Raw genomic sequence first — 72089 nt, 5'->3', positions numbered from 1 at the left:
CTTGCAGTGCAATTTCAGAGAGATCCATAAACTTGAACACAAGTTATTGTCTGGAAACTAGAAAAATGCTTATTTTTGGCCCCCTTTTGGTCCCTTATTCCTAAACTTTTGGGCAATTACCCCCAAACTCAATTCCAGCTTTCCCTTTGTGATATTGAACCATGTAGTACAATTTCATAAAGATCCATACACTTACACACAAGTTATTGTCATGAAACTAGAAAAATGCTTGTTTTTTTACCCTTTTTTGGCCCCTAATTCCTAAAATTTGGAGGCAATTACCCCAAAAATCAATCCCAGCATTCCCTTTGTGATATGGAACCTTGTGGTACAATGTCAGAGATCCATACCTTAACACACAAGTTATGTCTGGAAGTTACAAAAATGCTGATTTTTGGCCCCTAATTCCTTAACTGTTGGTACCATAACCCCCAAAATCAATCCCAACCTTCCTTTTGTGGTATTGAACCTTATGGTAAAATATCATAGAGATCCATTCACTTAAACTAAAGTTAGAGTGCGAAAACGAATGTGTCTTCGGACGACGACGACGCCAACGTCATACCAATATACGACCGCATAAAAACTTTAACCACAGAGTGAATATTTGTGGACGCCACCAACAGAATGTAGGATCGCTATGTCTCACTTTTGTGACAAAAGTCGCAGGCTCGACAAAAAAAGACAATCTGGTGGACAGCAACATTGCTTATTTATTCAGTCGCTGGACCATGATCTAGTGGGCAGGACCTGAAAATGGTCGACAAACTGAGATGTACTGGCAGTAATGTAATTATAACTTTATTCAAAATATCATTGTAAGTAGTTCCCATCAATCTAACTTAAGGATGTATTCTTCTGATGTTTCAGTCTCGTTGAAATCTCGTTCGGGAATTATTTCCAAAACATGTGATACAAGTGGAAAATATTAATTTAAAAAATATTATAATCAAACTAAACTCTGTGAAAAAATTGTGTACTTACAAAAAGTACTTTTTGAGCAGGGCTTCCAAAAAATATTTGAGCCAGCCAGACATTTTTTTGTGTCTTATCCCGATTTTAATCCCTTAAGACTTAATAACAAAAGGCAACCATAGTAATCAGCTGGGCATCATATAAATTATGATTGACACAAGAACGATATTCAACTTGATTTTTTATATAAATTCGATGTTCTGGCGTTACCTGTTAAATTGACAGTGCATCATTTGAAGTGTGCAACATCAGCGTACTAATATCTGCCTTTGACTGTTTATTCGTGCAAAATTACGCTGTCAATAACTTCACTTTCGGTTTTAAAAAGTAAAGATCCTATCAAAGCAGAAAACTGCTAATTAATTATTCGATCACTGTACCATGTCCAAGGGGTCAGTCTGACAAGAATCCAGATTCTTTTTTTAAATTTTGGTCATTTGAGATGAAGTTGGGCCCCTTTTTCAAACTGTCAAAATTATTCACCCTAGATTCATTGTAGTATCAACAAACTGGTTTTGACTGTTTCGTCGCATTTACTTCATGAATTTTCTGACCTGTTTTTCTAAAAATGTCCTAGAACAGTTAATTGAATGCAACAGTTTAAAACTGAAATGAATTTAATGACTCAAAATGTTAAATTTCTCAGACATTGCTAAAGTTTCTTTTGAAATTTCCCAGAGGCATTAATATGGTTATTGGGAGGGCCCTCAGGATTATCATACTATACCAGAGTGGCAGTTTTATTTCAGGAAAGGGATAACAAAACAAAAACAATTGCAAAATGGTGATAAAGAAATCCTGATCTCAAATGAAATGATTTAATTTCTGTAAAAAATTGATTTGTCCTAAATCCCAATCTTTCTTTTAGGACAAATAGCTTTCAGTTAAGGACATGACTGGCAAATATAACCGTTTCTGGACCCTTAGGTCAGTGCCTCCAAAATAGTCATCAAACTGATATGTACTGAATCTTTATATTAAATATCAATGATCTAACACAAGTAGTTCCTATCAAACTGACTTAAGCAGAAAACTTAACAATTGTTGACGCCGACAATGCCGCAGCTGTCACCGTAAAAGCAATCCGTCATGCTTTCCACGACGAAAAGGTGAGACAAAAATTGTGTCAATAACATGTCATGACCTTAACTACATGTACTTTTATATGATGTCAAGGTTAAGATATACTGCAAAAAACTTGAATATTTGTGTCAGATCTACAAAACAAATTCATATTGATATCTTAAAAACTGTGGCCTTACAGTTATTAAAGTGACACTTTTGACACTTAAACCAGACTACAAATCAAAACCAAATTATATTGTGAGAATTCAAATATCTAATTAAATGTATATTTACCTTATCCATATAAATTCTCATAATTTCATCTTTGCATTTAGCCACACCATCTTTATCACCTGATATAACGATCTCATCTTTCATTACACTCTGTGGGGGTACTTTAATTTTGGCACATGTCTCTTTCATCAGTCTGTGAATGTTTTCATTTTTTGGTCCACATATGTAGGGATGATATTTTTTTGGCACCTGTAGTCTCTCAAGGGAAAGATTCCCCTAAAAAATAAAGTCTAAATTAAAGAAAAGCTGAAGCTAAATTAGTTATTTTAAAAACTATATAAAACTAGAGGCCTAAAATCATTTGTAGATCTCTTCTTGCTGATCATTTCTACTATATTTAGTGTCTTTTTATCTTTTATAGTTTAAGATAATAGACAAACATGATAAATGCAAAAAAATGGATAAAAATGTAATGTCTAAAATACCCTCGTCAACATCAATCTCCAGTTTTACAGATTTAATCGCTTTGTTTCAAACGCTCAAAATATTTGAAACTGGTTTACATCTACTTTTGTATTATTTACGAATTTGGCCGACAATTCGGAACCAGTTAGTAGAAAAAAGATGTACGACAGATCCTGAACACACAAAGTGCATATATGTCATATTTTTGTCAATAAATTAATTGCAGGCACAATACACGCAATAGAAGGCGGATTTAGATGGTTGCAGGCTCTTATTGAAAACACTGATGTATAGTGATTACAAACTTTTAAAATTACAATCACTTTTAATGTTATGTTTGGGTAATTTTCCATCCAAGTCACTCAATTTTCTATACAAATTTCAACCAAAAACATACTTTAACTCGATCTTGAAAGAAATAATATATAAAATGAAAAATGTGTGCACTCTATTTCACCTGACTGTCAGTAAACAAAAGGCATGTACAAGATGCAAAATGCTTTTAAAAAGTACCTCATATCCCCCATGATACATTTATCTCTGGACCAGCCCTTAGCAAAGTTCTCAACATTTAAATCAGACAGCGTTGATGATTTCTGAATACCATTTGTGTTTTCTGTGTCAATGACATTGACAGAGTATCTTTTAAGACATTTTCCAATCTTGAAAACATTCGACTTATCTTATAGCAAAAATAATGAACCATTTTCTCTCCAGCAATTATATATTCTCATAACATTTCTATCTAAGATGACCTCTCTATGAATAGCTTACCTCTGAATGCACCATGGTATTTGCTCCCAGGGTTATTTCTATCTCAGCAATTAATGAAACAACATTGATCCCTTCCGTTTCTTTCAGTATCTGATCATACATACTACGGTTTCTCGGTTCTGTGATATATTTGTGATGGGTTTTTCTTACTTCTTCTGCTACTGTTTGGCACTTTCTTTTCTGTAATGAAGTTAAAGAGAACTAATAATATTTTTAAAGTAAAAAATTTCATTTTTCAGCAAAAAATCAATACCCATGGTATTCCTCACCATTTTTCTACCTGTAAAATCTTTTTTCTTGTGAATTTTCATTATGAGAAGTGTTATGAATTGACCTTTTTTTGTAAGAACCAAATCTATGGTGGGTACCAGATCTATGGCAGATTCCTAATCTATGGAAAATATGACGGCATGCCATCCCAAATCTATGACAGATTTTTTACAATCCTAATCTATGGCAAATTTTTAGTTTCCTAATCTATGGCAGATTTCTAGTTTTCAAGTCAATGGTAGATTTTCTGCAAATGGAGGACCAAACAGTACATATCTGACCAATGATTTCAAAGTTGCCTTTAAACAAGTGGAAATGTCCAAAGGTAACGGAAAAGCTGCTGTTAAGTAAAAGCCAGTACAAGAAAAACGGATTAGAGGTACGACATTGGGAGCATATGTACAACCATTTGTGAAATGAAAATTGAATAATGGTCAACCAAATTGTGATGACAACCATAAAATTTTCTTAGTAAGGAAGTGTATGAAAGGCCGTTCATATCAAAAACCCGATAAAGTAACGCATTAACATTTAACACGATAAAATCACATTTAATGCGATAAATAGTTTTAACATGTTAGAAATCAATATATTTAACGCGTAAAACTTTGCAACGATTAAGTTTGAGATTTAACCCGTAAGTTAAATATATGTTTATCGCGATAAAATACCCGTCGCACTTGCCACATGTGTCATTATGAATCACATTTAATGTGTTAAATTCAACACAATTACTTTACATAACTTTATTTAACGCGTTAAAACATTATTGAACGCATTAAAACATCGTTTAACGCATTAAAACATTGTTTAACGTATTAAAACGTCGTTGGGTGGAAGTATGGAATAATGTTGTTAATGAATACTATGATCTGTTCGCATTTATTTTGGAGTATCGTGGATGGAGAGTCGTCTCGTTTGCACTCATACCACATCTTCTTATATCAATATATGATAAATTTATATACCAAATATCAAATCATAATCCTCAAGCATAACCAAAAAAAGTTGGGAAAACTGATTAACAGATATAAGAAGATGTCGTATGAGTGCCAATGAGACAACTCTCCATCCAAGTCACAATTTGTAAAAGTAAACCATTATAGGTTAAAGTATGGCCTTCAACACGGAGCCTTGGCTCACACGGAATAGCAAGCTATAAAGGGTCCCAAAAAATGACTAGTGTAAAACCATTCAAACAGGAAAACCAACGGTCTAATCTATATAAACAAGAGGCTCTCAAGAGCCTGAATCGCTCACCTGTATTTCAGAGGAGAAGAATTTTAAATGTTAGCAAACTTGATGAACAAATTGTGTAAAATTGTCTTTAAAGGGCAATAACTCCTTAAGGGGTCAATTGACAATTATGGTCATATAAACTTTTTTGTAGATCTTACTTTGCTGAACATTATTGCTGCTTACAGTTTATATATATCTATAATAATATTCAAAATAGTAACAAAAAACTGCAAAATTTTGTTAAAACTACCAATTCGGTGGCAGCAACCCAACAATGGGTTGTTCGATTCATCTGAAAATTTCAGGGCCGATAGATCTTGACCAATTAAACAATTTTACCCCATATCACATTTGCTCTAAAAGATTTAGTTTTTGAGATATAAGCCAAAAACTGCATTTGACCCTTATGTTCTATTTTTAGCCATGGCAGCCATGTTTGTCGATGGATACAAACTTCGGATAAAATTTATAATTAAGATACCCTAAGGAACATTAAGTTAAAGTTTGAAGGTATTTGGCCCAGTAGTTTCAGAGGAGAAGATTTTTAAATGTTAGCAAACTTGATGAACAAATTGTGTAAAATTGTTTTTAAAGGGCAATAACTCCTTAAGGGGTCAATTGACAATTATGGTCATATAAACTTTTTTGTAGATCTTACTTTGCTGAACATTATTGCTGCTTACAGTTTATATATATCTATAATAATATTCAAAATAATAACAAAAAACTGCAAAATTTTGTTAAAACTACCAATTCGGTGGCAGCAACCCAACAATGGGTTGTTCGATTCGTCTGAAAATTTCAGAGCTGATAGATCTTGACCAATTGAACAATTTTACCTGATGTCAGATTTGCTCTAAAAGCTTTAGTTTTTGAGAGATAAGCCAAAAACTGCATTTGACCCCTATGTTCTATTTTTAACCATGGCGGCCATGTTTGTCGATGGATCAAAACTTCGGATACAATTTATAAACTAGATACCCTAAGAAACATTTTGTTAAAGTTTGAAGGTATTTGGCCCAGTAGTTTCAGAGGAGAAGATTTTTGAAATAGTTTACGACGACAGACGACGGACGCCAAGTGATGGCATAAGCTCACATGGGGCCCTTTGGGCCCCGGTGAGCTAAAAATGAGAAACACTTATGAACCACATCCACAAATGACAACCACTGAATATCAGGTTCCTGACTTAGGACAGGTGAAAAACAAATGGGGCGGAATTAAACGTTTTAATAGGCGCCTTTACCCAACCTGAAACAATAGTGTAACATCACAACATAGAAAGACACACTATAAAATATCAATTGAAATGGCTTTACTCAATCAAATGACATATTAACAAAAACTAATAAACATACACTGAACGAATAAATTTGATCTATGACACAATATAAATACAAAATTAATAAAACAAGGGGTTAAGATGTCAAACAATATCAGAAAGATAACCATAACCTTGAACAAAATACAGGACTGATAACAGACGGACGAATGGACAGACAGAGAGACAGACGGACGTAGTGCGAACCTAAAGTCTCTTTCAGCTTTGCGGGTAGGGGACTTAATAATAGGGCCCATTTCAGGGGGGAAAAAATAATTTGTTCTCCATACATGCCATACAACGCAGTATTTAGATGTAAAAAATGTCGAAAATAGATGATTGCGCGGGGAAAAAAAACCGACTTAATAAGAAGTGAAAATAAAGAATAAAATCTTCCTCCCCCCAGGAATATCAAATGGTCGTCCTCTTACACCTATTACTGGTGAAACTTTTGGCATAGATTCATAACCTTATTGGGCATGGCTTACTAGATGCGCAATTCAGGCTCTTGAGAACCTCTTGGTCTATACATGTTTACAATTAACACAAGATTGCTAACTGATATGTCCTCGGTTATCTGACTGACAGCAGTGTTACAGTATCCGATGGCAATATTTAACTGAGGTTTGGTTGATAGATATAGTATAGATATGTCACGTTGTCACCATCTCCAGAAAAAAAAACTTCACTTGCAGAGACTTATGTAAATATATGTCAAACTACCCTAGTTTATGGTGAACCATAAGGTTAGATACATACATCAAAAGAAGCAAAAAGACCAAGTGAAGTATCTGAAAACCTGACATATAAACAAAATTTATTCAATACGGGACGTAAAGACAGGTTGACAAAGATAAATCTAGATGACCCTTTTATTAACGTGATCAGTGCATATATATATCATCCGAATCAAATGAGTACATCTTCTCGTTTGCAGGGATTTTGGTTACCGTAAACCCGAGTTCTGAAATATCATTTAATTTATGGATTAGGGTCCTTGAAAATAGGCCTTTTCTTTTCTTCTATATAACAAAACCGGCAGTGTTCTCCCTACAAATTTCATATAGCATCCTGGTAAAAACAATGAAATACTCATATTTCTAGAATTTATAGCATCACATCCATAACACTTTCTATAAAGAAATCATTTTAACAGCATCACATTCAAGCAATATAGCATCACATTACCCTGATGCTATAAGGCCCTGGGAAGAACACTGACTGTCATTGTTTATAGCAGCGGCGTGGACGTTATAGTTCACTCTTTTTCCCGGAAATTACGTTATATCAAAATCTGCCATAGCTGATTTCGAGAAAACAAAAAATTGCCATAGATTTATGATTTGTTTGGCGTTTGTGACGTAATATTTACCATAGATTAGGAATAGCATTAGTAGTTATTGGCCTAATGTTCAACTATCTTTCAGTACTAAAATGTATGTATCTTTTTTAAATGTTGTTTTTGTGTTTTGTATCACTCTGATGAGTTAAAAGCCATTTTCAGGCATCTTATAGCTTGCTATGCAGTTTGGTGTTTAGCTCGTTGTTGTGAATTAGCATGTTAAAAATCAGGCTCATTGTGTCAATCTAGTACAAAGCAGGTTAATATTCATATTACATAAACAGGTTCTTAAATATTCTGAATATGCATTTAGTTTATAATTAATTGCAGCTGGATGTTAAAATGCCATACATAATCATCATTGTTGAAGACCGTACAGTGACCTTTAGTTGCTAACTTCAATGACATTTAATTGATGGAGAATTGTCTCATTAGCAATCATACCACATTATATTCATCAATAGGAAAAAATTAAACATATATTACTGAAAATCAAAAAATAAAATTACTGACATGACTGTGGTTCAAGCACTTTTTTATTTTTTCCTTGACATTTGATTGCTGTATTACATCGTCATATTCACCCCCCCTTTTTTTTTTTAATCTTTTTAGCAAATTAATACAAATATAAGCAAAACCTTATATTTTCTTTGTTAATTTCTGTTTCTAACAAACAATCAAATTTTATAGATAAACTGTTGACACAGATCTGTCTTGCCAGTCGGCATAAAATTAAAAAAAAAAAACAATCTGGTGGACAGCAACATTTATTCAGTCGCTGGACCATGATCTAGTGGGCAGGACCTGAAAATGGTTGACAAACTGAGATGTACAGACAGTAATGTAACTTTATACAAAATATTGTTGTAAGTTAAGTTCCCATCAATCTAACTTAAGGATGTTTCAGTCTCGTTGAAATCTCGTTTTGGAATTATTTCCAAAACATGTGATACAAGTGGAAAATATTAATTTGAAAAATATTATAATCAAACTAAACTCTGTGAAATAATTGTGTACTTACAAAAAGTAGGTTTTGACTCTTTTTTGAGCAATATAATTTTCAAATTTTACAACCAATCCGGTCAGTCATCAGCCAAAATGTTGGGAAAATAAGAGGGGTACAAAGAAATGATTTTACCAAAAGTATGTACATACCATATAATTTTTTTCTTTTCAAAATTCTTAGATATGTATTTTTTCAATCATTTGTAACAAAGAACTTGAAATAATGCTTTTTGTTCTAAATAAAAGAAAAAAATCCCAAATTGACAAAATTGACAGCATGGTTAATTTGACACGAAATAAAAAAAAAAAATTATAAAACTTTCTAATATTAACACCAACCTATAGGTTTTTTTATAAGTTAAATTCATTCAGGTTGATCAACTTCATCCTAAGCAAGAGTATGAAAAATATTTAGTGATTTTTTTCATGATAATAGCCCCAAAATGGGTAAAAATTGATGAAAAATGGGAAAATAATTAAAATGGGGTACTTTCAAATACCTGTAGCGAAAAAAAAAGTGCACCGCTATATGATTTTTTCTTCACCAATTACTTTCGTAGTCCTATAAACCCAAAAATTAATTCAAAGTCACTTGACCATGACCTAGGTTACATATATATCAACTAATTAATTAGGCTGACTTCATACAGGAACTTCTTAGGAAGAAAGATAAGAAGTTAGCAATATCCTTTAACTTTACGTTCCGCTATATAGATGATGTTCTCTCACTAAATAATACAAAATTTGGTGACTATGTTGACCGAATCTATCCCATCGAACTAGAGATAAAGGATACTACAGATACAGTTAAGTCTGCCTCATATCTTGACTTACATCTAGAAATTGACAATGAGGGTCGATTGAAAACAAAACTTTACGACAAAAGAGATGATTTCAGCTTCCCAATTGTGAACTTTCCATTTCTATGTAGCAACATTCCAGCAGCGCCTGCATACAGAGTATATATCTCCCAATTGATACGATATTCCCGGGCTTGTATTTCCTATCATGATTTCCTTGATAGAGGATTGCTGCTCACAAGGAAGCTATCAAACCAAGAGTTCCAAATGGTGAAGTTGAAATCATCCCTTCGTAAATTTTACGGACACCATCACGAGTTGGTTGATCATTATGGAATAACCATTTCACAGATGATATCGGATATGTTCCTTATGTCGTAACTACAATACCCTTCTCTTTTCACGAATGTGACCTACCAAATTAGACTATTTATCGGATTTGTAAAAACATAAGCAACACGACGGGTGCCACATGTGGAGCAGGATCTGCTTACCCTTCCGGAGCACCTGAGATCACCCCCAGTTTTTGGTGGGGTTTGTGTTGCTTAGTCTTTAGTTCTTCTATGTTCTGTCATCTGTTCTATTATTTGTCTGTTTGTCTTTTTATTTTTGGCCATGGCGTTGTCAGTTTGTTTTCGATCTATGAGTTTGACTGTCCCTCTAGTATCTTTCGTCCCTCTTTTAGACAAAGTGCACCACCATTTGATTTTTTCTTCACCAATTACTTTCTTAATGTCATATAAAACCGAAAATCAGGTTAAGAAAAAAAGTTTAATTCAAGAAATGTTTGGCTTCTCAGGTGAACATCTTTAAGCAGAAAACTTTTAAAAAATGAAAATTGCTAAAATGCTAATTAATTCAGTCACTTGACCATGTCCAAGGGGCCAGGGTCTCAAAATAGTCATCATACTGAAAGTAATAAACTTTTATACAAAATATCATTGATCTATCACAAGTAGATACTATCAAAGCAGAAAACTGCTAATAAGTTATTCAATTACTGGACCATGTCCAAGGGGTCAGTCTGGCAAGGATCCGGAAATTTTTTTACCCAATTTCAGTCATTTTGAGATGAAGTTAGGCCCCTTTTTCAAACTGTCAAAATTATTCACACTAGATTCATTATAGCATCAACAATCTTGTTTTGACTTTCGTTTACTTCATGAATTTTCTGCCCCGTTTTTCTAAAAATGTCCTAGAACAGTTAATTGAATGCAACAGTTTAAAACTGAAATGAATTTAATGACTCAAAATGTTAAATTTCTCAGACATTGCTAAAGTTTCTTTTGATATTTCCCAGAGGCATTAATATGGTTATTGGGAGGGCCCTCAGGATTATCATACTATACCAGAGTGGCAGTTTTATTTCAGGAAAGGGATAACAAAACAAAAACAATTGCAAAATGGTGATAAAGAAACCCCGATCTCAAATGAAATGATTTAATTTCTGTAAAAAAAATTGATTTGTCCTAAATCCCAATCCTGCTTTTAGGACAAATATCTTTCAGTTTAGGACATGACTGGCAAATATAACCGTTTCTGGACCCTTAGGTCAGTGCCTCCAAAATAGTCGTCAAACTGATATGTACTGATAGTAATGCAATTTTATATTAAATATCAATGATCTAAAACAAGTAGTTCCTATCAAACTGACTTGAGCAGAAAACTTAACAATTGTTGACGCCGTCAACGGCCAATAGTAAAAGCAATCCCTATCTCGCTTTCCACGACGAAAAGGTGAGACAAAAATTGTGTCAATAACATGTCAGGACCTTAACTACATGTATTTTGATATGATGTCAAGGTTAAAATGATATACTGCAGAAAAAATAGAATGTTTGTGTCAGATCTAAAAAACAAATTCATATTGATACTTTAAAAACTGTGGCCTTATAGTTACTTATGTGACACTTTTGACACTTAAACCAGACTACAAATCAAAACCATGGCTTCCAAAACTGTCATATATTCCGAACATTTATAAATTTACCGGACATTGTCCGTCTGGGAAAAGCATGAAACGGTCATCTATTTTTAGTTTTCCAGACTTCTTAAGAGACGGTCATTTTAACATAATTAAAAAAAAATTGGAAGTTCGATCTTTTTGACCCGACCTGTTGCCTTAAACAGTCGCACATTTCCGGTCATAAAAGTGATATGATGATTCAGTACTATCAAAACAAACCTCACTTTAATACCTTATCATTTTAATCAAGGTTAATTAGTCGGACAGCTGAAATTTACCTGTTCAGGCGACAGGTAAACTATTTTGTACCGGACATTGATCGGTCTATTCAAAGTTATTTTCTTACATTTTAGCGGTTTGCATCTAATTAATTTAGTCAGAAAGATTAAAATTGTCAGAAATACATTTATAAATATGATTTGATGAAAAATTTGAAAAGGTTTTAAAGGAAAAATCGTCAGAACCGCGTTGTTTGAACTAGTACACGAGTGCGCATGTGGGAAATTTAATTATGCATCCTAATTCTTCAAAAATGATAAAATTATCATTGATACCTTTATCTAACGTTCATTTCGAGTATTTTCTTGAAGAAATAACGTGGAAAGAGCTACTTAAACTCAATCGTGCTTTGTAAACATACATGGATTTTACGTATCCGTCTCTGGTCCATGTTTTACCATTGTCAAGTCAACATCCGGTATTAGGAAATGTGCTTTTTAAAAACAAAAGTAAAGTCTTTGACGTCATTTTGCACAAATAAAGAGTGTAAGGCAGATATTAGTACGCTGATGTTGTACACTTCGAATAATGCACTGTCAATTTAACATTTTACGTCAGATCATCGAGTTTACATCAAAGTAAAGTTTATTATCGTTTTTTAATGTCAATCATTGGTTATATGATGGCCAACTGATTACCATGGTCCATAATTGTCTTTTGTTATTAAGTCTTAAGGGATTAAAATCGGAATAAGACATAAAATGTCTGGCTGGCTCAAATATTTTTTGGAAGCCCTGATCAAAACCAAATTATATTGTGAGAATTCAAATATCTATTATTAAATGTAATATTTACCTTATCCATATAAATTCTCATAATTTCATCTTTGCATTTAGCCACACCATCTTTATCACCTGATATAACGATCTCATCTTTCATTACACTCTGTGGGGGTACTTTAATTTTGGCACATGTCTCTTTCATCAGTCTGTGAATGTTTTCATTTTTTGGTCCACATATGACGGGATGATATTTTTTTGGCACCTGTAGTTTCTGAAAGGCAAGATTCCCCTAAAAAAAATAAAGTCTAAATTAAAGAAAAGCCGAAGTTAAATTAGTTATTTTAAAAACTATATAAAACTAGAGGCCCTAAAATCATTTGTAGATCTCGTCTTGCTGATCATTTCTACTATATTAAGTGTCTTTTTATCTTTTATAGTTTACAGCTCTTCTATAAAAGCATGCAAACCAAACCTTTGATCAACTTGCTTTCTATGTTTGTTTGGATGTTTGTAAACAAAAGGTAGGTAGTCTGTTTCAGTCTGTTTACTGTATACTGGAATTCGATTGGACAATAAACATTAACTTCATTACATGTCAATTTTTATTGTCTAATCAAATTCTAGTATATACAAAACAGACTGAAACTCCGCCTACATATTGTTTGCAAACATCCAAGCAAACACAGCAAGCAAGTTGATCAAAGGTTTGCTTTGCATGCTTTTATAGAAGAGCTGTAAGATAATAGACAAACATGATAAATGCAAAAAAATGGATAAAAAATATGATTCAGGGCACCTGAACTTCTATAAGGAGACTGTTAACAGTTTCGACCATGATGATAGACTTGTGGATCTTATTTTGCTGAACAGTTTTGCTTTATTACTGTTTTTCACTGTTCTGAGTTTGTGCAAACACTGCAAAAATAGAAAAATAAACTTTCAAGGGCAACAACTCCTAAATAAAATACTGATGAACATTGAGAAAGCTCATAAATAAATATCACGAGTAAATGTATTTATACCTTGTTTTCAATTTAGACTTTATATTTTTTGTTTGGGCTTGTATTATATTTGCCTTCTGGTTTATATGATCCGTTCATCCTATTTTGACTCTTTCAAAATTCAAGAGTCTATCCTAAATTGAGGTAAATTATATGGTCTTCCAAATACCGTTTCGATTCCTAACATCACTGAAGAGACATTAATTGTCGAAATCCGGATATGGTGTACAAATTTTTGCACCTCATGTTTGCGGTATACCATCTTTTCCGCAAGTTTATTGTTTTCTGTTTGGTAATAATTTAATAATAAGATCTGTTTGTTACATCTTGTGATCCGTTTATTTGGCAATCGCCAATGTCAGTCAGCAGGGTTTAAGAACATCAGATGTATTCGACCTGCTAGTCAAATGCGTTTTGTTGAAATATACTTTTTCACTCATTTGGTCTTTTGGAAAATGTTGTTTGTGCTGTATTAGACCCCTCTACCAAGAAATTTGTTTTGCATGCACACATATAAAAATTGCGGTTTTTATCCAACGCAATCATAGGTTTGAACATTGTTTTCAATTTAGACTTGTATATATATATATATATATATATATATACAACCAAGTCTAAATTGAAAACAACAATTTAGACTTGTATATATATATATATATACTAATTGTCTTTTAATTTCACTTTTGATCAAGGTTTTAAAAATTGACAATATCAAGGAGATTTAAACCTCATACATCCGACTTGATAAAAAACTATTTACATTAACCAATATATTTTCTAGCAGCCTTCCAACTGCACTCTACATGTAGTAGAAATTCCCCTAATCTTATCTTCTTTAATTTCATTTTTGATAAAGGTTTTACAAATACAATATCAATATCGAGGAGATTTAGAATTGTTATTATTTTGTTTCGGATATTTTACTTATATACATGTAGCTAGGTTCATCAATTAGAATGCATAAACAACTGAATCATACTCTGATTGGCCAATATTTTCAACGGGTCTATAGTTAAAATAAGGAAAATACTAAAATGAAAATTTGGAAAGGTTGCTTGTGACGTAGTATCCATGTATTGTGCGGGAGGCATAAAAAGACTTCCATTCTTGGTAAGAGACCTAAACCAAAATCAACATACAAATATTTACTTACAGATTCATTGTTGATAAGAATATCATATATCATTTGTGATCCTGAGGACAACTCATCAGCATTTTTCAAATACATCTGCAAAAAAAATATATTCTTTTTTCAAACTCAGGATTTTCAGCAATACCACATAAATCAAAACACTTTAAAAACAATAATCAAATTAGGCTTTTAACCTACAATTTTGACTTGTGAAAACATACACCGGACTTGATAAACTTTTTACATTAATCCATACAACATTTTCTAGCAGCATTCCTAACTGGACTATACATGTAGTAGGAATCCAGTGCCTAGAATGAACACGAAATCTGAAATATCTGTTAATTTTTAGACTATACTAAAAATGTATAATGGAAAGTTTTAGATTTTATGGCATGATTTTCATTTTCCTACAAGATTGCTATTCTATTCTATTCTACCATATAGTGACCGCCTTCAACAAATTGAAGATTATGTCACAGGAGGAAACTTACAAGACATAGATTAATATATATACAATTTTTAAAAAATAAGAAAAAATGAAAAAATGTTTTGTATAATTAAGTATGATGTAATAGTTGAGTTAATATTGATGCTTTGAAATTGAAGATTTGAAAGAGTCTACTGAAGTGCAATATACAACGTTATCCGGTAGTTTGTTCCAGTCGGTAATAGTTCTTGGAAAATAGGATTCTTTTCTGTACTGTGTTTTGCAGGATGGAATTTGGAAGCTGTTCGAATTTGAGTGTCTTGTTTGTCTTTTTTGTGGGATTAATTTATTATTTTTAGGTATTGCATCCTTTTCGTGTTCAATTTTATAGAGCATTACCAATAAATGAGTCTTTTCTTCTGTCAGAGAGGCTGCGCCATTCAAGATGTTGTAACATGTTACCAACGCTTGAGATATTTTGCTGTTGTTACATGTTCTAATGAGTGATTGTGTAATGTGTAGTTAAATGTGATTGGTTTTTTATTTCTGGTGACTGAAATTACATTACACTTATCTGGGCGGAATGCCATTTTCCATGTAGTTTCCCACAATGCCAGTTTGTCAAGGTCTTTTTGTAATGTGGATGCATCAGAGTTTGATTTTATTGCCAAATAAACTAGTTAGTTCGAACCCCGCTCGTGCAGGTGCACTCGACTCCAATCTTAATTGACTAGGATTGTCAGTTTTCCTATTGAAGGTCGGTGGTTTTCTCCAGGCACTCCGACTTCCTCCACCTATAAAAACTGACCGCCACGAAATAGACCAAATGTGGCGCTTAAAAGTGGCGTTAAAACACCAACAATCAACCAAATAAACTATTGTGTCGTCTGCAAATAAACGTACTGTAGATGTTAGACCAGTTGGTTTACAAGTTGAAGCTATAGGAATGAACTGAGCGCCTCTCCTTGCCAACCTCTTCGAATTTTCATATAAGTTGGGAGTTCCTTCAGACACTTCAAAAACAAGAAGATCAAAGAAGCCAGATCATTTAATTTCACATTCAGAAATATTGAGATGTACTTTCCATTAACAATCTAAACTTTTCTGATTGGGTCCCAATAATATATCAGCCAGAACTAGAAATTAAATTATCTTCAGACATGGCTTCCGCTGCCTCATTTTTAAACTTGTACCTAGAATTTGACATAAGCAGTCATCTCAGTACCAAAATCTATGACAAATGAGACGAAAAAAAAATTTCCCCCACCTTAATTAGCAGCAATATATAATCATATACCAACTTCATCTGCATATGGGATATACATTTCCCCCAACTCATTCAATATACAAGAGCTTGCAGCTTCTTCTCAGACTTTATAAATTGTCGCCAGTGTCTGAGCAGAAAATTGATGAACCAGGGTTATGTCAAAGAATGTCTTATCCTTTTTCTATAAATAGTTCACTGGAAGACAGCAAGACCTTGTTGATAAATATTCTGCATCAACTTCCCAAATCATCATTTATGATACATGTACATGATTACCAGGAATATTCAAATTAACAGAAATGATTCGACAGGTCTTGCTTTCCAGACAATTATTCTTGATATAAATTTGAATATTCCTGGTAGAACTTTTTTAAAATCCAGCTAAGGGTTCTGCGGAACCCAGTGTCTTGCCTACTTTTGCTGCTAGTCACAGGCTCAACAAAAATGGGGAAAAAATTATTAAAAATTTTCCTATAGATACTATCTTTTGATTGTAAGAAGCTTCTGTCCAAGTTTGGTAAAAATCCAGGATTTTGGAAAGGGGGGGGCGAATTAATTTAAGGTCGCCGAGCGAAGCGATGCGAAAAACTTTTTGGACCTTTTTTTGGCTAAAAAACATAAAATAAGTGTAAAATGCACTTTTAAACGGTTCCTGATGTGGGGCATGTATATTTTATACTAGTAGTTAAAGGTTGGACATTTTTTATGCCGTATTCTCCCCATTAATTGTCTATTATAAAATGATTGGATCCAAACAGCTATGTACTAGTATATTTGATGTGGGACTTGTCAGTAAAAAATGGACATGGAAAATACTCGTTTGTTGTATGTTTAGTTAGCATAACTTCACAGATTTCTTGTTGTAAACAAGATATACGCCGGGCTATTCAATGACATTTACAATACGACCGACACGAGTTAAGAAAGACAAACAAGCAATTTTTATCCAAATGTTTGGTTGAAATGTTTCACCCAACAAGGGAAGTGAGGGGTTCCAAATCAACCAAAGGCTACGAATGAGTCTGAAATGACAACGAATTTATGAATGACGGTCGACAAGTGGTGACATAAAGGCCACACTCAGCAAGCAGGTTGCAGTCGGGCCTTGAAAAAAGTATTCAAAATATCAGTTCGGCGAAACAGACATTCCGGTCAGATATGGGATTTACATGCAAACCCCCGGCCCCAAAAACATTACGCCCGTTTTTTATTCATCATGTTCATTTAATGCTAAATAATTCTGTTGGAAATTTTTGTTTCTAATAGCAAAACAGTGGACAAGATTATTGTTTTCAATCTTGATATGGCCAGAAGTTTTGTTTAAGGCAAAAATCAGGGTCAGAATTTTTTCTCTCAAATATCTCAGACTGTCCCCTCAAATCAAATGGTCCGTACCTTAGACTTTAAATCTATCTAGAGCTTACTGACTGAGGATCATTATTCAGCTATGTTATTAATAAGCTGGGGTGTGTGGGGTTAAACATGTTTTCGAAGGTAAATAATACTGCTGTGGAATTTTTTTTGCATGAGAGTGTAATAGAGTATAACTTTCTGTTTGGTTGAATTGTGAAATAGAAGTCAATACGTTCTTGCTCAATCCTTTGTCGCTTTGAAGGTGTCATGCTTATCATCCTCAGCCTAAGCAATGTGTTACTGAAATTTGAATTTCAAAATGACTGAGTGACGTTTTTTTCGACTCACTGGTCAACTCCACCGTAGTGAATCACATGACTTTGACATAATCAGTAATATATTACAGTAAATACCAGCGAAAAATATCTTTATAAGTAAAGAATTGTCGCATAAAAATGAAAAACACGGGAAATGGCAAAGTTCACGAAGTCTAGTCTGATTAATCATTTTACAAAAAAAAAAAGTGCAAGCAAAGGGGGGGGGGGGGGGGGGGGGCGTACGCCCTCTACGCCCCCCCTCTGGATCTGCCACTGGTTTATGAATCTAATAAATGTTTTACAGACTGTATGTAATGTTAACTGGAAGAAAAACCAAGTCCATTTACAAGTAAAATGCGGATAAATAAGATTTTTTTTTACACAATTTACTTCTGGATATTATCTTATGATCATAAACAAGCTTCTGTCCTAGTTTGGTAGAAATCCAGGATAGTTTAAGAAAGTTATTAAAATTTGAAAAACTTTTAACCACAGAGTGAATATTTGCGTACGCCGACGACGGAATGCCCAACTGGGATCGCTGTGTCTCGCTTATCAACAAAAGTCGCAGGCTCGGCAAAGACGCTCTTAATTTAAAATTTTCAGCTGTTTTTCAAGGCAGATTGACTACAATCAAGCTAACATGCATTTCTTGTAAGAATTAACGAATTCCTTACTGGAATCCGAGTACGTATATTTTTTCAGGGACTTTCTATATTAGAAAGTCCCTGATTTTAGGAGATATTCTTTATTAACATGATAAATGTGCTTAACATATTATCGTTAAGATTGCTATTAAAGTTAAATTCCAGTTCCAAAAAACTAAATTCTAAAGACAACGATAGTAAGGGAGAAATGATAGGCACATCTATTACCTTTGATTTCCCGCTAATAAATGAATATCTCACAATAGAGGGAAGGTTTACTCGAATAATTAGTGCGCCCTCTATCGGTCAATTATTTATTGTAAACAGGACTGACACATGTTCCCGATATAACAAACCCATGTGCTATCGATAGTTAATAAATACATTTATTTTCTTATTCGTGGCCTCAAACGCAAATAAAGTATTTATGAACAAAAACTCAAACACATATCTATGGGAAACAGCTCGCCTAGACGAGTGCAGCAAAGTTTCGAACAAAACAAAGGATGGGCCAAAAATGGACACAATGATCAAGTTATATTAAACACCAAGATTTTTTGTAACTGACAACCTTTCTTCTAAATTTCTTTAACATAGCCATCTTTTGCACGATCACTTTTCCATCTACCGTGTTTTTTTTAAATTCTATCTTCAATGTTTGATGCAGCTGCTGCCGTAGCTCCACCAGATCTCAAACTATGAAGACCAAATTTAGTCTTGTCTAAACCTAACTCAAGTTATGAAGAGCGGACAATAAAATGTCTCTGGCTGAAGAATACGATATTTTTCCTGATTTACGAAGTACATAACTGTTGTTACTTTTACAATAGCTTAAACCTCGGAATATACATGTAAGACTCAAATCGACGTCCGGTCTCTAATCGACGTCCGTTCCTCTAATCGACGTCCAAATCTGACGTCACAATGATAGTCTATAAAATAACATTCCAAATCGACGGCTAATTGTATGCCCCTCTAATTCGGACCAGTGGCGGATCCAGAACTTTTCATAAGGGGGGGTCCACTGACTGACCTAAAGGGGGGGCTCCAGTCATGCTTCAGTGATTCCCTATATAATCAACCAAATTTTCCCCACGAAAGGGGGGGGGGCCGGGACCCCCAGCCCCCCCCACGGATCCGCCTATGCGGACGTCTTTTTTGTTGTTCTCGAATCGACGTCCAATTTTTGGCTTCTCTAATCATGGCGACGACTCCGTTTTGTGGACTTATCGCAGTGAAATCACAACTTTATTAAAGGGTGGGTTGAACCTGAAACTTAAAAAGTTGTTGAAAAATATGAGTCCAAAGCATAATACTTTTCATAAATTGGCTGTACGTTATCATTCTTTCTATTGTTTGATATAAAAAAAGATGTGGCATGATTGCCAATGAGGTAACTCTCCACAAGAGACCAAATGACACAGAATTTAACAACTATAGGTCACCGTACGGCCTTCAACAATGAGCTAAGCCCATACAGCACAGCCAGCTATAAAAGGCCCCGAAATGACGATGTAAAACAATTCAAACGAGAAAACTAACGGCCTAATTTATGTACAAAAAATGAACGAAAAACAAATATGTAACACATAAACAAACGACAGCCACTGAATTCCATGTTCCTGACTTGGGACAGGCACATATAGAATGTGGCTGGTTTAAACATGTTAGCGGGATCCCAACCCTCCCCCTAACCAGGGACAGTGGTGTAACAGTACAACATAAGAACGAACTATAAAAATCAGTTGAAAGAGGCTTAACTCATCAGATGGATAAAAATACAAAAATACAAATACAAGTGAGTCTGTATAGTGCCCTCTAGATGTCTTTTGATTATCTTAGATTTTGGGTTGTTGTCTCATTGTCGTACAATGTATACCCACATGTCAGTTATTTATATGAAAAAGAAAGGAAAGCGACAACGTAGGTCGAGAATGTGAACGTCTTTCACCAAAATATTAATATGCATGTACATGTAATATATAGTAATGGGATGTTGGTGATTGCCTTATTGTCATTTTCTGATGTTTTTCCATTTATTTTGATAACTATATAAGAAAACAGTTATAGTTTCTGTAAGCTATTTCACAAAAAGACAAAACGATACAGATAATATAAACAAACTAAGATCAATTTCAGAATAAATCATTCAATGAAATTAGACATCGCGATGCGAGTCTCCTCATCGATCGGACGTCGTTTTTGTGATTCATTACGTCACATTGGACGACGATTAGAGTGTTCAAATATTGGACACTGATTTGAGAACGTGACGTCAGATTTGGACGTCGATTTGAGGAACGGACGTCGATTAGAGACCGGACGTCGATCTGAGTCTAACATATATTCCGTACTACTGGAAGAAATATTTGCCAAACTTCAATACCTGTGTAACATATTGACTGGACAAGTGATGTTATTAGTCTTAGAAATGAGAACATCGTAACCCTCTCTGCACACATCTGTTTTACTCTTTTCGAGAAAAAGTTTCACATATGAGTCATAAAAAGTTATGTTATTCCTTTTCAAATTTGACAATTCTGAAAAACGTAAAAAAACAGAAAAACACAATAAGCACATACATGCTATTCTCAAATCTTTTAAAGAGGACTTTTCATTGCCATATAACAATACAATGTGTTTCAAATTTTCCGGAGTAATTGGCTCTTTTTTGTTTACAGTATGACCTATAAGTCTTGGAGCACCTTCTTTGACAGATAAAACTAAATCTGATTTACATGGATCAGGTAACCCGGCGAGCCGGTGAGCCCAACTAATAGCGTAAAACATTTCATTAATCTTGCTATGTGATTTAGCAGATTCAGTTAATTCTATTAAATACAATGAAACATGAATGTCAGAACCCGGTAAATAGGAAATTCTATTAAATACACACCATTTAGTCCAAGCTTCAAAAGCATATTTGTAGTTTTTTGTTGTATTCTCTGATCTAGACAAAAGGCAAAACTGTGGCAACTTAGTTAACAACTGCGAAAGGTGACTGTTGAAAGAATTCTTTGGTAATGCTACCCATCTACCAGTATGAAAAATAGCTGAAAAACGTAATACATTGTAGATACATATTAAAATGAGAACACTGATTTATGATGATAATCAATAATCCATGTCTTCTATATTCCATATAGGACCATGCTTTCCTTGACCATGCCAATAACTGGCTATGTCAGATTAATTAATAACACATAAAAATAAATAACCATCTTCAAGCCATGTCAACTATACTTCTGTAGGACCATGCTTTTCCCTGACCATGACAGCAAACAATCATGTCAGAATATACAATGGATACACAAATAATTGTAATCAATCTAAAAGCCATGTCAACTATAATGCTATAGGACCATGCTCTTGAGACCATATCAATAAAATGATCATTATAACAAAAATCTGTGTTAAACAGTATAACATCAAGCTTTCATTCTAATTGCCAACACTGACGAATTAAAACGTTCCGAACCGAAAATAGACTTTTCGTTCGAACCTTGCATAAAAATGCCTTCTGTTTTTTTTAAATTCTAAAACATCAACGACATAATCTTGATATATCATATCTTTTTTTTAAATGTATGGCCAAAACACTGCAGACGTCCATTTAGGGACAATCAATGTACCACTTGCCTTGGCTTTGCAAGCTATAACATGTTTGATAACTCTTAAAACCAAATAAATTGGAGGAACAAGCCAATTGTTCTCTTGAGACCAGTCTTGTGTAAAAGCGTCGATAGCTTCAGCAGTAGAATTCCAAAACAAGGAATTGTAACGAGGTAGCTTAGTATTTAGATGGCTAGCAAAGCGATCGATTGTATGTGGACCCCAGATTTCCTCTATAAAATTGAAAAATTCGAAGGAGACACCCCAATCTTCATGATCAACCATTTTGCTAACATAATCAGCCAAAGTGTTTCCAGAACGTGGAATCCATTGTACATGGATTGATATGCCTTGTTGAGAACAAACAGAAAATATAGAATTTGCTAAATTTTGTAACTCTAATTTCATGCTTCCAGATCTAACCGTTGAATTCTTACACAATTTTGGTTATCTGTAAACCATTTCAATGTTCTCCCTTTGAAAACATTTTTAAAAGAAATCAGTGACCGCTAAATTGCCTTCATTTCTCTCCAAGTAAAGCTCAGTTGCATTTCTGAACGATTCCACATTTGATGAAAAATCTTACTATTAACTTCTACAGTATAAGCACCGCAAGCAACATTACTTGCATCTGAGTACACCATTACCGTAGATTTGCCATAAAAATCGAGCTTTTTTACATTAACTCTCTAAATGTTATCAAGCCAAAACAGTAACTCGTCCCAAGATACCCTACTTTCAATACACATGTTAACTATACCTAGTTTTAATTCTAGAAATATTGCCAATTACAGGAGACATGGATATAATTTTTCCCACTACCTGGGCTAATCGTCTGGCTGACAATGTGTTAAAATTAAACAAAGCATCCGACAAGGAACATATCAAATCATTAATACGCCTGTCAGGTATATAGTAATACAAAATTCAAGTGAATTCCAAATGATTCCGAGCCATTCTAGCTCCTGGACAGGAGTGAAAATAGATTCAGTTTTCTCGTTTATTAAAAACCCGGCTGACAAAAGGCTTTCTCTAACAAAAATAGCATCTTTATTACATTCTTCAAAAGTAGGAGCCATGCCAAAACCATCGTCCAGATATAAAACTATCTTTATAGAATTTCTTCTCCAGTATTTAACCATTTCACGTAGACATGATTTTGAAAAAATAAAAGGAGCTGTTGATAAGCCAAAAGGTAAGACCGTGAAGTAGAAAAACTGTTGTTTCCAGGAAAACCCTAAAAAGGTGTGCTGTTGGGGACAAATATCAAAATGATGATACCCCGATTTTAAATCAAACTTATATAGTGAGTAATCATTCGCAAAATATTGTATTGCAATTTTCCAGTCTTCAAACTTGAACTTGTCTTTCCTGACACTTTGATTCAAAATACTGAGATAATAATATTAACCTAGGCTTTGACGATGAATTTAGCGCTACGGACTAACTTAGCACACCCAGTATCTAATAATTCAGAAATAGCTTCATCAACAAATTTCTCATTCACAAATGCAGATTTGTTGTTCTTACAGTGCATCTGTTTAGGTGTTTTCTAAAAACGGTATAATGTAACCGCCTTTTAAAGTGTTGATGACAAAATCACTAGCGCCAATATTTTTCCAAAGTTCGATATGTTTATTCAAACTCCCCTTTACACCATGAAAAGTGCTATTATGTTCTGTATTTTCAAAAAACTTTATTTGTTCAAGAAAAATAGAATAGTCATTAATACTGTTTTCATTACCCCATTCAGAAAAATATGATTCACATTCTAAATACTTATCATTAAATACCGGTTTAAGATCGTTGGGCGCCTTGTCCTTGAGCGTTGTGCTGAAATGTCTGGACCCTGTTAAGTTGGCAGTTCGTGCGCCAATGTCCCAACTTTTTACACTGGTAACACATGTCATAGTGGGCCGGCTCACGCCGACCGTAGCCTGCACGAAAGGGCTGTGGAGGTTGAGAATAACGACTGTAAGGCTGAGAATAAGCAGGATTCGGCACAGTTTCATATGGTCTAGCAATTTGGGTAGCTCTGTTGCCAATGTTGTACGGAGAAGGGCGAGGTTTGGACCTCTCTTTAATTGACTTAACTGCACGACTTTCGGCTTGTCTAATCTTCTTTTCATCGTCAGAGTTATCAGCGATGGTATTTGACTCATATTCGCGCACTGTAGTCAAGCCCCCTGCAGAGCTGTCGGCGATCCTTATCGATTTATTCCTAGCTTTTACTTTAGGTATAAACTCAGACACAATACTGTTAGTGAGAGCAGGGGGCTGTGACTCACCTCTATCATGTGCATTAGTTGCGATGTGGTCCGTATCACCAATATCCGACATAGCTTAAAATTAAGCCAACTTTACTGCACTAAGACTGAGCTTCGAATGGTCAAACTATGAAAAATGTATTTTCAATGTAAACTTATACCGCGAATGACCAGTCCGTGCTATCATACAAAGAAAACTTTAAACTCTGAACTTTGTTAAGGTGACTTATTGTTATGCTAAAATGCTTTAAATATTATTGTAAACATGAACACATGTTCCCAATATAACAACAAACCCATGTGCTATCGATAGTTAATAAATACATAATGTTTGGTTGTGCGATATGGAGTACCACGGTAGGTATAGTGTCCGGCTAGGATCGTGGTTGTTCCGAGTGATTTGATCGTGTTTTTTCGAGTGAATATGATAAAAAATGTAAACAAACAGACTTCCTTTCTGAAAAGACGTGGTATAGAAGCTTTAGTTTAATATACAATGTTATACAAGGAATGTTATTATTTGGGATAAAAAGATATTATCAATCCGACATTATTTTTCGTTCAAAAAGTTAAATTTAGCCTTACAATGCTTTTATTCCAAAATACAGAAAAAAGCAATTTTTATACACTCCAATGCAAATGTCAGAGGAAATGCTTACATGGAATCTATATATCCTTAGATATACAGACACTTTACAAGAATTCTTGTTATTGCATTGAAAATGACATTTTGAGACTAAATTCATTTCTATATGTTCGGGTTTTTTCGAGAGCAGTCCGGGCTTTTTCGAGTGCGTCCGTGTTTTATCGAGTGATTATACAATTTTCCTATAGCTTAAAATGTTATGTGTCAGTGTATTTACGTTAAAAACAATAAAAAAAGGTTCTTAAGTACTTTTCAAGGCATGAAACCAATGCATTCATAAGTTTGATAATGGTGTACTAACACTTAAAAAAATACATGTTATTAACAAGTATCATTCATTTGTACATATTGTTAATTGTCACATCTTATAAATTACATGTACAGTATATATTCGTGATGTCAACAATCTAATGTAAGCATAGTTAACAATTTTTCGTAAATCTTAGTAATCTTTTACAAAAATCTTCTCTTCTGAAACTACTGACACAAATTTAACCAAACTTGGCCACAATCATCACTAGGGTGTTTAGTTTGTCGGATGATCCCGCCTACTAACCAAAATGGCTGACATGGCTAAAATAGAACATAGGAGTAAAATGCAAGTTTTGTCTATTATATTTTGAATCGTAATAAATAGATAAAATCTTAAATGAGCAAACATGTTCAAAATGAGGAGCTCTACTAATTGTCCATATACGTCAAAACTGTTAGACAAATTCTTATAGGAGTTATTGCCCATAAGTGACAAATTTTACCATTTTTTTCATTTTTGCCTATTATCATGAAAACTATGATATTTAGAGAGAAACATTTTTTTTCCGTTATGCCTTATATGATTTAAATTGTGATAGGTAAATAAACACTTTAAATCACAAAAATGATCAGCAAGGCAAGATCTATTAAAAAGTCAAATTTTAACGATATAGTCCCTTTAAAGATTATGTCCTCTCACTCACTGAATAATTCAAAGTTTGGTGACTATGTCGAACTTGTAATACAACAGATACAGTTCAGTCTGCCTCGTATTTTGTTTTACATCTAGAAATTGACAACGAGGGTCAGTTGAGTGCAAAACTTTACTACAAAAGAGATGATTTCAGTTTCCCAACTTGTGAACTTTACAGTTTTATGTAGCAACATTCCAGTAGCGCCTGCATATGGCGTATTTATCTCCCAGTTGATACGATATTTCCGAGCTTGTATTTCCTATTATGATTTCCTTGATAGATGGTTGCTGCTTACAAGGAAGCTAATAAACCACGCGTTCGAAGTGCTGAGGTTGAAATCATCCCTTCATAATTTTTCGGACGCCATCACGAGTGGTTGACCATCATGGAATATCTGTTTCACATGTGATGTCTGATATGTTTCAATTGTCGGCCTCCGCTCGACAAGTAAGCGAGTTCCGATAGATCTGAATTTTAATCAGATTGGAAAATCATCACTTGCATTTACCCCTATGTTTTATTTGTAGATATGTTTTAACAAAATGTTTGTAACTCCCTCGTGTATCACTTGATTTCGACAGTAAAGACTTTCCGGGCTTTTTATGCCCTTTTGGTTGTAAGCATTGAATGTTTTGTATTTTTGGCTTTGAGAACTTTTGGTCTCGAGCGTACCGCATGCGCTGAATAGACGGTCGCATCCATTTTTGTGACGTCAGTTAGGAGGAAATGATGGGATGTTTGTACATTAGACATAAATTACCTGACATACTGTTAATTATTATATTCGTTCCAATGAAATACAGTGATTTCCCAGTAAAATAAAATCCAACAATTTCACATATTTTTTACATTTGAATTCTTGGGTTAGATATTCTATAAATGTTCATACAACACAAAACATTAATACTTCGTGTTCTTTGATAGTTGATATACGACAATATAGGATCATACCGATGGATTGATATTCTCGCCCCTTAAACAGCAAGATGAAGAAGATTGCATGGACTCGCCCTGCAGTGTCTAATTATAAATGATATTACTTATTTTGGATTTGCAATAAAATATCAGATTGATATGCGATTTATTCCTACTGAAAATTCATCCGTTAAGAACAGACCAAAAAGTCACAATTTTGTGATTTCACTGAGTTCTGATAGTGTACTTATTATATTCACTTACACATATAGATACGTATATACCTTTAGCACGATCTCACCTTATGAATGGGAATATCATATTCAAAATCAAATGCGTGGGGAAGAATTAATAATATTAGTCACGATTTGTTCTATTTCTATTTAGTTATTGCAATTATATAATATATAGAATTGAGTATGCGCTGGTAAGAATCTACTAATCCTCTTAATCATTTAAATTATTTCTGCTGATGTTAATTTTAAAGTTTTTTTTTTAAAACATTAATGTGAATAAAAATGAGATTAACGGAATACAATATCCTAGAAAACTTATTATCCCTCGTCTCTCTAAAAAAAACCTAATGGGATATATAATAGAAAAGGAAGGATATGGGGTATTCTGAGGGTCTGGATTGGGTTTACAGAAAAGAGAATAATGGACCAATACTACAGAAAAATGGACTCAAAAATATGGAATATGTATAAAGAATAGAGAATAATGGACAAAAAGATATAAAAAATAGAGAAAAATGGCTCAAACAATTTCAGACTTGAGGGATCCCAATCCAGATACTCAAAGTATAAAGACTATTTTCTTAAAAGTATAGAAACGGGAGAAATTATAAGATAAGATAACATAACATATTTTATTTTCCAAATTAGGTCCCCAGGGGGCATACACATATGACAAATATAATCTTTACAACTTACAGTATTTTACATAACATTCATATAATACACCTAAAATATTGATATAGAGTGATACAGGCATTATATATATATTGAATTAAAAAAAAATATTTAAGAGTTGCTACTCCAGTGATGTGACAAATGTCCTCTCACTTGATTTTATTTGCAGTTATTTTCATTTTATTTTTCTTTATATTTTTGATGGAAATGTATAAATATATTTGATTGTTTAGCTGCAACAGGTACCAAGGGACGATGTCTAGGATTGTGAGCTTAAGAGATCTAACAAACCTTCTCGTATCTGATGCAGAGAAACAAACATGAATGAAACAAAAGTTTAAGTATATTCACAGTAAATAACATATACTGCAATAATAGGTTTTGAGAATAGTGTAGGTTTCCCTACTGCAACAGTTACCAAGGGGTGGAGCTCAAGGAGCTGTGTTATATACACAGTCTTCCTCGTGTCTGAAGCAGAAAAGAAAACCACACCAATAACATTTTTTTAAACAAATCAAGTTTCCAGCAGCAGTGAGAATTGACTTATCTTCTGTGTTCATAAGCCATATCAGTTTATCCCTTGAGATAAGACTTAGAAAATTGGTCAACTTTTAGTTATTTCTTGAAATAGATGAATGTGGTCATCATCAGATTTAACACATTAAAATAGAAAATGATTTTCATCCTCCACATCGCCAGAGTTACAACGAGTACAAGTTCTGTCATTTAGGAGAGTACCCTGATACCTTTCGGACTCAATTCTTAAGTGGTGTGATGAAATTCTGAGCTTTGTTAAGCTTCGTCTCTGTTCAAAATTCCCCATAATGGAAAGATATTTTTCTCTTCCAAAATTTGATTTATATGTAACAAATGTTGTAAGTTTACCATCTGAATACTTTATCCGTTCAGTGTACCATAAATCTATAAAATAGTGATTTAAAATTCTTTTTCATATCAGCTTTAAAGCTATTAATTTTTGGTGATGATAAAGATTTGAAGTCTGGGATAATTTCAAGAACTGACTTCATAGAGCCATACCAAGATACAAATACCTTGTAAAATAATACGATTCTTCATTTTTGCGAAATTTTTATTCTGACAAAAAAATAATGCATCCCTCTTCCATCTCAAAAGATTCAGAAAAAAAATCGTTTACAACAGGGATATAGATATCATGGTCGAAGAGCTTACTGAATAATCAATTTTATCATCAATATATAGGATTTATTGAGAAAGTTAGGTTCTACTTGCTGAAATTTAATTTAAAAGAATGGTATTTCTAATTCATTTAGGGCAATATTATTCATAGGCAAAACAAGTTTAGGAATTGCCCTTTAAGGTGGTACCCAACACCTTGACTAATATTAATTTGGCTCGTTTAATTTTCATAAAATTTTGACAAAATGTTTACTTTGACCCTTTGACAAAAATATAAAAATTTCAAAAAATTTGAACCAACCACTTTATCAGAAAAATTTCGTTGGTTATATAGCAGTTTGACAAACACTAATTTTGATCATTGAGAAGCTTAATATTTCCTTAACAATACAACGTAATTAAAACGTTTAGCTGATTTTTACAGAGTTATCTCCCTGTAGTGTTAGGTACCACCTTAAATCTTTTCAATTAGGATATAATAATACTGTTATTGTTCAGTTATTGAGTCTGGGTCTGGTTATGTTTTGGATTAAATTTATTGTTGATGTGTTCCTGTCTCCGCTCTGTTTACCTCACATCTCCTGTAATTCATATCACCCTACCAAGTTAGCATAGCTCCAGCGATTCACAATATCTCAAAATAATAATAATGTTATTGCGAACCAAATGAAACTTTTTCACAGATTCACTTGAAGGTTACCTGTCGATTTAAACTTTTGTAAGTTCTTTTGTCTCATTCAATAAATACAATATCTATTGTGCTCTGTGTAGTTTATTCACTGGGACCTTTGAATTTTTTCTAAGAGAAATCTATCACTCATTGATTAATTAATATACCTGAGTAAAAAAATCATCTTTTAAATAAACGAAAAATACATGTTTCAACTAAAAAAAAATGCATGTGATGTTGTTTTATTCAATGTCAATAATATATTTTCAATCTATTCCATTTAAACACTGATTTAATCATAAAAGGTTGATTTCTGGCAAAACTTTAAGCATTGTTCTTAGGCCCGAGAACATAGTTATTTCGCAGTGCGTTTCTTTCAGACAATACATTCAAATTAAAAAAAAAATCGCACCTGCTCTATCTCAAGAAGATTTCTACAGAGTAGTGTACTATTTTGGGACAAATAATATCAAAATTATAGAAAAATCTACCAGCTCTAACTCAAAATATGGACAATTCTATGTTAAGGGGGTCTATATTTCAGTTTGACAGCTTCAGACATACTAATTTTTGACCTTTTTTAACTGGACCAAATCACTACTTTACATAAAAATTCAGCACCCAGATTTTTTTAACATGTAATTTGAATTTTCACCCCCCCCCCCCCCTACTTAATATTTCATGCATAAAATATAAAGAAATAAATTTGGAAAGTGAATGAAAAAAATTGTGCAAGTTATACACTGTCCACACTAGGACGATAACATGTCCTCGCGCCATTTAGTACACTGATTCAGTTTGCTTTGTTCTACGATACGCTATATGGCGATATTTATACATTACAAATTATACAATGTAACATTTTATTTCCTAGTGGATCCCTTTTGGGAGCATGAATATTTACGAATCAAATATGATTTAAGATCTCTGGATTTCCAGATATTACAGTTGCCTGAAAAGCTTCAAAATTTCATCCGCAGGGAACTTACTGGTCGAGATTTTAGGATTATTTAAATATCTTTTATATACCTTCATATCCTTTTCTATATCTTTCTCTGATAGACATGAATGCCAATTAAAAAACTAGAGACTCTAAAGAGCCTGTGTCGCTCACCTTGGTCTATGTGCATATCAAACAAAGGACACTCTCCAACATTGTAGACGAGGATAGACTTCATGTAAAAAATCTCTATTTTGTTGATCTTGTATTACTGATCTTTTAGTCTGTTTAGTTTCTCTCTATCTTCTTTAGTTTTTGCTCAAAACACAAAAGAGTGTAAAAAAATCCTCATTTAAGGGTAATCACTCCTTTGAAGAGTGACAGTCTACTAACTATATCGGCAAAATTTGACTTTTTAATAGATCTTGCCTTGCTGATCATTTTTGTGATTTAAAGTGTTTATTTATCTATTATAATTTAAATCATACAAGGCATAACGGAAAAAAATGTCTCTCTCAACTAAAATATCATAGTGTTCATGATAATAGGCAAAAATGAAAAGAAAAATGGTAAAATTGCCATTTATGGGCAATAACTCCTATAAGAATTTGACGTATATGAACAATTGGTAGAGCTCATTATTCTGAACATTTTGCTCCTTTCAGATTTTCTCTATTTTTTATCGGTTCAAAAAATAAGACAAAACTTGCATTTTACCCCTATGTTCTATTTTTAGCCATGTAGGCCATGTTGGTTGGTAGGCGAGATCATCGGACACATTTTTTAAACTAGATACCCTAATGATGATTGTGACCAAGTTTGGTTAAATTTGTCTTTGTAGTTTCATCAGAGAAGATTTTTGTAAAAGATTACAAAAAATTTACAAAAAATTGTTAAAAATTGACTACAAAGGACAATAACTCCTTAAGGGGTCAATTGACAATTTTGGTCATGTTGACTTATTTGTAGATCTTACTTTGCTGAACATTATTGTGCTGTTTACAGTTTATCTCTATCTATAATAATATTCAAGATAATAACCAAAAACTGCAAAATTTCCTTGAAATTACCAATTCAGGGGTAGCAACCCAACAACGGGTTGTCTGATTTGTCTGAAAATTTCAGGGCAGATAGATGTTGACCTGGTGAACCATTTTACCTCAGATTTGCTCTCAATGTTTTAGTTTTAGAGATATTAGCCAAAATCTACATTTTACCCCTATGTTCTATTTTAAGCCATGGCGGCCATTTTGATTGGGGGACGGGATCATCGGACACATCTTTTAAACAAGATACCCCAATGGTGATTGTGGCCAAGTTTGGTTAAATTTGGCCCAGTAGTTTCAGAGAATAAGATTTTTGTAAAAGTTAACGACGACGGACGACGGACGCCAAGTGAGCTAAAAACCTTTAAATGTATAAAACTGTATTTCTTAACAATAAGCATTCGATTCATAGGGGTTTTACACAGAAAGGATTTTTTTTTGTACATTAAACGTGCCCCAAAAACAGGTCTATAACTCTGAACATTTGCAATAAGCAATTTTTAACATGAAAGTTTATGTTATTTCTATCATTTTTACGACTAATTTTCATTTAAAGACATAGTAAACGGTTCTTCTAAAAGTATACGTGCTAATTTATTTTGTCCTTAGTTTACCGAATAACAAATAAACAAACAAACGTGTTTATTTTCTCACAAACATTTATGTATAAAGATGAAATATGATTTTGTTATGATCAAACAATTTATTTACAAATATGTAAAAGAAGAAAATGTATTTTTGTTTATGCTTTCACGGCTTGAAGCCACACTTCGTTATGTCTGTTAATAAAGGCAAATGGACTGTCGTATCCAAGAGTGAAGAACCGAGATGAATCATACACATTGGAAGCATTAGTGTCTAAACTTGTTTTTAGTTCCTGTAATTTTGTGACGTAAGTACTTTCACTGGCGAATCCACCAAATGACCTAAAATGAAAGATCAGAAAACATATGTAATGAATGGTTAGATATACAATATTTCGTTTTGTAAATCGAGTTGCATTGTGTTTTTAACGAATAGAATTGTAATAAGGTTTATTTTGCTACCATTTTTGTATTTTGTGAAATGTAGCAAGTCGTGAAATAATTACAATACCTTTTTTGAACTGTTAGTAAAATATCATTCTTTTCAAAACGTTTCCAATAAATGTTCCGCTTTTAGTGTTAGATTATTAAGCTTGGCAGACATGCTCTTTAGAGTCTAATTATACAACATCATAAACAGAATATTTGTCATTACTGCATGATAGCTATAATAACAGGATTATATGCTTTTTTAATCCAAACGTCTTGGTTCTTGTCATCTTCGCCAGCCGAACGTTTTAACTCTTAGTAACAATAGTAAGACTTTTGATAAAGCTTGGAAATCTTTCTGTACAATATAGAATATTAACAAATTGAAGCGACAACTTTAAACACGACTGGTTTTTAAGCTGTTTTAATCTCACATTGCCAGTCTGGTTTTCTGGTTTTCTGGATTCCAATATTTCTTACATCATTGTACCAATTAACCTTCTAATTGAACTAGAATTGGAGAACTTGACATTTTTACTACAATGATCATATTCTACCAGGATAAATAAAGCTTTATGGCTTCGTGGGAGTAACAAATATGTCAAAACATAACATACAAAACACCACAAAAACCGCAGGCATATATATACATATTAGTTTCATAATTATTGGAAAAAGAATTAAAATACGTTTCAAATGTTACATGAGATAAAGACATTAATCAACTCGAGTTATGTAAAATGTTTGTGTAGTATGCATATGAGAGTGGGAAAACAATACTCGCGCAAGGGCGTTAAATGTCAGACCGCGCATTATTAATTCAACGAGTAAAGACTGCACAGTTATTTTAGATCCAAGAAAATTTACCAAAAATTACCAAAAATAACATTTAGAAATTAGATGAGCGTTTTACAGCAGTTTTACTCCCCCAGTTATAAGTTACGTAATAGTGTTCCTCGGGCATGTTGAGTCAAACAGAATAGAATTCACACGATTTCTATTATACTTCTAGATGTTGATTACGGTTATATGTGTTGTATGTTTCTGTCGATGACGTTTATCTAACATCATTTTTGGTTATTGATTGCGGCTTCATTGACGTATTCTGTACATCTCCTTTAATTCAATTTATCCAGATTAAAAAAAAAGTATTCACAAAAATACTTAACTCCAAGGTATATTCGAAGGGGGGAGTTCATTAAAACTGACAAAATTCATTGCTCGATTATATCAACCAAAACGGAATGAATGGAAACAGCCGTCATATTCCAGACTTGGTATAGGCATCTAAAACTGCACATCTAGATTCAACTAAGCTTCCATATGGACTTTTAAAATAATTTGCATTAAAAATCATACTGACCAACTATTTGTCGTATAAAATTAACCGATTTGGTCAAGCAAGATTCTGTCATCAAATGTGAAAATTTGTAACATTTACCAAATGTCCATTTTTATTGATTTTTTTTTTATTTTCTCCGAAAATGAACATAAAACAATGAAAAATTGCCGTTCTTATATTTATCAAGATAAAATAACTTACTTAACGTAAACGTCCATTGCTGGCACATCTACCAAATATACATCGCTATCATTAGGCACCGGAGTATTGGTCTGTTTTGCGTAGGGAATCATAAAGTGCATGATGTACATAGTCTGTCCATCTGATTCTGGTATTACTGTGGTTACCACGGGTGCAGTCATTTCAACTTTTTCTCCTATGGAAATTTATAGTATTGTTAATTATACCAAATGTTGAATTGTCGAAATAAAACCATGGAACGTTTAATATAGGTATGTTGTCTGCTCTATGGTGGGGTTGTTGTCTCTTTGACACATTCCCCATTTCCATTCTCAATTTTATGTAAATCTATTAAACAATTCTTTACTGTTATTGTTGTGGCAAATACAAAAATACAATTCATTCTTACAAAATGTGTGCGTGTCTAATGCAAACATGATAACCTGTTATATTCTCAAATATAAACATAAGCTGCCTTTTTTCTACAAATTCGAAAGAGCATTGGATCTGAGTCCTTTTATTGCAGATATTTTTTTACGTTGTATTTGTTTCTGTTAAAATGTTATTATTGAACTGTGCTTTTTTACTGGATTTTATTAGAATTTTTTCTCTGTACCTTTTTGTTGTCTCAGATTATGGTTGAGTACTCTACAAACTAAGTAACCCAGCCACGTTTGTCGTGTTTCTTAATGACATTTCATCCACTTCTCTTTTTATGGCCCCGCAACTAAAAGTTGCAAGGGGGGGGGGGATATTGTTTTACCCCTGTCCGTCCGTCCGTCCCATTATGGGTATATAGTTATTCCACATAACTCCTCCTACAGTTTGAATGCTAGGAAGTTTTGACTTTGCTGGCTGTTTGTATGTATATTGAAGGTGTGCATGTGGTCAGGGTTTTGATTTTTATTAATATTTGCTCTTTTGGGAGATAGTTGAACTTTGTCAATTTTGGAGTATATACTTGTATAAGAGGTGCATATAGCGATCCAGGATAACTCCTCCTACAGTGAACCATAGACCTATATGCTCCCATGCTCAACTTTGTGTATTTTAAAATAACACTTTGCATCTGCGGGGACATCATTTGTGTCTCCCAGACACAATAATATCTCAAAGAAAGTCCTACATTGACTTTGTTATAATACGGTTACTTCAGAGTGGAGTGCGGGGGCATCACTTTGTCTAGTTTTTTTTTTGTATTTGATCTAATGTGTCGTCAAGATTTTTCGGAAGATATGAGTTCCACATAAAAACATTTATATTTTTTATATATATATATGCAAAGTAACAAAATCTAAACTTTGTGAGAAGTAAATATTATCTGTGTATTGACGACATAGTAATGTAATGTTGCCTGTACTGACCTGGAACATTATTTCCTGATATATACTGGAAAAGTTTTTGGAACAACTGACCATTGCTTGAGCGTCCATACGTTTTAACTGTCATGTTTGTTGCTACCCATTTTGATGGGATATAATGTCGTAGTTGGTAGTCCTACAAGTAAATGTTATTTATGCATTCATCATGCTTGTATTGGAAATCTCTGCAGTGAAACCACAGGCACTTGTCTCTAAAAAAAAATTACCGATATACCTAATATTAAGGTATACATAGGTATTTTTTTTCAAAGACAAGTGCCTGTGTACAAAACTGTTTAGAGGTATAAGTTGTTGTGCAAACAGTGAGAATCTATCATTTCCAACATGACAAAATATCTGATTGAAATACTAGAAAATGCGTATTGTAAAAACTACTTCCCTTGTGTCCGTCAATCACAATCCATAATTAAATCCCATAAGAAATTTCAGTTTTTAGTGTGATTCTTTTTTCAGAACAATATATAATTTCTGTAATTTTTGAATTTGTCTCTCGAAGGAATTGTAAAACTATTAAAAATTAATCATTAGCGAAACAAGTAAAAATGGGGATTTCTCTTTTTATTTATAGCCAAAACACCCAGTTAATTCTAAACAGACTCGAATTCCTGTGAACAAATTTTACTTCCTTCTTCGTGTTTTTCAACGTAACTAATATAAACAATCCATTTATAGAACTTACTGTCGTGTTCTGTAAAACTGTAAATTTTGGACAATCAAGTTTATGACAAAACCATGGTTTCACATAATCACTGGTGGCTTGTACAATAATAAGAAGGCTTCCGAATGATACAATGGAACTCAGCATTTTTAGAATATCTGTAAAGGAAATTTATGCTCCTTTATTGATATAATTTTATATTTTATCTTAAATGATATTATTATTATTATCATTATTATTATTATTATTATTTTAGTCTACACATTAGTCCAATTGCTTTTATATACACACTGCGGCAGGCGATTGGTGCTTACATGGACCCACTTTTATTGTTTCTATCTTAGAGATATTTTCAATAAAGGTTCTATTCAATTTCAGCTTACTTTCCTATATACTTAAAATTGAGAATGGAAATGGGGAATGTGTCAAAGAGACAACAACCCGACCATAGAGCAGACAACAGCCGAAGGCCACCAATGGGTCTTCAATGCAGCGAGAAACTCCCGCACCCGGAGGCGTCCTTCAGCTGGCCCTAAACAAATATGTATACTAGTTCAGTGATAATGGACGACATACTAAACTCCAAATTATACACAAGAAACTAAAATTAAAAATGATACAAGACTAACAAAGGCCAGAGGCTCCTGACTTGGGACAGGCGCAAAAATGTGGCGGGGTTAAACATGTTTTTGAGATCTCAACCCTCTCCCTATACCTCTAGCCAATGTAGAAAAAAAACGCACAACAGTACGCACAGTAAAACTCAGTTTAAGAGAAGTCCGAGTCCGATGTCAGAATAGGAAACAAAAGAAAATAAACAAAATTGTCTACTTCCAAAGTATGATTGTGTTGGTATGAGAACAATCGCGTTAGAAAATGGAAAATAAAAGTAAAACGGTATTTTTTCACAGAAAATAGCTGTCACACGGAATATGATAAAAAGGACTTACTTTGAAGAAATAGGAGAAAATACCAAGGGGCCATCAAGAACCTTAAGTTGAAGAAAAACAGACAACACCACAGCAAAAAGATGAACGACTCAAGATTAACAAAAGTCCACAGAACTGAAGATTGGGCAACACGACCCCATCCAAATTCGGTAGTGCACTCTTGTGCTTCGGAAAGGCAAGCGAATGAACTAAACATGACAATTTTGACAACATAAAAATTCGATAAACAATATGACCGAAAAAGATCTAATGCAGTAGTAAACATATATTGAGAAATTATCTCACAAAATTAAGACGTCATAACTGTAAAAATTCTCTTCAAGCACGGGAATTTTTTTTTACAGTCTCCAAACAATACAAGAGACAACCTATGTTAACATAATGAACAAAATTTCAAACGAGCAAAATTACAAGAAATAAGACCTGGTGGACTTTTCCTGCATCAACGTCAGAAAAGATATATACATCATCCGTACTCCCTTTATCAGAATTACTAGATGCGAACAGCAGGCAGCCGTTTGTTGTTTTAGCTGCATGGTCCTGTATCTTCCTAGCTTACTTTTATACATTTTCTAACCATACGAACAAATCAAAAATTCGTCGTGAATGCATATAGCGGAAAATCGTGAAATCAAAAAGTAAACCTTCAAGAAAAATGGCAAAATGAAGTGCAAACAGACATAAAAAAAAAATTATACCACATCTTCTTGATATAGTCTCTGCTGCTTCTTCCTGCCTTGATAACATGTTGCATATATATAGTTTGAATTTCTGATTTAAAAACAATAAAACATTATTTTATATTCTCTATACTTACGATATACAGCTTCTGTTGTGATTTCCTATTGTGCAAAATTAAACGTTGACATTTTGTTATATATCTTCTTTGTTACGTATTCTCCGGATAAGAAGAACGTGGTCTTCCACGAGACCCCTGTTTATGATTTGATATAGAACGTGATCACTTTCTTGGCAACGAAAATATTGGTGATAACTAGTTATTTGAGAGTCATTTAAAGAGTTATGAAATAATTAGTTTAGCTTAAAATATTTTGGTCAACTGTAAACAGTAAGCAGTAAAGGTGTAACATGTCTCACAAGTTTTCCGGAATTTGTGTGCATTTCACATTCTTAATAGTTAAAGGCATAACTTAGAAAGATGCAAATATATTAAAAGGGAGGTTCCGGCAGAGATACATGTGTAATTTGGTTCTTAATCTGAATTTCAGAAAACTAGTTATTTGCAAAGTCCATGTAGTTAATATGGAGCATAAGTCAATTAAACAAAAACATAACAAAACAAAAATCCAGAAAACATCTAGGGGTGAACAAACGGTCTTCAAAGATAAACAATTGTTCATACCATAGTTCAAGTTATAAATTACTCGGAGCCCCATCAAGTTGAGTATACATTCAACAGGGAATTGAAAGAGACCTCAACCTCATTGATGGACAAAATCTGAGAAATATTTATATACATACAGGGAAACAGTGCTAAATAAAGCTTATCAAAGAGCCTTGGCAGATGACTGAAAGAGTGTATGGATAATCGTTTTATGGAATTTTAACATAAAAAGCATAACAATGATGTCTGTCGTCCAATTATAGTATCACTCCCAATATTTCTCAAATATGTGATCAACTGGTAACAACATGGAACTATATATCAGTCCTAGTATCAAACCATCGACCCACATCAAACCTCGAGCGATCGCCTCTGGATTGACATGGGAATCTTGAATTAATACGAGCAATGCCATGTAATGATAATTTAAAGGTATAGAATTTGACTCCAGGAATGAAAACTAAATGAAACGATTTGATTTGCCGTGTTTCAAAAAGAGAGAGAGAGAGAGAACAAAATAAAGGGGCAATCAAAAACATAAGTTTAATAAAAAAAAAGACACCACAACGGCCAAAAACCATAAGTCTAATAAAAACAGACAACACAATGGCCAAAAAACATAATTTTTATAAAAACAGACAACACAATGGCTAAAAAGTCTACTAAAAGCAGACAACACAATGGCCAAAAAAGTCTTTAAAAAAACAGACAACACAATGGCCAAAATAGTCTAATAAAAACAGACAATACAATGGCCATAAACCATATTTTTTTTATAAAAACAGACAACAGAATGGCCAAAAAAGTCTAATAATAACAGACAACACAATGGCAAAAAAATTCTAATAAAAACAGACAACACAATGGCCAAAATAGTCTAATAAAAACAGACAACACAATGGCCAAAAAATAGTCTAATAAAAACAGACAACACAATGGCCAAAAAGATAACAACGAAACGAAAGATTTAGCAAAACCAACTCTACAAAAAAACTGGGGATGAACTCCGGTGCTCCGGAAAGAGCAAGATTAGTTTCTACTCCAATAGTGGCACCCGTTGTACTCAGGTGTTCCAGAAAGAGCAAGATGAGTTTCTACTCCAATAGTGGCACCTGTTGTACCAGGTGCTCCGGAAAGAGCAAGATGAGTTTCTACTCCAATAGTGGCACCCGCTGTGTTGCTCATGCAAGTAAAATTCATATGATTAGTCGCATTCGGTAATGTCAAAATCCAGGAAAAGTAGACGGAATTGTGGTTACGACATGTGGAACATATATCCGTGGTCATTTGTGAGTCAATCTGAAAAATACAGCCAAATCATGATTGATGACTTTACTTTATTACTAGAAACCCTTGGTGCAACAACCTCCTTGTATGCAGAAACCCTCTATCAAGGAAATACTGAAAGGAAACCCAAGCCTTTGAATAATATATTAACTGTGAAATATATACTCAATAGGCAGGCGTTGTTGGAAAGTTGCTACACATAAATGGAAAGTTTGCATTGGAAAAATTAACATTAATTAAACTTCTGTATGAAGAGTGCCGCAGTCATAGGAATAAAGTAACAAGTTGAAAACCACATCCACTAAACATAACAAAAATGTAATCAATAAAAAATCCAACATTTTGAAGGTCTGTTTCAGAAAATTTTGTTTGGGTCATAGTAGATTTTTTACAACGTATGATTATTTCCTTCCTGAAACAAGATATTTGTATCTGCATTAGCTTAACTGTTCTATGAAACATAGCTAGACTAGTTCTTTGAATCTGACTTTATGTTTAGAATGAAGAATACACTGAAAATATGAGAAAATATTGTTACCACCCAAAAACAAGATGTAATTGTTTAACTTTATCTACTACTGTAACAGTGTAATAAGCAAAAAAAGAAATATTTGAAGGACAACATTTAACTTGTTTTTATGAATAAAGTTACCTTGAAAAACTTCTTGTGTAAAAGCATATTTCATTGAATAAATGAAAAATAGTCAGGTTATACTGATATGAGGAAGGAATTCCAAATATATATCAACGTTCAAAAATAATTTACAAAAAATGTATGCACCATAATTTAAAAACTCTTTACCCATGAAAGTTCTTTTTGAAGCATGATTCCCGAAATCGAATAATTTCAATCACAGACACAATTTTCTGGCACGTCGGTCTACTGACTGTTTCCAACCAAAACGTTTAAATATGAAATATTGTCTCTGTATGAATATAACGATTTAAAGGTTTATCTGTTTGGGTAAAAAAAAAGAAAGAATATAGAAAATATATTTGCAAACATAATAATCTGTTAAAGAATTTTATTTTTTTACAATGATTCATTCAATTGGGTGTCTTTGAATTTGCCTTGGTGATCGAATTAAAATAAAATTTAATCTGTGCTGCAGATTATCCCGATTTTGATGCTGATTTTTTTCTTGAATTGTTATCTGTCTACATATGGAGTATTGATTGAAGTCATGGTAATTATACTGCTATAGTAGAAACATTACTGAGGTCTGCACGTCAGGAATTTGTTCGCATAGGAACATTATAAATTTATTCTGCTCAAAACTCTGATAGCCTGTGTTTGCTTTCATTTGTTTTAATAGAAAATTTGTTTTTGTTAGAAATACGTGATAACAGTTCTCTCATTGTTGATTTGTAACCATTGTTACCGGCCTCTCGACCCCCGCTTTTTTCTTCTTTTTTTATCATTTTTTGTGTTACAAGTATGCCCACCACCACCCACCCCTTTTTTTAACGTGGTCTTGCTTTAGAAGGCTCTTCAGAGCCTTCGTATCGTACGAACGTTTGTATGATTTCTAAGATGTGTACTTCTGGTAACTTTTGAGTTGTTTACTTATCGCCTAATTGGCGTGAACCACACATATTGGATGGCTTAGTAGAGCCCAATATGAAAAAGCTAATTTTGTTAATGCATAGAAGGCATAAAAAATATTTAACAAATATATTTCGCTTTCGCTGGTATAAAAAAGGGCCTCTTCTTCAAAATTTTTGTTCAGGCTCGGCATAATTATTTCTTTTTGTTTATATCAAGCTTCCTTATTCTGTTTGTAATTTAAATCACAATGATGAACCTGAACATTTAATTGATAACGAATCACTGAAGATATACCCGATTTTTTTAAATAATCATTTCCATAAAGGTAATATTTCCTATGACGAACGTTGCTAGCACTTGACACAAATAAAATGGGTTATTATTGATTTCTGTATATGAATGAGGACTATCGCTTTATTTAGGATTTTTAAATCTATTTAAAGATTGTTTAACGTAAGCATATGACGAAATACAAGTCCTGTCAACCAATGTGTTTAGATATCCGGGTGCAAAATTCAAACGGAAGACTATTACATGTACAAAATGAAATTGTCTAAATAATACTGAAAGGAACTGGAGTTTATGAAATGAGCAACAACAAGGTATGTCGTCATGTATTATTTTATCTTTTTTATTGATTTATTGATATAAGTATTTGGTCACTGATGTGTAGAAACTTGAACATATGAATCCCGGGTCATGTCTTTCTGATAAGAAAAGGGTTATCACTCGAACGATTCATACTTGAATAATTGATAGGAAAGAGACAGTCAAAGAGAACTGGTATATATAAATAAATGTAGATAGATAGATATGTAAACCTTCACCGAATCATGTGTCCTACTACCAGGGTCATACTACAATATTACGTATGATCGTAGGGGCTTGTCTTACAGGTCAGATATATATATAGCACATTATCATCTTCGTACATTTCTTTAGAAAAAAACGAGTCTCTCGATCTTCTTTCAAACACCCCGTGCCGGCGCCATAGGATAGAGTTGGGATCAAGTTTGTTTTATTGAAATATACCGAGTTGACACAGGCACTTGTCTCAGAAAAAAATTCCCTATATACCTTAATATAACATTAAGGTATACACAGGCACTTGTCTCAGAAAAAAATTCCCTATATACCTTAATATAACATTAAGGTATATAGGAAATTTATTTCAGAGAAAAGTGCCTGTGCGAGTTGACTATAACAACCAATATTGTCTGTAGAAGTGCCTATTCTTACTGTGTCAGTGAAAAACGTGTCTCCGTTCAAGAAAAGAATTTAATTTACCTGTGAACATTTCATTGACTTGGTAGTTGGAGTTTGTAGTTTCATATTCAAAATAGTTTATTTTTGATTTTAGTAGTTTTCCGATTACAAATCCAAACTTCTATCCCACTGAGTTGCCTCAGTGACTGTCTTCATTTTCACATGAACTCTGAATTTATGCAGTCATTGAATAGTAGTTGGAATCAATTCTTTTTATGTATCTATTGGTCCAGATTCATTTAAAGCAATACTGTTATGGTTTGTAATGTGGGACTAAAAAGTTTACGATAAATAACAAATGAATAGAATATGAAACAAATTCGGTACACAATTAATCCTACCGAATACTTTTCACGTAAACATGTTTACTGCATATATATATCACTGAATGATAGAAAATGTCCAAGTTTGTAAAAATAACATTGAAGATGAAATACACACTTTTTACTTGAATGTCCAAAATATGAAGAAGCGTGCAAGCAATTTATAACATATATAGAAATCTTTAAATGAATATCTTGTCGGATTATGGAAAAAAAATCTTTCAAAAATTCCGGCTACACGAATTATAATAGTCAATTGATATTTTTGTTCATATCAAGTTATTGTAACCTTTATTACGATTATAGTTAGAAGTGGCAGATCATGGGTTTGGTCCAGCTTGTCAGTAAAGCGTATTATGGGACTGATATATTCAATAATAGCGACCTATACCAGCTGCTTTTTATTGCTGGTTTTAATTGAGTGGTTTGATTTAGATTTGTTTTTTCTACAATTGTTGTAAATATCAAAGTAATCATTGTATATGGATTTAATGTAATTATTTAGCTAAGCTTTGGGTGCTGTGATTAGCTATAAAACACTATTCTAGTCTATTCTATCACTATATAGAAGTCCATCTATCTGTGTTATTATTAGAATTAAATTGTAAACATGATTATGAACCGACCGTGACATTATGATTGTCCAAGTTAGCAGAGGTTAACCACCCAAAACCCAACCTGGAAATCATGAGTATAATAAACAATTAATTTATATATAAATATTCCCAGTCCCATCCCCAAAAAAACAACTAAGTAATAGAACAAAAGTTAACACAAATATTGTGTTTTTGTAATCCTCATGAGTTTTTCAATTTCAATTTTATTTACTTTTTTTCGCTTGATAAGTAATACATAAAGTATAACATCGTTATTTAAGCGTGATTATTTCTAAGGGAAATATCGACAGACGAGATAAGTAGGTGTTTTCCCGAGGGATGCAGAAAATAAAATGCCTCCTACACCGAATCATGCGCATCAACCGCTTCCGGTTTGTACATGCTGTTGATTTTTCGCATAATGAAGTTTCTATGAATGAAGATGTTCTTTGTGTTATATATAAATACTTTGACTATTTTGACTTCAGAAGTCAAATATTTAGAGGAAGAAACATAAAATGTCTAGTCAGGTAAAGACATTTTACTTTATTTTGTAACAATTACTCAATTACTTTCGAAAATATTGTCCGATTTTACTGTAAACAAACAGCGAAAAATAGGTCTTCTGTAAACAACCTTTTATCCTGCGGTCACAATTTGTATTGTTCAATTTGCTGTATTTTGATTCTACGCTATTTCTTTTAATTCAAGTATATTTCTTTTTATATATTTAAAAAAAAACAAAAACTGGGAAAGCCCTGTATCCTGCAGTAGTTCTGAGAATTCTCTACATTTTCTGAAATACACAAAATGTGTACACTATTATTGAAAGTGGGTTAAACTTTTATGCATGCATTTACATATTGTGACATTGTATTTGATGTACACATGTGACATGTATCATAATGAACATTGTTTTTTTTTTCATTTTAAAATCACAATAAAAAATTAATTAATTCTTTCAATGTTAATCTTTGTTGATACTCTCTGAAACTAAAAATCAATCTGTCAGTGTTGATACTCCTTTCTGGTATAACCAAATCCATGATGTACATGAATTTAAAATGGGTGTTTGACATGGGAGTGAAGGTATATTTGCACCCTCAATCAAATGTCAGAGATATAAGATTTTTTTTGCTCTAAAAAATAGCCTAAATTAAAAAAAAAATATATGAAACTGCTACAAATATTTCCCAGTTGTATTCATTTGCTTCTTCATACTATAGTATTACAAATACAAATGTACATTAACATATTAAATTGTTGAAAAACTTTATTTAATTCCTTCTTTTTGTAAAATCTAAATGTAAACACTAAGGTTGAATTCCAACCAAACATGTACATTTATCAGCCCTCAAAGTAGCTTCTGAAATGAAGTTGCCAATTTGGCCACAAGACACGAAAAATTTAGTGGCCAGAAAATAATTTCAGATTGCCTTCATTTTTTCAAGCTAAATAAGCGTTGTAAAAAGTAATCTTTTTTTTTTCTGTATTTTTATGCTGTTGTGTAATGTGTAGAAAGTAGTTTGTATTAATCAATAGGAAAGTAAAATTAGATACATGTAAATCATGTGTTGACTATTTTATTAATTTTCTTGATCAGGTCAGTTTTAAGTTGTTCATTCTGATTCTTCAATATCATCAGTTTGGATTTATGGTTGCGTGTCGTTAAAGGTAACCGGTCTAGAGTTTTTTGGTGGAGATACATCGTTCAGATTGGTTTCTTCCTCAGCAATGGTTTTCTTTCTAACGCATGCTGTCAGCAGTAACTGCTTTGCCATTTTCAGTATAGAACGACAACAAAATACTTATATATTTAGTACAATTACCTGATGCAATAAAGTGCTGAGGTTTATTAAAAGGATGATGGTCACGAAATTTGAAGGATGGGGGCTTATATAGAGTTATAGGGAATTTCAAACAGGGGGTCAAATTTGCCTTATATAACAATGTATAATTTTATTTTATTTCAAATTTATGCATTTTTCAAGCTCTAGAAAATAACGTATTGTTCCTTTTGTAATGCAATAAAATCGATCTATCAGTACTGTAGTTTAAGTGCTGCAGTCATCAATTTTTATTTGACGGTCGCCAATATCTGTTTTACTGGTTTCACTAATTATCAGATTAGGTTGATTATGGATGTGATTCTGACAAAGCAGTTCAAGGGACAGTTAGGCAAAAAAAAATATATATACCGGACAGACCCTACTTTTGAGCGCTGACCCTAATACATTTTATTTCTGTCTTAAATGAACTCGTGTCAAAAGCGAAGTAAGAGTTACCTATAAGATAAATCAATTGCCTGATACATCTAAATGTTCACAATCATGAATATGACAGCTGTTTTAAGGAAACTCGCAACTCATGTGATGAAATAAACATTATGCTGCCATTTTTTCAATCCAATAACCAAGGGAAATAATCCAATCATTAAAAATATTGGTAAACATCAGCTCATGGACAACTCGGACCAAATGACTCAAAATCATGTTGCAAAAAATAAAATGAAAAAATAAAATAAAATGGAAATACTGACCTACATGTACCTACCCTATTTTTGAATGATCATAGATGTAATCTTTAACAGACATTTTTTTTTTTTTGGCCTTGATGTGAACCTTTTTGTACAATGTAAGTGTAAAGATAACACTGATCAACATTTTTTTCCAATCTCATTTACTACATTTGTGTACAATAACATGTAGTTATGAGTACATATAGAGCTTGTTAGCTGTATCAATGTTTGGGATTTGACAAAGTGTATTTGTAGTATTTTCATTGTAGTTAAGGCTGTCAGAGGCAAAAACAGTTATGGTTATTAAGTGTTTTCTGCACAAAACTATTTTGAACTTTCCCCGAAAAATTTTCACAACGATTATTTTCTCCATAACTGATCACCAACATATCAGTTGTTGTATCTAAACTGGTAACTTATGTTATACAAAACATGGGACAGAATTTACCAAAAACAGTAATTAGATATATATATTATTTCATCTTTTCAGTCTGTTCAAGTGAAGATTGAACTAGGGCATAGAGCCTCTCAGAGAGATTCGCCATCACCAGAAGGGTACACACATGATTGGACTGTTTATGTCAGAGGACCAGAGGGTTGTAACATTTCAAATTTTGTTGAAAAGGTTGTTTTCAATCTACATTATAGTTTTCCGCACCCAAAAAGAGGTATGTATAGATGTTTTTATGCCCAACCTAGGTGCATTGTGTTTTTTTATCTGTGCGTTCGTCCGTCTGTCCTGCTTCAGGTTAAAGTTTTTGGTCAAGGTAGTTTTTGATGAAGTTGAAGTCCAATCAACTTGAAACTTAGTACACATGCTCCCTATGATATGATCATTCTAATTTTAATGCCAAATTAGAGTTTTGACACAAATTTCACAGTCCACTGAACATAGAAAATGATAGTGCGAGTCGGGCATCCATATACTATGGACACATTCTTGTTTTTAGATAAAAAGAAATAATATCACATACAGGGTCCTCACTAATGATTTTTGAAGGAGAGTCAAGGTACTCATTATTTTTTACCATGGTGAATCTAACAGTGAGAAAAACAAATTTTATTGCTATATAATTAATTATTTCAATCTCCATGACAAAAAAATAGCAAGAAAAGGACATGAAATGTAGAAGGTTTTTTTTTGCTACAAAATGATGATACCTGGGCTCAGTTGATACAACATATTAAAATCTTGATGCATCTTTGGACTCGCCAGTTTTAAAAATGATGAATCCAGACAGATTTTCATGAGTCCAGGCCTAGGACTCATGGACTTGCCTTAGGGAGAACCTGACATATATATATAAGTAAATGTTTATGAGACAATACATGGTGTTTTTCACACTAAGAACAATCCTGTTATCACATTAAGTAGATACCTAGTAGGTATTACCTACATGTAGAAATAATATCACAGCTTTTAATTATCTAGAAACCCCCATTAAAATATCAACTATACCAACACATAAAGAATATTAATTGATATTGTCAGTTTGGACTACATTGTATCTTTAAGTTGACCATCCCTTAGTATACTTGGTACGTTAAGGAAGGTGTTGCTTTTTACATAAAAATAATGTGTCAAATAGCAACAGAAATTTTTCTTGAAATATTTTTGTCAGTCTTAAATTTTATGCAATAAATTTAAAAATAAGGGGGAAAATATGGTAACAACTTTTCTAAATAGCCACAGTATCAATTTGACCAAATAGGCCAACATTTATTTAACATGTTTAGTATACCTTATACATACATGCATGTAATGCAGCATTTTCTTAAAAACTTTTAAAAGTTTATTAATTGTTTCCTTTACAATCTAAAATCATGGGTGGTCTTCTTGTAGTGTGCTTGGCTTAAGAGGGGAGGTTAGATCCCTGGACCAATCAAAGCAATGACTTGAAAATGTATATACATATGCTGTTTCCTTAAGGCATTTAAGAATTAGAGCAAAGAACTGATCAGCTGACTTGGCTCAGAGTGAGAATAATGTGTCTGGTTAGGGTGACATGTCTCCATGTGGACTGTGTCTGGGTAGGGTGACAAGTCTCCCTGTGGACTGTGTCTGAGTAGGGTGACATGTCTTCCTGTGAACTGTTATATTATTAACTAGCACGGAAAAATTCAGGCTCAGCATAACAGTGGAGTACAAGGCAGGGTCCATATATTCATATCACACTAAATTGTTCTCATCCTGATATAAATGTGATATTTGCCAATGGAATTTAAACGCCAATTCATCCATCATTTACAAGGTTAATATAGCAATGATATTTACATAGTTATTATCTCAGTTTTGTAATAATCTTTTCATTATGAAATATTTATAATCAATTTGATGAATAAAGTTGAAGTGATATAAAGAAAAGTGGTCCAACAAGTTGTTTGCAGTTCTGGTGGTGAAATTAAAAGATGAGTCAACTTTGTGAACAGTTAAAGTTACTGTTTGTACAAATTCATTTCGGACCTTCATTTTTGTTAAAGTAATTTTTTTCAGTCCTAGCTTTTTCTCAAAGAAAATGTATTAAACATGTACAAATACATGTAGTTACAACAAAAATTAATTGTTATACTTGATTGTTCTTAGCTATTAAGTGAAAATGGCCACTTGTGGATATATTCCTTTGCAAATTGATAATAAACTGCCAAGTAACAATACATTATTGAAATCATAGTACAAGTAGCATAATTTATGAGTTTCATTTGCATATACATTGTATATATACATGTTTTAGTCAATCATATGTAACATTTACAATGTAATGCCTATAATTTCTTACATAATATTGTATAATATTACCCCAAGATTTTTATAAAAAAAATAATGCAGAGAGGGAGTTTTAATAAGGAAAATATCAATGAAATAAAGTAAGGCCAAGAAAAAAATAATGCACAGGAGACAACAGGCCACATGTTTTATCACTGAATTCTGACCTTATGTTTCCACATTTTGTACCAAATGTTGTAACAGACAAAAAAGTTCATTGTTTATGATCAGCAAAAAATGAGTTTGGAGGTCAGTAGTTAGATAACTAGAAACATAAAAAAAAATCTTCTGCAAAAGGCATACAATTGTTTGAGTGTGTATACAACTTTTATAGACTTTGAATGATTTATAGCATAACTTGTTGCATAGACATCTGTCTATTGTTGAAGACATATGTTACCCTCAAGATGCTGATTGGGTTACTGGTATTTTTATACGACCGCTAAAAAATTTTTGTGGTCGTACATTGGTATGACGTTGGCGTCGTCGTCGTCCGAAGACACATTGGTTTTCGCACTCTAACTTTAGTTTAAATGAATGGATCTCTATGAAATTTTACCACAAGGTTCAATACCACAAAAGGAAGGTTGGGATTGATTTTGGGGGTTATGGTACCAAGAGTAAAGGAAAAAGGGGCCAAAAATAAGCATTTTTGTAACTTCCAGACATAACTTGTGTGTTAGTGTATGGATCTCTCTGACATTGTACCACAAGGTTCCATATCACAAAAGGAATGCTGGGATTGATTTTGGGGGGTAATTGCCTCAAAATTTTAGGAATTAGGGGCCAAAAAAGGGGCAAAAAACAAGCATTTTTCTAGTTTCATGACAATAACTTGTGTGTAAGCGTATGGATCTTTCTGAAATTGTACTACAAGGTTCCATATCACAAAGGGAAAGCTGGGTTTGAGTTTGGGGGTAATTGCCGAAACGTTTAGGAATTGGGGGCCAAAAAGGGGCCAAAAATAAGCATTTTTCTAGTTTCCAGACAATAACTTGTGTTCAAGTGTATGGATCTCTCTGAAATTGTAGTGCAAGGTACCATACCACAAAGGGAAGGCTGGGATTGAGTTTGGGGGTGATGAATCATAAGGGGGTTCAAAAAATTTGGGGGGGGGGATTTTTTTTTTTTTCCTTTTTTTTCTTTTTTTCCTTTTTTTTTTCTTTTAAAATTTTCCATTTTAAGTTGGTTATTTCTGATTTATATTTAAAAGCAAATAATAATGATATGGTAGGAGGTACACACCAAACAGGATGTGTAAATAATTATATAATAAGTATTGTGCAATAGCAAGAAATTTTCAATTGCACAGTATTGCACAATAGCAAGAAATCTTCAATTGCACAGTATTGCGCAATAGCAAGAAATCTTCAATTGCACAGTATTGCGCAATAGCAAGTATTTTCCAATAGCACAATATTGCGCAATAGCAAGAAATTGTCAATTGTACAGTATTGCGCAATAGCAAGAAATATTTAATTGCACAGTATTGTGCAAAAGAAGATACTTCGTATAAATTGCTTATTTCTTGACCAATTTCAATGGGGTTTTATTCTTGAATTCTTGGGGTTCTTTAATATGCTGAATCTAACCATGTATTTAGTTTTTGGATTTTGGGCCCCATTTTTAAATTGGTCCACATTGAGGTCCAAAGGGTCCAAAATTAAACTTTGTTTGATTTCATCAAAAATTGAATTATTGGGGTTCTTTGATATGCCGAATCTAACTGTGTATTTAGATTCTTAATTTTTGGTTCCGTTTTCAAATTGGTCTACATTAAGGTCCAAAGGGTCCAAAATTAAACTTTGTTTGATTTCATCAAAAATTGAATTCTTGGGGTTCTTTGATATGCTGAATCTAAACATGTATTTAGATTTTTGATTATGGGCCCAATTTTCAAGTTGGTCCAAATCGGGGTCAAAAATTAAACTTTTTTTGATTTCAACAAAAATTGAATATATGGGGTTCTTTGATATGCTGAATCTAACCATGTATTTAGATTTTGGATATTGGACCATAATAGGTGAATGTCCAATTTAAAATTTTTAAGTTCTTATATATAATTAGACCACATTCATTCTGTGTCAGAAACCTATGCTGTGTCAAATATTTAATCACAATCCAAATGCAAAGCTGTATCAAGCTTGAATGTTGTGTCCATACTTGCCCCAACTGTTCAGGGTTCGACCTCTGCGGTCGTATCAAGCTGCGCCCTGCGGAGCATTTTATTTGTTATTAGGTTTGAACTTGCCATCATAATATTAGTTACACAGTGTGCTAGTGACCTAATTATTGTCCTAATAGGAAACATACGTGGGATGCGAGAGCGAAGCTTGAGCCCCATATGGAATTTACTAACCCCATATACATTGTATATGGTATTAGGTCAATATCCCACTGTGTAAGGAATTTATCTTATCAACTATCTAATATGGGGAATTTAGATGTACCAGTAGTTATAATTATTTTTTTTTACTTGTTGTTATAGTGATCAAAATGAGTGAAAGCAGTGTCTCTTAGACATGTTTTTGTCTAAAAGCTTGAAAAATTATAATAATGTATGTTTACCATGTATGTTAATTTTACAACAAAACTCTACTTCTTACTAACCATATATTTAAAATAAACTACGCCCACTGACCTAATATTAGATATACACGGTCCCACATGTTGGCTTTTAACCAATGATATTCCTAGAAGTGTATAGGAGGTAAGACAATGACATATACACCACATCTTTTATTTGTATGTTAAAATAGTAAAGTTTTGTCATATTCATGAAGTGTATTGAGGTAGAGGTTGATATTTTTAAAATATATACATATATATATAAATCTGGAAAATAAAGGTGTATGCAATATTAGAAAGTGAAAATTTGTTTATTTCAGCTGTAGTTGCACCACCATACCATGTGGCAGCAAGTGGTTATGCAGGATTCACATTGCCAATAGACATTTATTTCAAAAACAAGGAGGAACCAAAAAAAATCAGATTTCAGTATGACCTATTTCTAAAATTAGATGATACACCAGTTAATCATATACGATGTGAGAAATTAACATTCCAGAATCCAACAGATGAATTCAAGAAAAAACTACTGAAATCAGGAGGTGTAAGTTAATACATATTATAGATATACACTATAAAAGAGAGGAGAAAGATACCAAAGGGACATTCAAACTCATAAATCAGAAACAAACTGACAATGTCATGGCTTAAAAGGAAACAAGATCAAAAGACAAACAACATCATACAAAACACAACATAGGCAATTAAAGACTGAGCAACAAAAACCCCACCTAAAACCGACAGCGATCTCAGGTGCTCCGGAAGGGTTAGCAGATCCTGCTCCACATGTGCTATGATACTGATGTCTGTACCCGATACATGTTAATGGAAGATTCTTTATCAGGTATACTTGAGCAAAAACTTTGACAAGCTAAAAATTTGGTAAAGGTCAATATTTTTGTGAGTAGACTGTACAAAAACTGAATAGACTTAAACAGAACAGACAAAACTGCAGTTACATGTACTGTACTTAGTGAACAATTTAATACTGTATTGAAATTAAACTTTATGTTTTTGTCATCTTCTTCAATCAGAAAAAAAATGAAAATAAAATTTGTTTTTTGCTTCAGTGTAATAACAATGATAACATCAATTTTTATACGCCCGTTTACGGGACGTATTATGGAAACCGTTGTCCGTCTGTCCGTCCGTCGTCAACATGTCGGACATTAACTCAAAAACAATTTAACCAATTTGCATAAAACTTTGGTGAATTGTTTATATCTATTGATGTGAGCTCCCTTTCGTTTTTTATAAATTTTAGATTTTACGTTTCCGAGTTATGGGGTTTTATTCATTAATAAAAGGGGGATTTTCCATTTTTCGGACAATAACTCAAGAATGCTTACACCAACTTGCAAGAAATTGTGGTGAATTGTTTATATCTATTGACATGAGCTCCCTTTCGATTTTTATAAATTTTAGATTTTACGTTTCCGAGTTACAGGGTTTTATTAAAAAAAAAAAGGGGGATTTTTCAGTTTTTGGACAAAAACTCAAAAATGCTTTCAGCAGTTCTTATGAAACTTTGGTGAATTGTTTATATCTATTGATGTAAGCTTCCTTTAGAATTTTATAAATTTTACATTTTACATTTCTGAGTTATGGGGTTTTATTCATTAAAAAAGGGGGGATTTTCCAGTTTTCAGACAATAACTCAAAAATTCTGCCAGCAATTCTCATGAAAGTTTGGTGAATTGTTTATATCTATTGATGTTAGCTCCCTTTTGATTTTCATAAATTTCTAATATGACATTGAGAAATAATTGAACTTTATTTGTTTATAGTCTGACAACAGATTCACTAAGTATTGCGCAACAGCACAGTGTATTGCACAACAGCAAGAAATCTTTAATTGAATATAAATTCAATTCATATAACCAATTTCAAGTTCTTTGACTACATTTCTTCAGAAACCTGTAATATGTCAAATAATTAATTACAATCCAAATTCAGACCTGTATCAAGCTTGAATATTGTGTCCATTTTTGCCCCAACTATTCAGGGTTGGACCTCTGCGGGTGTATCCAGCTGCGCTCAGCGAAGCAGTTTATTACTACATAAGATGCACTTTTCAACAATTTATGTAAGGTCATACTTTCATACTTTTTGCTTCAAGAAGGGGTTATTACGATAGTCAGGGTACTTCCTAAGAATGTAATTTGGTCTTATTTTCATTCACCATAGTAGAATTTCAGAGTTTCTTTAAAAAAACGGTTATTGATATGACAGGATTTTCATATGGTCAGATTCTTCAAGCAAAATGTCATGTACATGTATACTTTGTCCATAGAATCATTGTAAGGTTTAAATGTCCATTTGACAGTGCTAAGTGTTCACCAGGCCTTGTCACCTAATTGCAAAAGACTCTTATTATACCCCACGCAACGAGTTGCGGAGGGTATAATGTTTTTGACCTGTCCGTCCGTCAGTCCTGTTTCTCGTCATCGCAACTCCTCTCAAACCACACAACAGAATTTCACGAAACCTTTTAGATAAAAAGGACATATTATGTAGTTGTGCATATCGACAGGAAATTACGATTCAATTTTTTTTTCTAGGAGTTACACCCCTTTGAACTTATTTGCTTTAAGGTACTACTTCAACAGTTTGTCATCGCAACTCCTCTGAAACCACACAACAAAATTTCATGAAACCTTTTTAGATAATAAGGACATACATACTATGTAGATGTGCATATAGACAGGAAATTACGATTCAATTTTTTTTCTAGGAGTTACGCCCCTTTGAACTTATTTACTTTAATGTACTACTGCAATAGTTTGTCATCGCAACTCCTCTGAAACTACACAACAGAATTTCATGAAACCTTTTAAGATAATAAGGACATACTATGTAGATCTGCATGTCGACAGGAAATTACGATTCAATTTTTTTTCTAGGAGTTACACCCCTTTGAACTTATTTGCTTTAAGGTACTACTTCAACAGTTTGTCATCTCAACTCCTCTGAAACCACACAACAGAATTTCATGAAACTTTGTAGATAATAAGAACATACTACGTAGATGTGCATATAGACAGGAAATTACGATTCATTTTTTTTCTAGGAGTAACACCCCTTTGAACTTATTCGCTTCAATGTACTTCTGCAACAGTTTGTCATCTCCACTCTTCTGAAACCACACAACAGAATTTCATGAAATTTTGTAGATAAGAAGGACATACTATGTAGATGTGCATATTAACAGGAAATTATTATTCAATATTTTTTCTTATACAATTTTTTTGTTTTACTTATTTAATTCTCCAATGACAATGTGGGGACGTGGGGTATGTGAGCGTGCTCACTAAGGTTCTTTAATTTATAGTCTGTCATAAATGTTATGTATGATGCACAGTTTAGGCATTTCTGCGTGTCCCCTCTTGTTTTTCATTGTAATGTGATTAACTTGTATTTATGTATTTTTCGCCCTTTTTTCACAGACCTTGGTTGGCAGTGGTGCTAATCTTGACAACAGTGGGAATGGCAAACAGTTTACAGAATTATTTGGCCAGCCAATCACAGCTGATTCAGTAAAGAAAGATAAGAAGTCAAGCACTAAGGTATTCATAGTTTATATAGAAATTGGATTTGTTTAAGAAAGAATTGTTTTATATGGTTTCAGATTTGCAGGGCAGTCACTTCCTGTTTGACTATAGCATACTTTGAATTTTTTCACAATCTTATAATGATTGGCAGTATACTTTGCAGGACATCACATGTTAATTTCTTGTTCATACATGTTTACTGCTTAAATGTACAAATGTATGTTGGTCATTGAATGCAAAAAGAATGTATGTTATAAAAAGTGTAGGAAGTCAATTGATTTATACAACTTTTGATTCATATTCAATAAACAAAAAGAAACAAATGAATTGGCAAAGTCTGTATAGTATTATACACATAATCGTAAAAATGTGATATAAAAATGAGGAGATGTGGTATGATTGACTATGAGAAGACTGTCAACCAGAGTTAAAATGAAATGGTAGTAAGCAAATATAGGCCACTGTACAGCCTTCAACAATGAGAAAAACCCATACTGTATAGTGGGCTCTAAAAGGCCCTGGCATGAAAACTGTGAAACAAGTTGATGTTCAGATTATCATTACACGTAAAATACCCAATAGAATCTATATGAAGTATTTTCTTAATAATTGAAATACCATTGTCTTATACAGATTAAATGTTTTAAGATACAACTGAAATGACATTCACACACCATTTATAAAATAGATATTTCACTTCTTCAGCTATATGTATTTATAATTTGGATTTTCCATTGCTATATCTTCATTATTCATAGCAATTGTTTTCAAGTACAACAATTTGAGCAGAAATGAGCAAATATCATTGCTAATAAACTTTATAGTAAAAGCTTGTATGAATATATTTTTACCTGTGCATTCTGTTAACTATTGTTGACTAATACATAGCATTAGAGGATAACATTTAAAAAGTGAAACAAAAAAGAAACCAGTACCACAAAATACAAGTCAGTCACTCAAGAGTTTAAAGAAAACAATAAGAAATTGCTCAAAATCATCATTTATGTTTAGATTTTTAGTCCCCTATCAACGAAGTCGAAGGGGACTTTAGGTTTGCACTCCGTCCGTCTGTCTGTCTGTCCTTCTGTCAGTCCGGCAAATCAGCTTTCCACACTTTTTTTCTTCGTTCTTGAAGATATTGATTTGATATATAGTTTTATCATGACAAGTTATAGATCAAGTTCAAATTTTGTTCTGGTCTGATGATTTAATCCAGTTATGGACCATAACTCTGGACCATATCTAATGTTAGAGTACTATGTTAAACCATATTTTTGTACAAAAGGAGATAACTAATTTTTTAAAAGACATTCTTTGTTCAATTATTTGAAGAATTTTTTGGCAGGTTTGTTAGTTATTTAGTATAAACTAATTTTCTGAATGCTATATATATAAAAAAAAATTATGAAGAGAAATCCTTTAATTAGATAATAATCTATTTTTATTATGTATATATTTTAATACATTACATTGTGTAGATAAAAGTTGTTGACATTTTATAGATAAGTTACAAATCTATATTAGTTTGTGACAAATGAAAGAAAAAATATTTGGAACTATTAATTATATTTGATTATAATTTGAAAATAGATATACACTGTATTACATCATATCTAATTTTAGAGAACTATTAATCATATCTAATGTTTTTTTCATCATGCTTATACGATATTGATTGATAATTGGTATATAGTTTTATCATGACAAGTAACAGATCAAGTTCAAATTTTTGTTTCAGTCTAATAATTTTGTGCAGAGTTATGGTCCTTGGACTTGAAAAATTCACTCATACAATCAGTTTTTATATGACCGCAAAAAAATTTTGTGGTCGTATATTGGTATGACGTTGGCGTGGTCGTCCGGCGTCGTCATCGTCCGAAGACACATTGGTTTTCGCACTCTAACTTTAGTTTAAGTGAAGGGATCTCTATGAAATTTTACCATAAGGTTCAATACCACAAAAGGAAGGTTGGGATTGATTTTGGGGGTTATGGTACCAACAGTTAAGGAATAAGGGGCCAAAAATAAGCATTTTTGTAACTTCCAGACATAACTTGTGTGTTAGTGTATGGATCTCTCTGACATTGTACCACAAGGTTCCATATCACAAAGGGAATGCTGTAATTGATTTTGGGGGTAATTGTCTCAAAATTTTAGGAATTAGGGGCCAAAAAAGGGGCAAAAAACAAGCATTTTTCTAGTTTCATGACAATAACTTGTGTGTAAGTGTACGGATCTTTCTGAAATTGTACTACAAGGTTCCATATCACAAAGGAAAAGCTGGAATTGAGTTTGGGGGTAATTGCTCAAAACGTTTAGGAATAAGGGGCCAAAAAGGGACCAAAAATAAGCATTTTTCTAGTTTCCAGACAATAACTTGTGTTCAAGAGTATGGATCTCTCTGAAATTGTACTGCAAGGTACCATACCACAAAGGGAAGGCTGGGATTGATTTAAGGGGTAATTGCCTCAAAATTTTAGGAATTAGGGGCCAAAAAAGGGGCAAAAAACAAGCATTTTTCTAGTTTCAGGTCAATAACTCGTGTGTAAGTGTATGGATCTTTCTGAAATTGTTCTACAAGGTTCCATATCACAAAGGAAAAGCTGGAATTGAGTTTGGGGGTAATTGCCCAAAACATTTAGGAATAAGGGGCCAAAAAACAAGCATTTTTCTAGTTTCCCGACAATAACTTGTGTTCAAGTGTATGGATCTCTCTGAAATTGTACTGCAAGGTACCATACCACTAAGGGAAGGCTGGGATTGAGTTTGGGGGTGATGAATCATTAGGGGGTTCAAAAAATTGGGGGGGAGGGATTTTTTTTTTCTTTAAAATTTTCCATTTTAAATTGGTTATTTCTGATTTATATATAAAAGCAAATAATAATGATATGTATTGAATAGGTAAATTAAATTTTTTTAAGTTCTTAGACCACAATCATTCTGTGTCAGAAACCTATGCTGTGTCAAATATTTAATCACAATCCAAATTCAGTGCTGTATCAAGCTTGAATGTTGTGTCCATACTTGCCCCAACTGTTCAGGGTTCGACCTCTGCGGTCGTATCAAGCTGCGCCAAGCGGAGCATTTTATTCACACTGTTTTTAGTCATGCTTGAAGATATTGACATGATTACTTTTTGTTTACACCATGGCAAGTTATATAACAAGTTAGCATTTTGTTCCAGTATAATGAATTTTTACCCGGTAGGGGACTATGTATTGCCATGCAATACTCTCAGAATGCTTGTTATGATAAACATACATAAAATGTAGATTTTCATGAAATACATACATTCCATTCATAATTGATTACTGAAAACTTCAGGGTTTCATTAATCTACATTCTTTAAAAAGCAAAGAAAATCTCAGTTTTAGGCAGAATTTGAAAACTTTGTTAGTAAATCTCCCTGAAATTGATTTTTTTTTCGAATTTTGCACTGGATTAATTACTTTTTTTATTTCAAAACTTGATTGATTGAACTCTAATCATGATTTGATTGATTGATCATACGTTTTGTGTTGTTCAGTGACATGATAATTTATATATGGAATATATAGAGATGGATTATTAATGCAAAAGTTCCAACAGGATGAAAAGTTTGATTTTGGCCAGAAATAGTCTGCTACAACATGAACAGGAATTTCATTTATTGTTCTTGTATTAAGTTGTTAGTTGTCAAAGTTTCTATCATGAAATGAATACTTTCAATTCTGAAACTTATAGTATATAGTTTAAAATTTATATTTAAAAATTGTATATTACATAATTTTCTATTCTTATTTATTAAAGGAAAAGGACAAAGACAAAGAGAAAAAACCAAAGCATACAGGTAGTGTGTCATCAGAAAGCACGTCAAAATCATCAGCGATTCCATCTAAATCAACTGAACAGACGCCAAGTTCCAAAGATCATAAAAGTTCCACACCAAAAGATAAGCATTCATCATCAAAGCCTTTAAAAAGGCCGTCAGATGCCACTGATACCAATCCACCTAAAAAACAGAAGAGGAGTTCCTCCATTTCCTCTATACACTCTGAGGATAAACAAAGACTAAAATCCGAAACAGATAAAATTAAACATTCTAAACACAAGGAAAAGAAGAAATCTTCAGAATCTTCCCACAACTCCCATGATAGAAAAGTGACATCGTCGTCAGATCATAAATCAAGCTCTCATCATAGGAACGAACACAAATCAAAACCGGACACGTTAGTGGCAACAAAAAAGATTAAGGATGTACCAATTAAGAAAGAAGATAGTGTGACAAAGCGAGATGAGACGAAAAAACCTGAAAATACTTTTTCAAAGAAAGATTTTATTAAAGTCAGAAAAAATTCTGTGGATGCCCCGGTAAAAAAGAAAGCAAGGATTTCTGAATCCAGTAGTAGTAGTGGAAGTGGAAGTAGTGATAGTGACAGTAACTCTAGTAGTGGATCATCATCTTCTTCGTCTGATTCTGAGTCTGAATTATCTGATAATGAGGTGGAGGTTAAGAACAAAGAGGTGGAGTTGGGTCACGATAGTGGCAATGATACAGATATTTTTGCGGAAGATACCGAAGATACTAAAGGGAGACAAACTCCTGATGCAGAGTATGTGTCTGTTGTTACAAGTGAAACTTTGAATAGACCTAGAGCTGAAGCACTTAATGACATATTAAAACAGCTTGGCAATGACGATGATGATGACGATAGTGATTATGAGGCATTTGCAGCCTCTGATTTAATGTCACACCATAGACCTTTTGCAAAATCGTCTCCATCATCAGTTAAAAGTTCATCATCAGTTAAAAGTTCAGCTTCTGTCTCTAGAAGAATGGATTCTCCGTCTTCTTTCCTGAATTCCAAATCTTCACCAATGTCATCCTCCCATAAAAGTTCCAAATCATCTCATCAAAGTACTGAATCATCTAAGCATTCAAAATCTTCTCATTCAGAATTTGTGCATAAAAGTTCCAAGAGTTCTTCATCAGATAAGCCACCAACTCCTTCACAAAAAGGCTCCAAGCCATCTACACCGTCATCTCAGAAAAGTTCTAAATCTCCTATATCACATAAATCTACAGCTCCATCACCAACATCTTCTCACAAAAGTTCAGCAAAATCTAGTCACCATTCATCTTCAAAATCTGGTTCATCTAAGAAATCTAGTGATGAGGTAAAGAGAGTGGACAAAACACCTGACGAAATGATCAGAAAAGGAAAGACAGCAGATCAAGAGAAAAAAGAAAAAGCTTCTTCTGATTTATCAAAGGAGCACAAAAGTTCCTCAAAGTCTAGTAGCAAACACAAAGAGAAAAGTAGTGAAAAACATTTAAAATCTGATTCTTCAAAAGACACAAAAAACAAAAGTGAAAGTAAAGAAAAAGAACCAAAAAGTAAGGAAAAGGAGGTTAAGAAAATATCTGAAACGAAGGACAAGGAGATACGGGTGAAAAGTGAAAGTAAAGACAGGGAGATCAAGAACAAAAGTGAAGGCAAAGACAAGGAAGTGAGGAATAAAGTGGAGTCAAAGGAAAAAGAACATACTAAAGAGAAAATTGAACAAGTAGAGAAAGAGTCAAAGAGCAAAACTGAAAACAAGGGGATTGAAAAAGAAAAAGTGTTGAAAAGTAAAAAGGAGAACAAAGAGAAAGATAGGAAAGAAAGTAAAAAACATTCAAAAGACAAAAAACATTCTGGAAGAGAAAAATCGAGATCTGATTCTATAAAAGAAATCAAAACTACTCCAAAAGAAGTAAAAGCTAAAGAAAAAAATGAAGAAGATAAATCTCAAAACGTTTCCTTAAACAAGGAGAGTAAAACTAAAGCCAGAACAGTTGAAAAAGGTACAGAGGACTCTATTAAAATATTGGAAAAAGAAAAAGAAAGAGCTGCAAAAGAAGCCAAAGTCAGGGAAATTTCTAAATTTTTACAGGGAAGCAAAACATCAAGTAAGGAAAATAGAAACAAAGAAAATGATGAGAAATCAAAATCAATTAAGCAGGAAACTAAAAATAAAGAAAACGATGAGAAACTGAAATCAATTAAGCAGGAGACCAAAAATAAGGAAAACGATGAAAAGCTAAAATCAATTAAGCAGGAAACTAAAAATAAGGAAAACGATGAAAAACTGAAATCTTCTCACCATTCATCAAGTAATGGTAAAGAAGCAAAGAAAAAAGAAGGTTATGAATCTTCAGCTAGAAAATTTGATTCACCTGTAAAGGAAAAGCCAGTGGAAGTAGAGATGAAGAAAGAACATGTTAAGATAGAAAATTCAGAAGAGAAAGTTGCAAAGACTGCTAACATATTGAAGGAATCAAAAACCGATTTGAAATCAAATTTACAAGAAGAAAAGTTGATTTCTAAGACAGAACTATTTCTGAAAGAAGAAGAAACCACAGAAATTACTTTTGAAGATTCTATTGAGAATCTGGGGAAAGCCCCTAATGGTGAGGATTCTGCAGAGAATCTGGGCAAGGCCCCCAATGGTGAGGATCTCTATTCTCTGCTTGAGTTACATGAAAAACTTGAAAGAATACAAGATTCTGTTATCTTAGAAAAGGTTGTACTTGCTATACAAGAAACGGGAATGTATAATGTTGGGGAAACGACCTTTGACTTTGACCTGTGTGTCCTTGACAGCAAAACTGTCAGACTCATTGAAAATTTTATCAGTAATAATGCAGTGTCTGCAATGTAAAAAAAACAAACTTTTGAAGTTCTGATTTTTTATAAATTTCATTACTTATGCATGATTGCTTAAATACAAAAAGAGTAAAATGTTTAAACAAAGTATTTAAATTTCACATGATGTGGGTATCGGACTGAAAAGTTAAGTAAATATTAAGCAGAAGGTTTTTGTATTTTAGCAAATCAAGTTTCAGTTCTCTTTTGCAGTAATGATGTAATAAAATAGTTTTCAAACATTTTTATGTATACTAATGCAAAGTGCTAAATTGTACATTCTTGGACTTTTTATTGCCTTTTTGTTTTATAAATTATTTCAGAAATTGATTGTATATTTTTGTACATGTTGTTGAACATGTTGTTTCACATGTTGTTTCTTTGTGCTGTTGTGTTTTATTGTTTTAATAACATTGTTTTAAACAGTTTGGAAATCATTACTTAACTGTCAGGACGGGAAAATATGCTGAATGAAATATTGATTTCAATTTGAAATGTAACTAAAATAGTCAAATGGTGGGAGGAGTCCTGTGAAACATAAAAAAGGTATATAACATGTGACTCTTCATTGTCAAGATCTATTAGATTCCACAGATTTATAATTGCACCATTTAGTTATATTATGTTTAATGAATATCATCTGTCATGGATTGGGTTTGAACAATGTAAAAAAACATGACAAGAAGACAAATCATCATGTAAAAAGTAATGTCCTCCTTTTATAAAGACCCTTAATCTATTCATGATCAATTTGATTTGGACTAAATTGAATTTTTTTTTCATAATGAATTTGTGCTTCACTTTCCTGAAATTATTTTCATGTGTTATAACAGTCTCAGATTGCTTACATATACATTGTTTAGTCTCTTGTGGATAGTTGTCTCATTGGCAATCAAACCACAATTCCTTATTTTAGATTTCCGTACATTATCTGTGGCAAAGTCTTTAACATGTATATGTTAAATTATGTTAGATTATACTGGTATGTAATTGACTTTTTTTCCTTTCTAAAAAAATAATATCTTGTACTAGAATTGTTTTTTTATTGCAATGCGAAATGCAATGATATGTTTTACTGTGACCACCTGTTAGAAGAGTAGATATCGTAAAGAAGAAAGGAGGATCTGGTATTTTGATTGATCTGTTTGGAGTGTATATATATATATAAATAAATGTGTACTACCTTTGTTAGAAACTCTGTCATGAGCTGTACTGATGCTAGACAGTAGAAGAGCGGTGCTATGTATAGTACTTAAGCATATTTGATGTTTGTATAGTAAATATCCTAAATTGAGAAGACCAGAATTAAATTTTGACAAAATGTGCCATACTATTGAAACTATTATTAGATTTAAAAAACAGTCAATTTGATATGAAATTCTGCTCATAAATTTAGCAAGTTTCAATTTATTTTGTCTTTTCAATTTATGATATTTTGATGTTGGATCAGAGTTTTGTTGAAAAATAAGATGTGCCAAAGAAATCAAAAAAAGTTCTTAGAACATGTATTGTCATGTGCATTCATTATTGTGATTATATGACAGACTTTTGCAATTGACCCTTTTGACCGTTCCATGATAAAATTTAATCATTGATATAAGCTATGGTATATGCCAATTTGCAATATGTTGCTTGAAAAAACTGGCAGTTATGTTCATTTGAAAATTTCTGAAGATTGTAGCCTTTTCCCATTAATGGGAGCTTCTAAGTCAGTCTTGATACAATGGTGAAGGATCCATATCTTATATTACATAAGCAGTGATATATATGCAGTCCCTGTTAAGTTATCTGGCTACATAGTGTATCAATTTGTTTAAGATTTCTCACTTTCTAATCTTAAAAGGTCTGTAAAAGTGAATAAAGGTGAAAACATTTGTAGATAATTTGTAATTTCTTTCTCAATGATTGCTAAAGAATTTGGTCATAAGATTATATCGTGCTCCTGTTAGACATAACACTTTATTTTACACATACATTTATTTGTATAGGGTAAAATTTAGAAATAAAGATAACATTTTTCCGAAGAGAAGTATGATATTCAGTGAAAACTTGCATTCACATTACCAAAGGATTTTAATTAGTAGCAGTAATTATTGTAATTTAAAAGAAACAAAAACCTGTGTACTTGTTACTCCCTACTGGATGATTAAACTGACATTTTTTGCTTCGACGAAGATCCTTAATGATCTGCAGTATTTGAAAGCTTAGTTGCTGGTCTAGTTATTTTTAGTTTTTGGATGCATCTTAGTGTTTTAATTAAATAAAAATGCATGTAGTAGATATCCTTCTGCTTGAGTGGAAATATATATTGTCAGTTTTTATAACTGCTTATTCCAAACTTCACAAAGTGTTAGTCCTACTAGATGATTCTGTTGACAAGATAGCTTACTTATGCAGTAGAAATACTTCAAAGTCTTGAAATTTTGCATTTTGTCAAAAACAGTATGTTAAAAGTTACATTTGTTATATGTTGTAAATGAAAAATGGCAATATTGTTGTTGTTTCTATGTTGATTTTTCAAACACGATGTTTTGTTTTGTTTTTGGTCTTGAAGGGAATGACTTGTATTATATTTGAACAACAAGTAGGAACTTAAAATGTTTTACATTTTCATGAATGAGTACAAAGGCATTTGTTGTTCATCAACATTATTTTCTGGTTTGGTGACCTTGTTAACTTCATTATATGACTGAAAGCAAAACATTTTAAATTTAAGTTCATAGCCAAACTTACATGACTTATTTTTAGTTGAAGTTAAAATGAAATAAAGAAGGTTGTGTCAAAAATCAGTGGCAGTAAATTTAAACGTCTTTTTGATAAGTTCGCCTCTTGTTATAATGCAATTTTGTCAAGAGGTTTGATTTTCCTGTCAATATCTACCTAAGGAGACATAATCAGCTCACCATCTTTGCAATGAGGTTCTGGGCTTACAGTTGTTGTCTCCAAAAGGGAGTTGGTGTAGTTAATTTACTGCAATATGAAATTTGAAAGGACAGAAGGTTGCACCAAGCAGCTGAAAAATACCCAGTGAAATTTTGTGTGTGGGTTATATTAAGTGACATTGAATCCCTATCAGTATACACATGGATTGGTAAGAATCTTGAATCTTTTTTTGTTGACCTCTTGACCTAGGTTATAAATGTCTGTTATTGTTTATAATTTATATTGATGTATTGGTAATCTTACTTGTAACATGTGTAATTAATGTGTTTTAGAAATGCTTTATGGTGGGCAATGCACCCCTATTAGATATGTAATCTTTGTGTTAATTAAGGCAGCAAATCCATGAAGTACATGGCATGGAATCTTTAGCTTGCAGTACTACAAGTAAATTGATTCACGGAAAATGAAAATTCTAGAAGATCTTTTATTGGAGCAGTTTGGATTACTTTAAATAATGTTAAGTGTTGACATTTCCAAAACATTATGTTTTACAATGATCCTCTATGAACTGGAGACAATTGATCTAAGTTCTGATTTCAAGTTAACTGTTAAAGTTGCATAAAGCTTTCAAGCCTCATTGTATGAAATTTTATAGGAATAAAGACTTATGTTGAAGGAATTACCTAAAGTATTAACTCTGATGATTTTCTCACTAAATAAAAACCCAAGAATCATATCAAAAGCGTTTTTAAGATTTTTTTTGTTTCATTTCTTTAGTTTTAAAGCTGCTTTTTTAAAGTAAAAGTATTATTTCACAGTTGTTATTTTTTTTTATTGTTGAAACAATTAAATTAACTTTAAACCTTTAATCCTTGCCAAACATTATATTGTTAACTGTTATCTGAATTAAAATGTTGCTCCTTTGTTGTTTAAAGATTTTAACAAGCAAAATTGAAAAGTGGTTATTTCTGAGGGATTTTCAAGAAATTATTGTACTTCAAAGTCTTGGTCTAAAAAAAAAGTATCACTGATGGATCTATTACAACAATACTTATGATTCGAAAAAAAAAAACCCTATATAATTTATTGAAAGTTTAGGATTGTAAAAACAAACTATTCTAATTTTTCCAATATTCTAAGATTAAAAGTACTAGCTCTGCAGATATCTTCTTGAGAAGATTCTTTTACCATATGCTTATGTACTTAAAACACAATTGGTTGTTGTCAGTGTAACTGATTCAATGGGCCTCTTGTAAGTTAAGGCTTATATTATCATTTAGGTTAACAGATTGCTCTTGCAGTTGTGACAGGTATTATTTATTGGAATGTGAGTCTATAAGTGATGATCTCTTTTTTCATGACATTGTAAATTGTCCATAATCATATTTATTTCATTCATTGGTTGTTAGTCATATTTTTATGTGAAGCATTCGTCACATATCACTAGTATAATGTATAATCAGCACTCAAAACATTAATGTGCTTCACAAACTGAGATACTGATTGGTAAACTGTTCAGATCATATTCTGTGAAAAAGTAATTGACAAATAGTTTGCACTATACAATCCCTTTTCATTTTCTAGATCATATCTATCAGCTTCCACATGTAATTTTGTAAGGTATTCTTATGGCAAAATATCCTTCATTTCTACGTGCCAAACTTTTTACAGAATTATAGGAGTCGAATCAAGGTTTGTGAAAAGGGGGTCTTAAATGTAAAAAATAATTGATTATTTAAAAAAAAATTAAAACTTTTTCTCATAAAGGTGGCATAGGCTGTCTCCCTTTCCCCTCCTCAAAATCAGCCACTGGAATTAAATGGACTGCCTTTTGATTAAAAAATACTTGTTAAGCAGTAGTGGTTAGTCTTTTTATGAATTTTATTCTGTCAGAGGGGATAAATTTATTTTCTAAATATGATCTTTTATATTTTATGAACTGTATTCTTATAAGTACAATATACATGTCTTTATTTATTTAGAATTATATATCATTATTGATTAACTAAACCCTCTTTTCCAATTTATCTTTACAATGCTAGAATAATGTATTTATTGATGAAAACCAGTCTTTTTAAATTCATTCCCATACATAGAATATGTTCTGGACAGTTTTCCAAGTTCACTTACTGTTTAAAACTTCAGAAGCACCAGCTACACATAATAATCTGTTTGTTTGTTATAAAATATTTTAAAATAATATACATGACTTGTTACCATTGTAATTAACTTAATACATCTTTCAATTTCATTGGGAAATTTTTGAGATTTTTCATTTTAATATTTATTGTTCTCAAGATTGTTAGTGCATTCAGACAAGAGTTTACAGACTATGTTGACCCCTTGGCATTCACTGATAAAGCAAATAAATTGCAAATTGAATAAATTAATTTTTTTTGTTGTTGTTGTTGTTGTATTGATCTGGCAAATTTACCAGAAACAATGAAACATTACTAGTAAGAAATTTAAACCTCACAGGTGCATGTTCTTACAAGGATAAAATGAATAATGTCTATAAACTCTTTACAATCCTTCATTATAACCATATCACTTGGGCTGCACAAAATTAAATAAAAGTGATAGTTACATTTTCTGATCTGTACCTGGAAAATATATAATTCCAAATATTCTTGGAAAGATAAATGATCTAAGAATATTTAAAGACAATAAGGGGAACGAAACATGTTGGTTTCCATTATTTATTTGTGCTGTATTTGATTATAAATCAGAATTTATTTTTATTAAAGTACAGAAAAGTGCAGATTTTTTCTTCGTATTACACTAACTTAAATATTATAATTCTATGCTTGTTAATATTTCCCTGGTTTGGAATTTACCCTTTACAGTGTTGACTTGTGTTTCTATAATTGTTGAATGTTTTCTTTATTTTTCTTTTTATACTTTCATTGGTGCTTCTGAAAAGATACGAAAATAAAATCTTAAATTCATATTGTTCTTTTCTTTCTTGGCGTTGATATATATCAGTATATGTGCATTATTGATTTTTTTTATTTGTTTGATAGAAATATCATATTATAGCCCCACTTTAGGAGTGGTGGTATATAGCATTCACCTTGTCTATTTGTTCATTCAACAAATATTTCCATCACAATTTTCTTATGTAGTACTGAACAAAATGACTTCATATTTGGTCAGCATATTATGTTTGATAGAAATATCATATTATAGCCCCACTCTAGGAGTGGTGGTATATAGCATTCACCTTGTCCATTTGTTCATCCAACAAATATTTCCATCACAATTTTCTTATGTAGTACTGAACAGAATGACTTCATATTTGGTCAACATATTTTGTTTGATAGAAATATCATATTATAGCCCCACTCTAGGAGTGGTGGTATATAGCATTCACCTTGTCCATTTGTTCATTCAACAAATATTTCGGTCACAATTTTCTCATGTACTACTGAACAGAAAAACTTCATATTTGGTCAGCAGATTGGTAGTTTTGAGTTGTAATGTGTGAACTCTTTTCTGATCTGTCAAGTTGGCAGTGTCTACAACTTCTTGTTTACTGATATTTGTACTTTAAATTACTATTGGAACGCCACTTTTAAGCACCGCTTTTGGGCTATTTCGTGGCGGCCAGTTTTTATTGGTGGAAGAAGCCGGAGCGCCCGGAGAAAACCACTGACCTTCGATAGGAAAACTGACACTCCTAGTCAATTAAGATTGGATTCGAGTGCACCCGCACGAGCGGGGTTCGAACTCACAACCTCAGTGTTGACTGGCTAGTGATTACAGTAGTAACTACTTAGACCACTCGGCCACCGAGGCCCCTTACTATTACTATTGGGGATATGCTTAGAATGGCAACAAGTGCATTCTTGTTGAAACTACAAAAAAAAATTGCCACATATTGGCAAATATATCACAAATATATATGTAAATAATTTGAAACAATATTCTTATTAACATGCATTTAAAAACAAAGTTTCTGAATTGAAGTGACAACTGTGGCTGGTTAACTCCTGAAAAATCTTTTGATAAATTATGCCGAAGGTATTGCACTGACATGTATTCTAATGGATATGTCCACTGTAGCAATAAAACAGAATAGAAGGAATCCACTGACCAGAGTGGAAAACCAATAAGTGATAACTTTTTTTACAGAATTTACAAAAAAGGACATCTACATGCTAGTACATTATATCTTTAGAACAAAACTGATACTGTAAAAATTCTATAGCCAGAGCAGGTAGTGCAACTACATACCCGGACATTGGCAGTCCAGAAATATCCTACCTCCATTCCAATTTGTATACGCCCGTTTAGGGACAAATTATGGTATACCGTTGTTTGTCCGTCCGTCGTCAACATGTTGGACAATCCAATTTGCATGAAACTTTGTTGAATTGTTTATATCTATTGACATAAGCTCCCATAAGATTTTTATAAATTTTAGATTTTACGTTTCCGAGTTATGGGATTTTATTCATAAAAAAAGGGGGATTTTCCAGTTTTTGGACAATAACTCAAAGGTGCTTAGAGTAGTGTTCATGAAACTTTGGTGACTGGTTTACCACCCTTTAGTTTTTTTTATAAATTTCTGATACGACAGTGAGGAGTTACATGTATTGAACTTTATTCTTTGAAAAAGCGACGGATGTATCATGCGCTCATGGCGCAGCTGTTTATTCCACGTTGTAACACCTGCCTATTTGATATACTTGGGTTTGTTCTAATCAAGAACACATATAGATAAGTTCCATAGGACGTTTGCACAAACAATAGCATGTTCCCAATTTAATTGACCTTTACAAGAACGCCGTTGCACCACATTAACATCTAAGAATTGAAAACATCACTATTCAGAGAAAAAAACCACAAGCATAACAACAGCAAATTTGTTGCTCTACAAAACAGTAGCCAAACCCGAAATAGGCCAAACAAAACCATTTCTCTTCTTTCAGCTCAACTCGGTTAAGGTAATGAACCACTAAAAATTAAACAATAATTATAGAAAAACTAAACTTTAAAGCAAAGTATATCAACACTGCATACTATAGAGAACTAACAAGTCTAAAACAAAGCAGTACAGCATCTGCATGCATCTATGTAATCAAAACGCGAAAAAATGCAACATGTCGGCTCATATTTGATTTCAACATTTTATTTGAAAACATTATATACAAACTAAACTGTATAATACTGCAATCATATTTTTTTAAGAAGCAGGTGGTAGGGATTGGTTTATATTTTTATTGAAGTTTAATTGACTATTTAAGATTGATCAAAACTTAATAATATTATACATACGTTGAAGAGCGGACAACACATAACAAAAAAGACCAAACGTATAGCTAAGCCTGTACAAGGAATCAGAGCTATGAATGAGGGAGATAAATTCCTTGATTTAGAATTATTTAAAAATGTTATTGAAGCAAATTCAAATAACACAATATCCGTATTTGCATGCTTGTACCGAAAAATTGGCTACTAGGCTGTTGGTACATTCGGGGACCAACAGTCCACCAGCAGAGGTATTGGCCAAGTAGTAGTAGTAACATAAACAGTACCAATTTTACTGCACCAGATGCTCATTTCGACAATGAATGTATCCTTAGTGATACTCGATGCCAAATTAATTGAAACTGAATACAAAACATAATACAAGCGTTGAATCTGATCAATCCAAAAGGACAAAAGTTATAGCGAAACTCAGAAAGGAATCAGTGCTATGCATGAGGAAGATAATATTTTTAATTTTAAATGATTTTCAAATTTTTATAACTGCAAATTTCCATTAAACAATAGTTGTATTTCATGCTTAAGCCGAAGTACTGACTTCTGAGCTGGGTTAATCTCGGGAACTAACAGTCAACCAGCAAAAGTATCGACACAGTGGTTGTAATATAAATAACTATACCAAAAAAGTAAAATAATATGTAGAAAGCTGTGGATTTAACCTGGTTTTATAGCTAGCTAAACCTCTCACTTGTATGACAGTCGCATACAATTCCATTATATTGACAACAATGTGTGAACATAACAAACACACATAATAGGTAAAAATGTCAAAAATAGGGGTACAGCAGTCAACATTGTGTCATAATCTTAATCACTATAAAAACGAAAATATGTATCAACAAAGAAAAACAAAATGGCATATAGACAAAGCACATAAGCAAACATGAAAGACAAGAATACAAAAAATGGCCATAGCACTATAACACAATGGCGGGACGTATAAGTACCGATCCACGCCAAAAGGATATTGCCAAAAATGGACTAAACAGTAAAGGTAAATAATTTACAAAGACAAATAAAAGAACACTATAACACGTAATTAGGATGATAAACAACGTCAGTATATCTAGAATCTATACTTCAAGACCATCATGTATTATTTGTGAAGTTGATACGGAATATTTATCAACAAGGTCTTGGTATCTTCCGATGAACTTTTTTTAGAAAAAGGACGAGACGTTCTTTGACATAACCCTGGTTCATCAACTTTCTACTCAGACACTGGTGACATTTTTTAAGTCCGAGTAGCAGCTGCAAGCTATTGAGTGCCGAATGAGTTGGGAAATGTATATCCCATATGCAGGTGAAGTTGGTATATTGCTACTAAGGTGGGGGAAATTGATAATTTCAAAATTAAAATCGTCTCGTTTGTCATAGATTCTGTTACTGAGATGACTGCTTATGTCAAATTCGAGGTATAAGTCTAAAAATTGGTAAGGGATTCCACGGAACCCTGGGTCTCGCCTACGATTGCTGCTGTCATTGTAAAAGTGTAATGTTGTCTTAAAAAGTGAGTCCATTTATCAGTAAAATACAGAATTTTAAAAAACGTTTTCTTTAGATGTTATTTCATGGTCTTGAAGATTAGCTTCTGTCCAAGTTTCATAACATCCATAAAGGTTTACAAATTTATCATGTGAAAAAAAATTAATCCCAGACTGTCTATAAATGTTAACTGTAAAAAGTCCATCTTTCAGAATAAAAACTGAAAATGAAAATATATTTTCAAAATTTTGCTTCAGACATTATCTCTTAATGATAAAAAAGCTTCTGCCAAAGTTTCATAAAATTCTATGAAGGTTTGACAAGTTATTGATGTGTAACAAACTTTAACCCTAGACTGTATCTACTTGTTACCTGTAAAAAAAGTCCATTTATCAGTAAAATACAGAAAAATGAAAATAAATATTTTCAAAATTTTGCTTTGGATACTGTATTTTGGTCATAAACAAGCTTCTGTCCAAATTTGATAAGATTCCATGAAGGTTTGACAAAGTTATTGATGACGGAACAACTTTAACCTCAGACTGAATCTAAATTTCAACTGTAAAAAAAACTCAGTCCATTTATCAGTAAAATACGGAAAAATGAAATTGAATATTTTCTAAATTTTGCTCTGGATACTGTATTTTGGTCAAACAAGTTTCTGTCCATATTATATAAAATTCCATGAAGGTTTGACAAAATTGTTGATGTCTAAATGTCTAAAAAAAACTTTAACCACAGACTAAACCTAAATGTTGAAAGCGCCGACGCCGA

At 32.7% G+C, this 72089-nt stretch overlaps 2 protein-coding genes across 3 annotated transcripts; one reads left to right on the top strand and one right to left on the bottom strand.

The window, feature by feature from the left end:
- Positions 1-32341: 32341 nt before the first annotated feature.
- LOC127735205 (heme-binding protein 2-like) lies at positions 32342-38126 on the bottom strand. The gene is made up of 5 exons (XM_052245332.1): positions 38059-38126; positions 36313-36449; positions 35616-35748; positions 34273-34447; positions 32342-32642 (listed from the first exon to the last, which is right to left on the bottom strand). The coding sequence occupies exons 2-5, from the start codon at positions 36436-36438 to the stop codon at positions 32459-32461; spliced, it is 618 nt and encodes a 205-aa protein (XP_052101292.1). The 5' UTR covers positions 36439-36449; positions 38059-38126; the 3' UTR covers positions 32342-32458.
- A 3751-nt stretch (positions 38127-41877) lies between these two features.
- On the top strand, positions 41878-67507 carry LOC127735186 (microtubule-associated protein futsch-like). Of its 2 annotated transcripts, none has more exons than XM_052245301.1 (5): positions 41878-42024; positions 46616-46793; positions 51778-52001; positions 54904-55023; positions 58798-67507. In XM_052245301.1, exons 1-5 carry the CDS (start codon positions 42010-42012, stop codon positions 61690-61692), a joined length of 3432 nt encoding a protein of 1143 aa, XP_052101261.1. In that variant the 5' UTR covers positions 41878-42009; the 3' UTR covers positions 61693-67507. The 2 variants fall into 2 exon arrangements, with proteins under 2 accessions (XP_052101261.1, XP_052101262.1); XM_052245302.1 differs by lacking the exon at positions 41878-42024 and adding an exon at positions 43999-44137.
- Positions 67508-72089: the final 4582 nt, after the last annotated feature.

Source organism: Mytilus californianus, unplaced genomic scaffold (genome assembly GCF_021869535.1).
Source record: "Mytilus californianus isolate M0D057914Y unplaced genomic scaffold, xbMytCali1.0.p SCAF_3, whole genome shotgun sequence".
Classification (NCBI taxonomy): domain Eukaryota; kingdom Metazoa; phylum Mollusca; class Bivalvia; order Mytilida; family Mytilidae; genus Mytilus; species Mytilus californianus.
Note: the sequence above shows the minus strand (reverse complement) of the source record. Positions and strands in the feature narration are given on the sequence as shown.

Bases quoted from the DNA above. Each gene is read 5' to 3' on its own strand.
- LOC127735205 (XM_052245332.1), bottom strand. From the start codon at position 36,438: ATGCTGAGTTCCATTGTATCATTCGGAAGCCTTCTTATTATTGTACAA. The intron at 35,749-36,312 runs GTAAGTTCTATA...ATTTACTTGTAG, and splicing joins CAGTTTTACAGAACACGACA to GACTACCAACTACGACATTA. The intron at 34,448-35,615 runs GTCAGTACAGGC...AAATTTCCATAG, and splicing joins ATCAGGAAATAATGTTCCAG to GAGAAAAAGTTGAAATGACT.
- LOC127735186 (XM_052245301.1), top strand. The intron at 52,002-54,903 runs GTAAGTTAATAC...CTTTTTTCACAG, and splicing joins AACTACTGAAATCAGGAGGT to ACCTTGGTTGGCAGTGGTGC. The intron at 55,024-58,797 runs GTATTCATAGTT...TATTTATTAAAG, and splicing joins ATAAGAAGTCAAGCACTAAG to GAAAAGGACAAAGACAAAGA.